General features: G+C 44.1%; 1 long non-coding RNA gene across 1 annotated transcript; it reads right to left on the reverse strand.

Annotated features, from left to right (window-relative positions):
* Positions 1 to 28,378: 28,378 nt before the first annotated feature.
* Positions 28,379 to 44,703, reverse strand: LOC142488773 (uncharacterized). Its single transcript, XR_012799648.1, has 4 exons — positions 44,365 to 44,703; positions 39,758 to 39,914; positions 28,714 to 28,849; positions 28,379 to 28,629 (listed from the first exon to the last, which is right to left on the reverse strand). It is a non-coding gene; the product is annotated as an uncharacterized LOC142488773 (long non-coding RNA).
* Positions 44,704 to 72,089: the final 27,386 nt, after the last annotated feature.

Here is a 72,089-nt window from a genome sequence, read left to right on the forward strand (position 1 = left end):
AACCGATAATCAACACAAAAAATAGAACCATAAAAAATATTAGATTCGATTATAGTATATATTTATTGTACTTCATGAAAGATCTATAACCTCAGCTGATGTGATATGGAACTAATTTCATTGTCTCCTCACATGTATGTTTTAACCCACTGATTGATCTGCAACCCCCTGTTTTAAAAGAAATACCCCAGCCTGGCTTTATTATTGAACTCTGGTATGTTTTGAACAGCAAAATTTGTTTTAATTGTGTGCTGCTAATCGTCCAACTTGTAACAGGCAGATTTATTGGGAGGGAGGGTCATGTGACTGCTTAGATGTATAAATGTAACACCAGTTTAAGGGAGGCATTTAGCAGGGTTGGCATTTGCATCTACAGTAAACAGATGCATCTTAAAGTGATCATCTTTAAGTGAGAATATATAGTTACTGTAGACTATAGTTTGACTAGAGGTGGACTGGGGACTGGATCTTCTACACAAAACAACAAATGGTGAGCCTATTTGTCCACACTATGATCACATGCTTGTTAGTCTGCACACTTAACTCCCCCCCCTCTTTACACCTTATTTTACTGCAGCCTCTCCTACGCCCTTAAACCTCACCCCCCTCAACTCTCTGCAAACCCTGAATAGGCCCTAGTATTGCAATGCAGCAAAACATTTTGACAAGTAAAGGCTACACCCTGCTGTTTAGTCTGCACACACCCACTTGGCTCACAACAGCCTCATGCAACATTACCTACCTCTTTGATAATGAACCTGCTATATACAGTACCTCAACTTTGTTCTTTCTTGTGGCCTCATGGAAATGTTACTCTCTCTATCCACTACAAACTCCTCCCTCCTGGCCCACATCCAACATCACCATACACCCTGGATTATTCAAAAGCCTTGCACTATCTACTGAAGGTTGGTGGAGAAATCTGAAAACCAGCACACCAACCACCGCTCACTCTAATAGCAAACATCCCATACTGTATGTACAACTTGCAAACAGCTACTCAAATTTCTACTCATACTATTACCCTCTTTAGCAGGTGAAATTGAATTTAACCCAGGCCCTCCCTTTTCAACTCTGTCCTATGCCCCTGAAAATACCCACTTCAAATTCCAAAAAGGTCTATCTGTCGCCTATATAAATATCCGGATAAACAAAATATTCAGTGCGCAGCTGCTAATATCTACTGTGTAGTTAACCCAATAAAACACCACCTGGTGAAGTGAATAAACAAATATACAAGCAACCTCTATATAATTGGCGTCTGCAGCTGAAGTAATAGGGGTAGAGAAACCCCTAAAGCAACTGAAAAAAAAGAACAAAAGCGCAAACGCACATAGTGAAGTATGCAAAGTAAATATATATATATTTTAGGGTAAGATATCTGCGTACATCAGATTAAAAGGTTACCAGCAATTCATGTACATAGACATGGGTGAGTAAAGGTGGTACATCTGCCGCCAACCTGCTGCCCAAACTGGATGAAATAAGGGCATGGTGCCTTATGCATAAACCCAAAGCAATCATTCTCACAGAAACATGGCTAACCCCTAAAACCCTTGATGCAAATATCGCCATTCAGGGATATTCCATTTCAAGGAAAGATAGGACCTGCATCCACAATTATACATTGTCATCCATCACATTCTTTTTCAGAGACAGCAGCCTAAATTGTAATCCTCATTTAGTCCTATTGGGGCCATGGTCTGTAGAGTTGTTGTTTTTTTAGGAGAGCGTGACAATCATACTCCTCCTCATCTATCACCTGGAAACATAGCTGGTATGGGCTATGTCCTGCCTCTCATAAATGCCTAGCCACTGGAAGAACCATATTGCATCTCCTGATAGACGACGATTTGAAACCCTGATTTTGATGTACCTGGTCATCTCTCCCACATACAATAGACCATGAGGACATTTTAGTAGACAAATGTAGACAGATAAGTGTCATAGTCATTGATTTTATATTTCCTGCCACTATGTGGGTGTACCAGGACCTCCCCCTTAATATAGAATTGCACTGAGCACATTGTAGACATAGAAATCTATCCATTTTTTAAATGCCAAAAAAATGTGTCTGCTTTTTTTGTTTATAGGCAAATAAAGGTGCTGCACCCACCCCTAACATCTCTGTCATAATTGACAATTGTCATCTGGCTGCCACCTACCAATAACATAACATCCATGTTGTATGTAAAAAAAGATAGTCACTGTCTGCACCAGCAACACGTTAATAAGACTTGAAAATGCACGTATAAATAGTTTTGATAATAAAGACCCATTCAGCTGTGAGTCCTGCAGTTTCATTAAAAAAACATTACATCATGTGATAGGCCGTTGCTATTTCCCTCTCTCCCTCCCAGTTCCAGGGCATTAGTTGTTGGGCCGCAGGGCCAGCCTTAGGGCAAGGTGAGCAAGCTGGTTGCCTTGGGCCCCGCACCTTCAGGGTCCCCCGAGCTCCCTCCTCTACCTCCTCCTGTCGATGCCGGGATCCAAATTCTGCCTGACAGAAGAGGGGAGAGCTGGAGGAGGGAGCTGTAGAGTCCTCAAAATGTAGCAGGACTGCACCGCTGCTCACCCCAAGGTAGAGATGGGGGAGGGTGGGCATGTGTGTGTGTAGCTGGGGGAGGTGTGTGTGTGCATGTGTGTGCATGTGTGTGCATACAGGGGGGTCTTAACTTATGCGGAGCGACATTCCTTCTGCAGCGTCGTATTTTCATGGCGACGCGATGCCACGTTACGCCGTGATGTCATGAGGTGGAGAGGCTCTGCTGCCAGCATACTGCCAGGGGCCCCAACTAAAGGTAAGATCAGCTCTGGGGGTTGGATATGTGACAGGGGATAATGGAATAAAAGAAGATGTAGCAGTGAAATTAAGCAACATACAGCATGATTGACACACATTCCTTGTCTAGCACACATACTCTATTTAATTAATAGTCACACATTTCCTAAGCTCATTGTTGGAATGTGCATAGCATTTATTTGATTGTTGACAGAAATAAAAATTGCTCTGTAGACAATATTACATTTTCTATTACAAAAATTATATGATCTGGTTTTCATTTTTTACGACGGATTAATCCGTCACACTTTTTTCTTACATTACAACAACGTATTCAAAACAAACAAAATCTGCGGAATGGATTTAGTTTTACCCCGCAGCAAAAGCAGCAAAACCAGCAAAACCAAGTCACATAGGGGGATTTTAAGTAATCCGCATGGATTGAAATTGAATTGATTCATCTAAGGATTTTAACCCATGGAATAGATTTTGAAGGGAAAGCCCTAGAAATTCCGGGAAACTGATTTGGACTGGTTTTTCCATCTCTAGCTCCAATTCATGATCCTTCCCTGCTCACCCTCAATAGCCACTGAGGAAGCTCTCAAATCTCCGAGTGAAATGCGTAAGGTGGAGCATACTGAGAGGCAGTCATCCTTCCTCCCCTCCTGTGACAGAACTCTCAACGCACCTCCTTTCCAGTGAAGTCATCGACCCGGAAGTGCAGTCACAAGCTATAATGGGAAGCTCAGAGAGCTGGTGCCTGTAGAAGTGACGCCCCTGGATGGTATGCCTTCAGACCCTGGATGATCTAAATGCATTTTATTTCCTTGAGCATGTGAGTGGCTTTCCACTTGTAAGAGGACATGTGCAGAGGTATGCAATGGAGACTGTTTTAAGGTGAAATTAAAATAAGGCTTTATTGCGCCCGTCGCTTTAAACACAGGAAACGTGAAAATCAGCAAACAAAAATCTGCTCCACTTTGGAGTATATATACACTTATAGTCCAGCTCTCTAACTGCGTGGTTAGCCCAGCGATTCACCAGACCAAATTATATATATATATATATATATATATATATATATATATATATATATATATATATATATATATATATATATATATATATATATACTGTGCTATATGTTTGCACACACAGCTGTCTCTCACACATACTAATACTCCTTGTTTTTCCATCCCTATACACCAATAGGGACCACTAAGTATCCACACACACTTTTAGTTGTGCTACTAACTCTCACATTTCCACACCCACCCACACCATTTATATCCAGTCCCACTCCACACACACCTTGTGTAAAGCACTGTATATACTGTGGGCTCTCCATTCATTTTTATTCACACTGATACACATACACACTCTTTCTTAACTTGCTTTCACAGTAACCTTTTGACACCTCTAGCCATAAAACACATTCACACCAGGGGAAGGAACAGCACAGATAACATTCCAAGAAACACTGTTTTTAAGTTTACCTTTTGCTTCATTCATTGTAACATCGCCGGAAGAAGAGATCAGTGTATCTCGAAAGCTCGCACAAATAAAAGCATTTCGTTAGCCACAGAACGGTATCATCTATTTATTTTTTTGATTATTGAAGCTCGGCTAACACGGTACTGATACCTCTACATGTATATATATATATATATATATATATACATAGATAACAGTCTTATAAGAAAAGTCTTATCTGTCTCTGTAGTTGTAGGGGTAGGCTCATCTGTTCTCCTGGTGTCCACACCCTTGTGCAATAAGGGAATGTCAGGATCCAGGTTAAGAAGTATTGTCCCCTGTGTCTTGCTGGCAGCATGCAGTCTCTTTTGGCAAGCTCAAGACATCTGTGTGTGAGCAGTGTTTCCTTGGTCAGCCCCACGTGTGGGACTAAGGAAATCCTTGGCCTTTCTGCTTCCTGGGTCAGCTCAACTCAGTGTGAGCTCAGGAAGAATCTCCTTCCTGTCTCAGAGGCAGGCTTTTTCTGACACCTGTAATCAGCCAAGTGGTGTTGGTTAATTGTTTACCAGCAGTTAACCACCACACTGCTGGATTAGAGGCACATTTGTGAACAGAGATAAGTCCCCTGTTACATCACTGCTCTAGTATACATTTTAACTTTATAAAACGGTTTTGCACTACATTTTACATTCTATCTTTTCTCTACATACTCAGTGGGAGTCTGAATTCATAAACTGCCTACAATCTATAAAATGTTAAGCACTTGTTTAATCCTTTTGTAGCAATTTTGCACTACTGTACATATATACATTATTTTTGTTTTTCTATTTGAGTCCTGAGAGAGTTTGTGCTTTGGACCTTTCTAATTTTGCTGCCAATCTAATTTTGGTGCTTGAGGCACAGGGGGATAAAGTGACTTGCTAAAAATCATAAAGAGATCTGATGCTAAGATTCAAACCAGAAAAAAATAAGTAGTTCTCAGCACTCAATAAGAAGAAAATCTAGTAATGAGCAAAAACAAGAGAATTTAATATGAAAACATATCAGCAAAATTTGACATACAGATAAAGATGTGCAGTAATTGTAAAAAAGGAGATAGCAATTTACTTAAGGTGAAAAATGACACATGTGGGAAAAGGGTGAATCGTTTCCAGGAATGTCAAATTTAAATGATATTTTTTCTTATTAAATACCCTTGTTTTTGCTCATTACCAGATTTTCTTCTCATTGAGTGCTGGGAAATACTTTTTTTTAGTACTACTTGGGAGGGTTTAATGCCCCCCCGCCACCCCCCCACTGTTTCCGTTGCACCACATCTTAACACTTCATTATCTTATATACAGTCATGTGAAAAAGAAAGTACACCCTCTTTGAATTCCATGGTTTTACATATCAGGACATAATAAAAATCATCTGTTCCTTCGCAGGTCTAAAAATTAGGTAAATACAACCTCAGATGAACAACAACACATGGCATTTTTGTAAAGCGTGTCATGATTTATTTAACAAAAATAAAGCCAAAATGGAGAAGCTATGTGTGAAAAACTAAGTACACCCTTACTGCTTCCATAGGAATTAAGATGCTAAGTAGCAGACAGGTGCTTCTAATCAAATGCCCTTGATTAATTGATCATCAGCAAGTGTGACCACCTCTATTAAAGCCAAAGTTTTAACAGTTTGATGGTCTGGAGCATTCATGTATGTGTTAACACAATGCCAAGGAGGAAATACTTCAGCAATGATCTTAGAGAAGCAATTATTGCTGCCCATCAATCTGGGAAGGGTTATAAGTCCATTTCCAAACAATTTAAAGTCCATCATTCTACAGTGAGAAAGATTATTCAAAAGTGCCAACATTCAAGACAATTGCCAATCTGCCAAGCAGTGGATATCCCAGAAAATTCACCCCAAGGTCAGACCGTGCAATGCTCAGAGAAATTGCAAAAACCCGAAGAGTTACATCTCAGACTCTACAGGCCTCAGTTAACATGTTAAATGTTAAAGTTCATGACAGTACAATTAGAAAAAGACTGAACAAGTATGGTTTGTTTGAAAGGGTTGCCAGGAGAAAGCCTCTTCTCTCTAAAAAGAACATGGCAGCACGGCTTAGGTTTGCAAAGTTGCATCTGAACAAACCACAAGACTTCTGGAACAATGTCCTTTGGACAGATGAGATGGAGATGTTTAGCCATAATTCACAGTGCCACGTTTGGCGAAAACCAAACATAGCATATCAGCACAAACACCTCATACCAACTGTCAAGTACGGTGGTGGAAGGGTGATGATTTTGGCTTGTTTTTGCAGCCACAGGAACTGGGAACCGTGCAGTCATTGAGTCGACCATGAACTCCTCTGTATACCAAAGTATTCTAGAGTCAAATGTGAGGTCATCTGTCGGACAGCTAAAGCTTGGCCAAAATTGGGTCATGCACCAGGACAATGATTCCAAGCACACCAGCAAATCTACAACAGAATGGCTGAAAAAGAAAAGAATCAAGGTGTTGCAATGGCCCAGTCAAAGTCCAGACCTCAACCCGATTGAAATGCTGTGGCTGGACCTTAAGAGAGCTGTGCATAAACAAATGCCCACAAAACTCAATGAACTGAAGCAACATTGTAAAGAAGAGTGGGCCAAAATTCCTCCACAACGATGTGAGAGACTGATAAAGTCATACAGAAAACGATTACTTCAAGTTATTGCAGCTAAAGGTCGTTCTACAAGCTATTGAATCATAAGGTATACTTAGTTTTTCACCCATGGCTTCTCCATTTTGGCTTTATTTTTGTTAAATAAATCATGACACTGTGTAATATGTCATGTGTTGTTGTTCATCTGAGGTTGTATTTACCTCATTTTAAGACTTGCTAAGGAAAAGATGATTGTTATTATGTCCTGATATGTAAAACCATAGAATTCAAAGAGGGTGTACTTTCTTTTTCACACCACTGTACACTGGGCTTGTGTGAGAAATTCTTGTGAAAAGTTCGAAGTTAGTGTAAATTTATGAGAAAATATCAAGTCCACGGCTTTCAAGAAAAAAATTAAATTTTTAATCTCTAAATTCCTTGAGGCATGTTTTTTTCCAGAAAATATATTCTTTAATGGGGGGTATTTGTTAAAGCTACAGGGTAGTTTTGCTTTGCCAATGATGGCCTGCACCTTTAGGCCCCATTCACACAGTGCACTTCGCACGCGCGCACGTTCGTCACCGACCCCTGGTGGCCAATGGTAGTGTTCAGTCTTGAAACTACCATTGGCTGCAAAGCACGGCGTCCACACTGCTGCAGTCGCGGAAGTCTTCTGGAAGTGTGATTCCTGGCTGCAGCAGCGTGACGTCAGTTTCAGCAGCCAATCAATGTCCAGACGTTTACATTGATTGGCTGCTGAAATTGAGACGGGGGACTGCAGACTGCACCTGGCCCCGGAGTATTCTTTGCAATATCAGTGAAGGGAGCAGATTTCTTTCTCCGTACTCATTTAACAGAACTACAGGCATTAGTGGCAGTGCTTTTATAATAAAACCGACCCCCCCGGTCCCCGCTACACTCCCCCAGTCCCCGCTTCACACCCCCCAGTCCCCGATCCCTACTCTCCGATCCCCGCATGCCGCCCGGTGTCGGATCATTCCATCTGCTGGGGATGATAACACATCGCCCAGCAGATGGAGGCGCGCGCACGCAGCGTCGCAAAGTGCGCTTTGTGAACGTGGCCTTAGTGTTTAGTGTTCAGTTTGCAGGTGCAAAATCTAAAGTTAGCGGCCTTTATTCTTTATTCTTTATTCTCATACATTTACATTCTTTTAAAAAAGACTCCCAATTAGATTTATTTTGTGGAAAAAGACATGTTAACATTTTCGAATTTTGGGGTCATGTACTTTCAGGAAATACTTTTGTTGGGGTATTTTTATGTTAGCCGTAGCTTTACCTTGTCATTGAATGCATCTTTTCGTGTTGCCCTGAACAAAATTCAGGTGTGAACAGTCTTGCTAATTTGGGGTCTGTATTGGTCAAAAATTATATATATACAGTACTTACAGTACACATAGCTGGTATCAGTTTACTCAGACCCTCCAAGAGGTGCTTTATCTTGATAAAGAGCGGAACAAATTGAAAGGGTTGTGCCTCCTTTTTTAATCATGGCATATTAAAACATTTATTTTTATTATTTTTGTAGCAGATTAAATTTTTACAGTGTGTACAATGCATTGCATTTTTTTTAATGCTTTTTACCATTTGATTAAGAAAGAGTTTTCAGTACAGAGTTGCAGAAAGATTGGTGATAAGGAAAAAAATCTGTTTACCACAAACAGTTTAACATATTAAAAACTATGCTTTGCATGGGAAATGCTCCATTAGTATATTCTTAGATCTTTATGGGAATTAGTCATAAAGCTGTGCTAGATACAGCAGGTGTGATAAACAGCTCCAAGTGAATATGCAAATGTTAACACCGTTCTCAATACACTTATTAAAATGTCAAACCGTCTACAATGTAGATGTCCTTCTTTCTCTTTTTACTTTTGCACAGATTGTCTTTACCTTGACATGTCTCCTAGTGGTATACATATTTGTGAAGCTTTTAGTTTTGGAAACATATTGCTATAAGAACTTATTTTTAGGTTCTCCTTAATGGTGTTTATCTAAAACAAATGTGATGATTATTGTAAATTTGGAACTGTAGCCATATTCTTTCCTCAGTTAGGCATGGGACCCTGGATTGCTTCTAATGACAGCTGTAGATACTGTATGAACCCCCCTCTCCCGCCATTGGGGCTACTATTGTAATTAAGGGATTAATGGCCTTAAGGGGGTTAACTGTGTTACCTCATGCAGAGTAACACCCCTCTTCCATCACATGACATAGAGTGACTTAGCAGGATAGAAGTCACTCCCACTGTATGCATGGTGACCAGTAACGTCCCCATTAGGATATATATATACTGAGACTGAAGATTCTAGAACTTAGGTGCATGGGAGTGACAGTTTGAGGAGCCTCACTGTTAATAATGTAAATATGTTCCTGTGTATAGTAATGTATAGTGATAGTGTCCTGCCCCTGTTTGTTGTTTTGTAGTTAGTGAAAGTGTCCTATCCAGTTAGCGTCCATGGCAATGGAAGTAGAGAAGCTTACAGGTTCCTACAGAGGAAGCCTATGTCCTATTGGTGTTATAAGAGCCCTGGGATCTAATCGGAGTGGCCCTGCTGAGAGGCCCCCTTTTGTCTCTGACACTGGGTGCCTAAGGGAAGCATGAAGTACCCATTTCACTGGGATAGTGATCCCATAGTTCATAATAGTAAGGGTAAGCTATGATGGGGCCTGTAACAGGGACTTATCCCTGTTTAAATAAGGCTGCAATATAAGTCTCTAGAGGTCTGAGAAATTCAGCAGGGAGCTGGTTAATTGCAGCTAGACAATTAACCAGCTCCACCTGGTTAATCAAACAAGGGTAAAATCCTCCTGCTGGGAACAGGCCCATAGACTCTTGAGCACACAGACATGACTGTGTGCTGATAACAAGACACCAGAGGACCAGACCTCTCTTCTGGGGTGCAGTGAACCCAGGAACCTGCCAGAGGCTGGCCCCTCAATGGACACATCTCCAGACCCAGACCCAGAGACTGATCTAAAGGGCCACCTGCATTGAGGTACCTCTTTAGACCTTTGGGGGGTAGGTTGGTAAGGGGCTTTTCCTCCCGGCCTTGCAGATAGGGACTGGGGAACTGAGTTATCCCTCACAAAGGGATATGTGTTTGCTTCTTGGTGTATATATGTATATTGCCTTAAACTGTTGTTTAAAGTGACAGGTTGAATAAAGCCATGGTTTAATTTACCCCAAAATGGTATTCCTGAGTGTACCACTGCACGTCTCTTACAGGGCCCAATTGATATAAAGAGTTACGGATGCTATGCAGAAGATGGCCAATTAAGATTATAGTAACTTCAACAAGCGTATATTTCAATTTAAAAATGAAGGAGAAGTTGATACGTGGCTGAGCACATTCCCTTTATTGGAATTCCAGTTTTCACAGTAAGTATAACTGTGTTTTTAAGCTAGTTTATTTGACTACCAGAGCTTCTGCCCTGAATTGCAGATATTGTGGGTTCTGATCCCATCAGGCCTGACACTCTCCATTTTTTCTTCTTTTCCCAGTTCTCTGCTCACATGAACTCCATTCATTTCTGCTCCCTCAGCAATACACCATGCACTAAAACACAAACCCTCCACATGCCATTTCTCTCTCTCTTTCTATGCTTCTCTTCTTTAATTCTCGGGATATATCTCCCAGTCCTGTATCCTCTCTAATTGTTACATGCTTTAGTCCTCACCTCCCACTTTCAACCTGACCACCTCATGGTGAAAACCCTTGTAGCCTCATACCCATCCCCTGCTTACCTCCCGACCTGCTGCATTACTCCTGTGCCCTTTGGAATGCCCATTCCCTTTTTAACAAGTTCTGTTTTTTTTTCTCACTCTCTTATCCTTTTTGCTATTACTGAAATTTGTCTTGATCTAACTCATCACTGGAAGCTTCCCTCTCTAATGGTGTCATCTTTTTCTCCCACACTTGTTCTGGTGGCAGTGGTGGAGTTGTGGGGCTTCTCCTCTTCTCCATCTGCTGCTTCTGGACCTTCCATTTACCTAAGTCTGTTTCTTTTCCTTCATTACAGGCATACACTGTCCAGCATTTCTCTCCTGTACCTCTACTATTGACTGTCATATATTGGCTACCTACCTATACTCAGGGCTGGTGCAAGGGGATTCAGTGCCGTAAGCAAACCTTCAGCTGTGTGCCTTGTAACGGGAGACCAGGTTATTTACATCTTCTTACCAGGATCATTCATTATTCAAAACAAGGTAGAGAAATAAATTGTAGCTTATTTGTCTTAAATCTGCATACACACAGTGGAACACAAAATACAGAGGAAAAAACACACTTAGTGGGGGACTGGGGTTGACAACTAGACTTTCCTAGGTGCAGGGCACTCTATTGGAAGAGTTTTACCCTAACCGGGACTTAGCCCGTGATCTCCTGGAACTCAAATTGGCATGAAATCCCATCCGCGACCGCTACAGTCGTTTCTCAGAACTTGTGTGCAAAAGTCTGGACATAGTCTCTGGTGGGCAAACTTTTCAGGCTTCAAAACGAAGCCAGTTGCTTTGCTATTTCGAACAAAGCAACTTTGCAAAGCCCGCCTGCGCTCTTTCGGCTCTGACTCAAGGGAACACCCAATCTGATTGGCTCATAGCTTCTTATAGCTTTCCCTGCTCTAGCTGAAACATAGAGGCAGAACTCAACAACCAATCAGCACGTGGGAACTTTCTCAAGCAGCCAATCAGAGCCAAGCCGGTTAGAAAAGCCAGGTCAATGGGAAATTCGAAATAGCCAAGGGACATGCGCAAGCATTCCACATCTCCCCAAGGCTATCCCAATGCCACCCGCTGGGTAGGCGCCCTTATGTCTGGTAGAAAAAGTGGCATCCCATAGGACATCCATTGATCTCTGGACCTAGTTCTCTGCCTTTAACCAAATGCTGTTCATACCTCTGGGCATCCTTTGGCTGCTTTGAACTCTGATGTCCAGCAGACATACCGGCGCCTATGGGTTTGCACGGGCTGCCTGTTTGGACATGGGTTCTGAATGTAAAAATACATTACAATACATTTTAATAAACTCTAAGTCTCGGAGAACCCCTCCAGCCATGTGGGACTTTAGGTGAGGATCTTAGGGTTCGAAAACTAGGAGTCTGGGAGACCCTGTATGGCCCCAGTGCAACTCACCGTGGGTACCCAAAAATAGTGCGAGTAAGCCGGGGAGAATTATACGGCCACCGGTAACTCTGTCCCCAGACTTCCTGCAATCCAAATGACTTGCTTTTCACTCCAAAACCTCACCTAAGACCTAGACTCCCAAAGTTTGGAGTCTCTAGGGTACAGGGAACAGAAAAGGAAAAAATGTTGTGTCTTTATTTCTCTCGCATGGTTTCCCCATATACTTTCCCTTTGACTCAGTTTGGACTCTCATAGTCCCCCCAGCCCCTAGCTTGGGTACCCTCACTTACCCCAGGGTTTCCCTCAGCTAAAGGAATACATAGTGATCCCTTTGCCTCATTCTCCTTTCCGAGTTATATTGAAGCTGGGCAGCCTAGTGGTGAGTCGCGGTCACGTTTTCAAGGGGAGGTATTGCCAGGACGATGTGCCTACATGTATCCGAGAATCAGGCATGTTTTACTGGTACATTTGACCTGGTAACTTTGGATCCTGACCCTCTACGTACATTTTGACAACAGTTCCTCCGCAAGCTCCCCCCCCCCCTGAAACTCATACACTAGCAATCCCTGCTTGATTGCATGTCTGGAAAGGGAAAAACACAAAAAATGGTTTTATTACATTTTGCAAGTACATACATTACAATGCAATAACATATGGTTACTGGGTCCAAGAGATAACTCTCTTGGACCCTTACACTCTGGCCAGAGGTATCCAGATGGGCTTGACCTTTATTATGCAGCCTGGTCACCCCCTCCCGTCACATGTCCCCCTCTCCCTTCCACACTAAACTTTCAGAACAAATTTTCTATTAATGTTGTATCCCCATTCTCTCTCTCCCACCACTCTTCCCCCATTCTCTCTCCTTCCCATGACTCTCTCACCCTTCCTCCTCATCCTCATCCTCTCTCTCACCCTCCATCCACATCCTCTCTCTCATGCTCTCTCCTCATCCTCCCTCTTCATCCTCTCACCCCCTTCTCATCTTCTCACTGCCACTCCTCATCCTCTCACCCTGCCTCATCCTTTCAACTCCCTCCTCCAACCTCCCTCCTCAGACTCTCACCCCTCTCCTCACCCACTCACCCCCCCCGATCAAACCCTCACCTCCGGTTTCATCCTCTCACCCCTATCCTCACCCAGTTACCCTCTCCTAAAACTCTAACCCCCCTCCTCATCTTCTCACCCTGCTCCTCATCCACTCACCCCCATCCTCACCCACTCACCCCCTTCTCAAACTAACCCTCTCTTCATCCTCTCTTCCCTTCCTCATCCTCTCACCCACTTCATCCTTTCACCCGCCTCCTTGTCCTCTCACCCCCTCTTCATCTTCATCTTCTCTCTAACTCTCCCTCCTCATCTACTCTCTCACCCCCCATTAATCCTTTCACCCCCTCCTCATCCTCTCACCCCACTCCTCATCATATCACCCATCCTCATCCTCTCTCTAACCCTCCCACATCATCCTCCCTCTAACCCTCCCACCTCATCCTCTTTCTTATCCTCTTTCTCACTGTAACGGTTGCTCACCACAAACAGGACTGGACTGCGAGGCTGTGGTGGGGATATATGAATACCGACCTGGAGCCGTGAAGCCGCATCCAGATGCGGGACTCATGGTCATTATAGGAGAAGGCAGAAATAGTCGTGGGCAAGCCGAGGTCGAGGGACGTCGAGGTATGGATCGTAGAGGGTCTTTAGCCAGGTAGAGAATTGGAGACTCCTGATGAAGACGTCATTACGTCGAAACGTCCGGCTTGTTAGCCATCTTGGAGGATGAGAGAAGCAGTGGGATCCTCGGCGGTGTCCTCCGTTCTGGTGAGCTGTGACGTCACGATCCGGAAGTGACGCACGCGGTAGCTGTTGCAGTGTGTACTGGGCGAGGAGAGCTGCGACGCAGTAAAGACCCAGCTGTTCAAAGGCTTTTACTTCTCTGATTGCCGTAAGCCTCCATTTGTGAGCTTTTGATTGATAAATTTTGTATTTTTTTATCTGCACTATGGTTGTTTTCTCTTCTCTCTGAGATTGCTGACCATATACCACACCTCCAGACCGGGATATATTATAGTTCCAGACTGGTACAAATGCTCCTTTTTCTACTTTGTTTGTGAGTAGGAATTTGGAAGCTCTTTATTTAATTAATATCACGTTGTTTACAGTATTACACTATCCACTTTTCTTATTTTTTGGGCACTCGGCGACGCTCCCCTGGAATTCCATCAGCAGTGCATCTCCCAGACTTTTGAAACAGTCTTTCTACAGGGTCGAGTGATAAGCTGTTGTTGCCTATTTACTTATTTATTTTATTTGTTTTTATTCACTGTTCACTGTTGTTTAAACATATTGTTTATTACATTTTTTATTGATATATATTTTTCACATCACTGTTTTTTGGGTGTAGTAGAGCGCCATCTAGCGTTCTTTTTTTACTATTTTAGAGAATTGGAGAAAGCAGAGTAGTCGAGGGTAAGTGAGGCTAGGCAAGTCGAGACAAGGCAGAGAGCTTGTAACCAGCATACATCACAAAGTTTTATGCTCAGCCAACTTCCTGGTGGAAGAGGCTTAGCCTAAATAGCAGGACCCCACACCCTCCACCTCCACACCCACCACCCTGTTCTGTTCCTGCCACCATTCTCCTCCTCCGCCGCCACCCTTCTCTGCTCCAACCACCATCCTCTTCCTCTCCCGCCAACCCCCCCATATGTGCTGCCCTATATGACCGCCAAAGTCACCTTGTGGTTGCATTGACCCTGCTTATGCTTATTACCTCCTACCTGTCTCTCTGGCTTAGAATCCTTGCTCTCCTTCTTTCTCTATCTCCTCTTTTCTTCTCCTTGGGGACTTCAACTTCCATATTGAAGACCCACTCTCCATTGGGATTCCCGCGGTCTTTTACTAGCCTCTTCCTTTGGCCATCACCAATGGACTGCAGCCAGCACCCACAAGAATTGCCACTATCTGGACTTGGTTTTCATTAAAAACTGTTCTCTGATTTCTCCATTTCCCCCTTTCCCCTCTCTAAACATCACCGCATCTCAGTTATTCTCTCTCTGTTTTCCTTTTCTCCATCTCCATCTACAGTATCTCTGTACCTGCATTCCATTAACCTACTGACTCTTTACTCCACCTTGAGCACCACACTCTTTTTTTCTACTGACCCCGACAACCTTGTCATTAACTACAGATCTCGTCTATGCTCGTCTATGCTCGTCTCTTGTTCTACATGCACTTCTTCTTCTCTGCCGCTCTTGCCATTCTTAACCCCAGACCTTGACTAAACTGCCATACACACATGGTCTGTTCCTGAGCTTTCTCCTCTGAATGCCTCTGGAGCAAATCTCATACTGTAGCTGATTTACTCTACTAGAAATGTATCCTATCTTGTTTCAACTCATCTCTCTTCCAAAAAAAACGCTTAATTTCTTCACTAATCAACATTCGCATGAAAACACAAATTGCTGGTATAGCTTAAAAAGAAATTTAAATATTCAGAATATGGGGTAAAAACCCCTACAGTAGATGAATGATTCAATTCAATCAATCAATCAGCTAGCGCTCATGCCCTGATGGGTATTCAGAATAATAATAGAAATAAAAATATATTCAATAAATATATTGATCAAAATTAACTGCCATATAGAACAAACATTACAGAATATATTAAGAAGTCCAGCAAAAAAAATAATGTCCAAGCAAAAACAAAAGAGATGGTAATATATGGGTAATGCAGCTCTCTTCGCCAGATCCAACCCTCAGGTCCAGTTACAGTATATACTATAAGAAAAAAAAAGAGAGCACAAATCCCATAGTGAAGACTGTATGTTTAATTATTAGAGTAAGAACGATTAAAAATCACTTACAGACGTAAGTTGTTAATAACCACTCACAAGTCTAACTCCTGCTGCCTCTTCTTTGTTTGTCACTCTCATCCAGATGCCACATCTGTTAGATGTTTTTCTTCCTCCAATCCCCTCAGAAATTTGTTGACTCTTTCAAGTCTAAGGTGGATTCCATTTGTCAAGGCATCCCCTCTGTATCCTCCTCATATTCTATACCTCCACTTCATAACTCCCCTCCTTCCTTCCTTAATTCTTTTTCCTCTGTCACAGAGGATGACGTATTGCTGTTGCTCTCCTCCTCTCCCTTTACCACTTGCCCTATTTACTATGTTCCCTATTGTTCTGTCCCCTGTTTTTAGTTTCTTTCCCCTATGGCTGCCATGACCTTTGCCCTAGTTCTTGTCATTGGGGAAAGTACAGCTGCAGCCACCGGTTTTAGACCATTTGCCTTGGAAAATCTGTGGCTATCTTGAAGAAACGCTGTTAGATTTCTGCAGCACGCTGTGAGATTTCTACAGCCAGACTAATGGCCCATTGGATTTACACAGCGGGGGTCCCTGCATTTGAATGGGACTCACGCTGTGTGAATCTTACTGGGCTGCGAGTCCCATTCAAAAGCAGGGACCCTGTTGTGTTAATCCGATGGGCTATTTCAGCCTGCTGTGGACCATCTCATGAGTTACTGCGAGATAGCCACAGATTTTTCAAGGCAAGTGGTCTAAAACCAGTGGTCTGTACCTAGCTGTCATTTCAGTTTGTTGCCTTAGCAACTCCTTCTCTTACCCCTTAGATTATGGTATATTCTTGAATCCCTAGCACTTGGCAGAGCCCTGCCTTATTTCCTGTTTGTCAGACTGTTGTTTCAGCCTTTTCACGCTTGCAGCCATTGCCAGTGATCTATTGTATTGTATTGTATGTCTTTATTTATATAGCGCCATTAATGTACATAGCGCTTCACAGTAGTAATACATGTGGTAATCAAATAAATAACAGATAATATAAATAACAGATCATGGGAATAAGTGCTATAGACATAAAAGTAACATTTCGGAAGAGGAGTCTATCCGAAACTGCTCTCCCTGTGATAGCATTGTTTTTTCACCTGCCCCTAATTTACAGTATGCATCCCCAAAGTTCTTATTCATTTCTGTTTGTGTTCATAATAAAGTGATCATAAATATATGAAGGACTCTATAATTGGAGAGAGCCGTATCGCAGAGGAAGAGGAAAGAGACATTGCTGCATCCACCTCTGCTGCCCCTGTTTCGGCACATAGGAAGGTCAATTTGGAAGTGAACTTAGAGGCATTACGTCAAGAAAAGGAAACATCCACCGCTGAAGTCCAAACCAAGATCTTTGTAGTAGCCACAAAATAAGATGGCGGGGAGCGTTAAAGCAGTCAAATATCTACCCAAGATCCAGCCCAGTGTACAGGAGACTATTTAATGTCACACCAGTGTGAACGTCAGTCCACCATCTCTTCCAGATATTATGCTGAAGCTATGGAGAATCCATATGAAGTAGATGCTGTTCCTCTAAAGGCATACACTACTGTATTTGGGATGGCTACAGCTGCTACAGTGATCCACATGCTCACACACATATGGATGCACTACAACAGACTTGCAATACAGGTATGCTCGCAGGTACTTCCTCATACTTACACGCAGTCACCTCACATTCACCGCACGGAGGAGATGCCTGCAAGAATCCCCTCAGAAAGAACCATTGCAAATAATGCATAAGCTATACACATATCAAAGGCGTCCAATCAACCCCACTCTACCTTACGGTTCAACGCTTTGAAACTTGATAGCAGAGAGAGAAACATGCCAACTACATCAGCCAACATCTTCCTCAATGCTCACAGACTGAAGCATCAGGTTTAGCCAAGTATTTGGTCCGGCGTGAACTAGTCAACACAGGACTTACCAAGTTTGATGACCTTCCTGAGAACAATAGAGCATGGAGGTCTAAACTGTTTTTTTTTTTTTTTTTAATGTTGATGTGTGATATATGCTTATGTTAATAGTATGTGGAACATTTGTGGATTGTACTGTGATTGGCTGGACCACCCCCCAGTTTTAGCCAATTATCGACACTCTTAGGGTATTTAAATGTCTCTGTAGTAGGTGAGATTATCCCTGAAGAAGTAGTATCATACTACCAAACGCATAGGATATTTTTGATATTTGTAAGTCTTTGTTGGCTAAGTGACTCTTTTTGTACAAGCCTTAATCCCTGTATCAGCGTGCATTGCCTCCGACTACAACCTGTCAGTCGCAAAACAGTGACGAAGGTCTAGTGACGTCAGTGGCAGCCACTTTGAGACACAGTTGGGATTTGTTCTGTTATACAACCGGTCTTGTACAGGAACCTCCCTAGCTATTACTACTACCACTAGCATGGGCCCCAAAACAGAACCATCTGGACTTTTGGATTGTGAAAATCAGAACACACCAGGACACAGCAACACCCGGCTATCGAGAGGAACGCTGAATACACCTATCTCCTGGTAGTGAACCGTCGTGATGCCTGTCAGATGAGGAGACCAGCAGAGTGCCATTGTGGTAACATGTGCCTACACATGCATTCATTTTATTGATCTAATTTGATGTGCGATACGTGCAATACTCACCACCTTTTCACATTTGCATAATATAATTGAACTTATTACACTACGAGAGTTGTGCGCTGTTTATTCTTTTTCTATACTAGTTCTAACTGATGCTGAGCCATCTTGATTGAAATAGCAGCAGACTCTAAGAGTATTATCACAAGGTTTTTCGTTGATTGTCTTTGTTATCACTATATTGCTAATTATTGATTACTTTTCATCACGGTTGAAGGGTTTATACACTATTATATCATGTTTATATTTAATATTATAATATTTAATCCCATTATTCACAATTGGTTGAGCATATTTTCATTTTATTTTTCCACTATTCAATTGCTCGTATCTGCTGCACAATTTTTTTTAACCATTTGGTTCATTTTTCACTGTGAGATTATTGCACGGTAATATCTGAATCTAGATGTTTTATAATAATGGTTTGGTCATTATCAAATTGCATGGAAAAAAGAGCCCAACAATTTGAGTCTTTATTTTCTGAACAATCTATACACAACTAATGATGTTGATGTCCCAATTGAGGATCATTTTAGGAGATTAGAGAAACTCCTCCTCACTGAAAGCAAATATTGGTGGGACAAAACTACACTTCAGAAGTATATAGACTGTAAAAGGGTAACCAGGGGGTTAAGGATTATTAAAAATCCAACCTTCGGGAAAGATAATAACCATTTCACTAAGGAATGGGATCGAATTTTATAAGATTGCTCCATGGAACTCATGAAATTAATTATCTATGAGAGGAATAAAACCCTAGTCGAAATTGAAAAGGAGATAACAGTGGCTATTAAACATCTGGAGCCCATTATCAAAGAGAAAGATTGTTCAGAAATGGAATACAAATTGAAGTTAAAATTAGACTCTTCAGAGAATGAGATCATGAAGGTAAAACATAAAAAATTCTGCAGAGACAAAATTGATTATTAAAAAAATAGACAAAGGGATTGGATTAGATTTGAGAACAAAACTTGGCACATTGCAGATTGGGTAGACAGATTGTTGGGGGGACTGGGATTGACCTGGCGGTCTTGGTACACGTTGGCACCAATCACAAAGTTAGAGAAAGATGGAGGGTCCTAAAAAGTAATTACAGGGATCTAGGCCAAAAGCTTAAGACAAGGACCTCCAAGGTAGTATTTTCTGAAATACTACCAGTGCCATGCGCTACCGCAGGGAGACAGTCAGAGATTAGGGAGGTTAATGCATGGCTAAAAAAGTGGTGCAGGGAGGGTTTTGGGTTTTTAGAGCACTGGGACTACTTTTCTGATAGGTGCCACCTATTTTCTATGGACCGATTGCACCTCAATGAAGAGGGATCTTCTATGCTAGGGGGGAGAATGTTAAAAAGGTTGTAGGAGATTTTAAACTAGGATGGGGGGGGAATGAAACAAATAATTAACAAAATAGAACAGAGGAGGATGCAAGGGTTTATGGAGGTAGAATGGGGGCAAGTGCGAGCTTGACAAGCAGTGAGACACCCATAGTAAATACAGATAATACTAGAAAACAAGTGGGCGCAGAAAGGAAGAAGCAGATAGGATAATAGCACAGGCTGAAAAAAAAACTTAAATGCATGCTTGCTAATGCAAGAAGCCTAACAGATAAAATGGGGGAGCTTGAATTAATAGCTGCAAGGGAGCAGTATGATATCATAGGCATTACAGAAACATGGTGGGATGAAACTCATGGCTGGACAGTTAATTTAGAGGGTTATTCCCTTTTTCGCTAGGATTGAACAAATAGAAGGGGAGGTGGAGTATGTTTATATGTTAAACCGGATCTAAAACCTATTATAAGGGATGATGTTTATGAAGGGAATGATGAAAATGTAGAGACCTTGTGGATAGAAATTAGAAGTGGAGGTAAATTTACTGTAAAAGAAAATGTTTGTAGGGATATGCTATAAACCACCAAATATCTGTGAGATTGAGGAAGCTAAAATACTTTTGCAAATGGAGAAGGCATCAAAACTGGGTCATGTTTGCATAATGGGGGATTTTAATTATCCAGGCATAGACTGAGGAAATTAGATTAGCATTACAACAAAAGGAAACAGGTTTTTGGGGGTGCTTAAAGACAATTATATGACCCAATTTATTGAGGTACCAACAAGGAGAGGGGCAGTACTGGATTTGGTAATATCAAACAATGTAGAAGTAATAACACAAATTAAAGTCCTGGAACATTTGGGTAACAGTGATCATAATATGGTCTCATTTGAAATAAATTATCAAAAAACAGAGTACTTGGGTTCAACAAAGACCTTAAACTTTAGAAAGGCAGATTTTAATAAACGGAGGTGTAATCTACATCTAATACACTGGGATGATGTTTTTGCAGGGAAAAATGTAGGAGATAAATGGGCAGTCTTTAAAACATTGTTAGAAAAGCACACTTATCAGTGTATACCCTTGGGTAATAAGTATAAAAGAAATACGTCAAAACCAAATATGGCTAAATAAACAGGTACAGTAGGGGAGGAAATGGACAAGAAGAGGAAGGCGTTTAGATTCTTTAAGTCAGAAGGGACAGAGACTTCATATCAGAATTATAAGGAATGTAACAAAAATTGCAAAAGGGCAATCAAGCAACCTTTTTAAATATAGGCACCACATCTGCTTTACGCTAATCTTGTGGTACTGAGCCTGTGGAAATGGAGTCCTTGAATATTAAATATAATGATTTGGCTATTACTGAACTTAACTCCTTGAGAACTCTTGGATATATACCATCGGGCCAGGTTCAAGCCGCTTTGAACTTCTTCCTCAGTTAACCAATTGTTCATTAATATGGAGGTTGTGGCTTTCTCCTGCGGCACTACTATTGAAATTGATTCTTCCCTGGTAAACACAGAGGCAAAGAATTTGTTTAATACCTCTGCTTTTTCCTTGTCTCCAACAATCTTCCTGCTCATCTCACTCATCTTATTTTTTTGTTATTAAGGTACTTAAAGAACTTTTTAGGGTTGATCTTACTTTCTATTGCAATTCTTTTTTCATTATCCATTTTTGCTCATTTCATTGCCCTTTTGCAATTTTTATTACATACCATTATATTTAATATTCAAGGACTCCTTTTCCACAGGCTCAGTACCACAAGATTGGAGTATAGCAGATGCGGTGCCTATATTTAAAAAGGGAGCTAGATCACAACCGGGGAATTACCGACCTGTAAGCCTGACTTCAATAGTGGGGAAACTACTTTGAAGGTTTAATACGTGATAATATTCAGGAATACCTAATGGAAAACAAAATTATTAGTAATAGTCAGCATGGATTTATGGAGGATAGATCATGCCAAACTAACCTTATTTGTTTCTTTGAGGAGGTAAGTAGGAATTTAGACCAGGGTAATGCAGTTGATGTGGTCTACTTAAATTTTGCAAAGGCTTTTGATACGGTTTCACACAAGAGGTTGGTGTACAAAATAAAGAAAATTTGACTCAGTAATAATATACTGTATGCACCTGGATTGAAAACTGGTTAAAGGACAGACAACAGAGGGTTGTCATAAATGTAACTTTTTCAGGTTGGGCTAAAGTCGTGAGTGGGGTAACTCAGTGATCGTACTGGGACCCCTGCTTTTTAACTTGTTTATTAATGACCTTGAGGTTGGCATCGAGAGCAAAGTCTCCATCTTTGCTGATGATACTAAATTGTGTAGGGTAGTAGAATCAAAGCAGGATGTAATTTCTCTTCAGAAGGACTTGGAGAGACTGGAAACGTGGGCAGGTAAATGGCAGATGTGGTTAAATACAGATAAATGTAAGGTTATGCATTTGGGATGCAAGAATTAAAAGGCAACTTACAAATTAAATGGGGATAATTTGGGGGAATCGTTGATGGAGAAGGATTTAGGAGTGCTTGTAGACAGCAGGCTTAGCAATAGTGCCCACAGTCATGCAGTAGCTGCAAAGGCAAACACGATCTTATCTTGCATTAATCGGGCAATGGATGGAAGGGAAGTAAACATAATTATGCCCCTTTACAAAGCATTAGTAAGACCACACCTTGAATATGGATTGCAGTTTTGGGCACCAATCCTAAAAAAAGACAATATGGAACTAGAGAGAGTGCAGAGAAGGGCCACAAAATTAATAAAGGGGATGGACAATCTAATTTAGGTGGAGAGGCTAGCTATATTAGAATTTTACATTAGAAAAGAGGCTTCTAAGAGGGGATATGATAACTATAAGGAAATATATTCGGGGACAATACAAGGAGCTTTCAAAAGAACAATTCATCCCACAGGCAGTACAAAGGACTCGGGACCATCCCTTAAGGTTGGAGGAAAGGAGATTCCACCAGCAACAAAGGAAAGGGTTATTTACAGTAAGGGCAGTTAAAATGTGGAATTCATTACCCATGGAGACTGTGATGGCAGATACAATAGATTTGTTCAAAAAAAGGTTGGACATCTTTTTAGAAAGGAAAGGTATACAGGGATATACCAAATAAGTATACATGGGAAGGATGTTGATCCAGGGATTAATCCAATTGCCAATTCTTGGAGTCAGGAAGGAATTTATTTTTCCCCTTATGAGAAATCATTGGATGATATGTCACTGGGTTTTTTTTGTTTGCCTTCCTCTGGATCAATAAGTAAGTATAGATATAGGATAAAATATCTTTTGTCTAAATTTAGCATAGGTTGAACTTGATGGACGTACAGTACGTCTTTTTTCAACCTCATCTACTAGGTAACTATGTAACTGGTGTCACTGGCCTTTCATACCACCCACCACGGAGATATCTGGGGGGAAACTCCTATATTACATCTGGAAGTCAAGGACCACACGGGGTGCTGTGAATGGTGAGCGACATAGAGGATATCCATATGGACAGTGTTCAACAAATCACCCAAAAATCTACTCGCCCAAACAAAAAATCTACTCGCCACCTAGTCCCGCCCCCAACTCCACCCCTAGTCCCGCCCCCAACCCCGCCCCCAGTCCTGCCCCCAACCCCGCTTTAAAATAAAATATATAAATAAAATACATTTAATAAATTCCTAGTCAGAACAACATTCGTTTTTGACATAAATGTATTTATTGTATTACATTATACTACAATTAGGTGTGTGTGTGTGTGTGTGTGTGTGTGTGTGTGTGTGTGTGTGTGTGTGTGTGTGTGTGTGTGTGTGTGTGTGTGTGTGTGTGTGTGTGTGTGTGTGTGTGTGTGTGTCAGTCAATGTCGGATCTAGAAATAAAAGCCAGATGTGAATGACTAGTTTCCTGAATCCCTTAACCGGTGTCTGGACGTCGGCGCTTCACAGAGAGAGATAGACAGACACACACACACACACACACACACACACAGAGCGGCACACCGACACACACACACACACACACACACACACACACACACACACACACACACACACACACAGAGAAAGAGAGACACACAGAGAAAGAGAGAGAAAGAGAGACACAGAGAAAGAGAGAGAAAGAGAGACACACAGAGAAAGAGAGAGAAAGAGAGACACAGAGAAAGAGAGAGAATGAGAGACACACACACTGAGAGAATGAGAGACAAAGAGAGAGTGCGACAGAGAGCGCGAAGAAGAGAGTGCGACAGAGAGAGCGAAGAAGAGAGTGCGACAGAGAGAGCGAAGAAGAGAGTGCGACAGAGAGGGAGAGGGTGACAGAGAGAGGGAGAGGGTGACAGAGAGAGGGAGAGGGCGACAGAGAGAGGGAGACACAGGGAGAGGGTGACACAGGGAGAGGGTGACACAGGGAGAGGGTGACACAAGGAGAGGGTGACAAAGGGAGACGGAGAGTGTGGGTGACACAGGGAGAGGGTGACACAGAGAGGGAGAGGGAGGGTGACACAGGGAGCGGGACAGGGTGACACAGGGAGAGGGAGAGGGTGACACAGGGAGAGGGTGACACAGGGAGAGGGTGACACAAGGAGAGGGTGACAAAGGGAGACGGAGAGTGTGGGTGACACAGGGAGAGGGTGACACAGAGAGGGAGAGGGAGGGTGACACAGGGAGCGGGACAGGGTGACACAGGGAGAGGGAGAGGGTGACACAGGGAGAGGGTGACACAGGGAGAGGGTGAGAGAGGGAAAGGGTGACACAGGGAGAGGGATGGTGACACAGGGAGAGGGAGGGTGACACAGGGAGAAGGAGAGGGTGACACAGGGAGAAGGAGAGGGTGACACAGGAAGAGGAGAGGGTGACACAGGGAGAGGAGAGGGTGACACAGGGAGAGGAGAGGGTGACACAGGGAGAGGGCGACACAGGGAGAGGGTGACACAGGGAGAGGGCGACACAGGGAGAGGGTGACACAGGGAGAGGGTGACAAAGGGAGAGGGAGGGTGACACAGGGAGAGGGAGGGTGACACAGGGAGAGGGAGGGTGACACAGAGAGAGGGAGGGTGACACAGGGAGAGGGAGGGTGATACAGGGAGAGGGAGGGTGACACAGGGAGAGGGAGGGTGACACAGAGAGAGGGTGACAAAGGGAGAGGGTGACACAGGGAGAGGGTGACACAGGGAGAGGGTGACACAGGGAGAGGGTGACAGAGGGAGAGGGTGACAGAGGGAGACACAGGGAGAGGGAGGGTGACACAGGGAGAGGGAGGGTGACACAGGGAGAGGGAGGGTGACACAGGGAGAGTGAGGGTGACACAGGGAGAGGGAGATGGTGACACAGGGAGAGGGTAACACAGGGAGAGGGTGACACAGGGAGAGGGTGACACACGGAGAGGGAGAGGGTGACACAGGGAGAGGGTAACACAGGGAGAGGGAGAGGGTTACAGGGAGAGGGAGACACAGGGAGAGGGAGAGAAGGTGACACACGCACAGACACACAGACACTCACTCTCACTCAGACACACACACACACACACACACACACACACACACACACACACACACACACTCTCTGTCACTCACACACACAAACACTCACCCGCAAGGCAGGGGGTCGCACATGGCAGCAGTGGGGCCTCCGCATGGCAGGGGGGGTCGCACATGGCAGCAGTGGGGCCTCCGCACGGCAGGGGGGGGTGCACATGGCAGCGGGGGCCTCAGCACGGCAGGAGGGCCTCTGCAAGGGGCCGCTCCCCCTCCAGAGGCGGATGCCGACGCTGATAGAATGGAGAAGGGCCGGTAGGGGATTTCCCCTGCTTAGAGCAGGGAGTCGCACCGGTTAGGGGATTTCCCCTGCTAACAGCTGAGCTGGCCATCAGAGCAGGAGAAGAGCAGGGCTCGGGGTTTTCATTAACAGTTGAGTGCTTGTGTGACAGATCCGCAGACTGTCCGCAGAGGCGGCATACCGACGCCGCGTGGGGTGAGGAGGGGGGGGTCACGGAGGCCGGGAGAGATTGGGGTGAGGGGGGGGTCACGGAGGCCGGGAGAGATTGGGGTGAGGGGGGGGGGTCACGGAGGCCAGGAGAAATTGGGGTGAGGGGGGGGGGGTTGTGGATGGCCCGATGGGAGGGGGTGGCGGATGGCCCGATGGGTGGGAGGGGCGGATGGCCCGATGGGTGGGAGGGGCAGATGGCCCGATGGGTGGGAGGGGCAGATGGCCCGATGGGTGGGAGGGGCGGATGGCCCGATGGGTGGGAGGGGCGGATGGCCCGATGGGTGGGAGGGGTGGATGGCCCGATGGGTGGGAGGGGCGGATGGCCCGATTTGACAGATGGCCCTGCAAGGGTTGGCTGCCGGAAGGGGGAGGAGTGGAAGCGCTGAGGATTTTAATCTATCCTCTAGAATACTCACTGAAAACCAAAAATATGTATTAAAAAGAGGTCTCTGTTTTGCAAGACCTGTGGTCCTAATGGGTTACAATTGTTCTCGGATCTACATAAATTCACTAGGAATCTCACCTTAAAGAGACATTTTATAAAGAATGTGACTTGTCAAATAACAGAAGGTTTGACAGGCACTGGTGATGAATTGGGGTGCGCAGGTGTATGCAAAATAAAAAACATACAAAATATAGTGTAACATGTTAACACAGTGAACATAGGGTGAGTCTTGAATTCTATGCAGTGCGTACTCACAAATTTCCAACCAATAATAGGCGTGTCCCAATAAAATTGGTAGTGTGCTGTCTTTTTGTCTCTATTTCGGGCTTGCCGGTTTCATCAGGAGTTTTAAAGCTTTATCACGTGTCATGATAAGGATAGGGACACTCTTTTAAGTGGTAATAAGGAAAAATTGAAAGAAAACAATTTATCAACTGATCCAAAAAAATCAAACTATTTCGGTTCCGTTCGTTACAAATTATAATGCAGTAAGTCATGAGATACAAAACATAATTAGTAAAAACTGGAGAATACTATCCAATGATCCAAATATTGGTCCACATCTAGAAAGGAGACCTAGATTCAAATTTTGAAAGCCAACAATCAAAAAAATTGTTTGGCTCCAAGTGACATTGGAATACATAAGGAACACATACAAGGGAATAGATGGTTGACACAAAAACCAGCCGGCAATTTTTGTAGAAAGAAAGAATTTCAGTTCTTTTGTAACAAAGGAATTGTTTAATATAGATGGCTGTATCTCTTGTAATACCACATTTGTAGTGTATATTTTGGAGTGTCCGTGTGGTAAGCAATATATAGGGCGGAAAAAACAGCAACTTAAAATTAGAATCTTAGAGAACGCAAGAAACACTAGAATAGGTTACAAAAAAACACAGCGTGTAACGTCATTTTAAAAGTCACCATAATAGCGATCCAACTAAGTTAAAATATAAAGGTATGGGGGCGCATACGTAACATCATCGTGGATGCACGCGAACTAAGGAAGCTCCGTGCACTCCGCTGACAGAATTACTTTTAACCCTTGATCGCTGCGCCGATCGGCCCCGTGGGACACTGCATCAGCCGGGGGAACCAGCAGGTCAGATTAATGGATCAGATATTGTTACCCATACCAAATATGCAGCAGCCTATCATGACGACGCAGTCATTTATTCCATAGATTGGGAAACACATTAACAGTAGCTAAAGTGTTGGCAGTGAAGGTCCTTTAGAAAGGCAGGCATGACTGCCAATCCAGCAAAATGCTCAAATGGAAGAAGTGAAACAAAGTACTTAGGCTACATACTTGGTAATGGACAAATAAAGCCTGTCTGCAGCAAGGTGCAGGCATTGATGGATTGTCTAGAACCAGAGCAAAAAGCAAAGAAAAGAGAGATAGCAAAAATCGCCCTAAGTTCTAAACTCAGGAGAAACTGCTCTACACTGTCTGAATATAAATCTCAGTCAGAAGGGATGACTAATAGATTTCTCGAACGTGGGCATTCTAAAAGAGATATTAGAAAGGCTTATAGGAGAGCGGCCACAATGACAAGAACTGAATTACTAGCCAGTGGCACTCTGGCAGAACCCCCTTTGGACAATACGATCATAAGTTTCATAGGTACATTTAATTACCAATGGGGCACTATCTATCGGATTTTTAACAAACACTTGCATATCCTGATGGATAATCAGGGTTTGAGGAATGTCCTAAAACAGTCCCCGAACTTGACAAGTAGGCATAGTCGCAATTTAAAGGACATTCTAGTGCAAAGTCACTACCAAGTGAAGCCTAAAAGAACTTGGTTAGGACAGAGGCCAACCGACTCTTACTCGTGTGGCAGGTGTAAAACCTGTAAACATGTGCCAATAAGGAAAGAGTTTGCTGATTCCACTCAGCAGCAAACATTTAAAAACAAAGATTTTATCAACTGTACTACCACAGGCGTAATATATCTGATTGTATGCGGTTGTGGGACATTATATCTCGGTAAGATCCGCAGGCAGTTCAAAACAAGAATATTGGAACATCTTGGAACAATCCGAAAAGCCTCTGATACACCAATGGCACGACAAGCAATTAAGAACACAACGGAGACAGTGATAAATTGCTCTTTATTGGTATCGAGCATATACCATGGGGCCCAAGAAAAGGAGATTGGGACAAAAAGTTTCTCCAGAGGGAGTGTAAATGGATTTATACATTAAAAACATTAAGTCCCCTGGGTTTGAATGAGGGGTACATTTTCTCTTCATTTTTGTAGATATTTATCAGAATATTTGCGGCAGACAATATACTGTATACTCTGGTCATTCCAGTTGTTTGGAGGGTATCCAGGGATTCAGTGTAAACTTAGATGTCCGTTTTGACCTGTGAAGCGGACAGAACAGGTTAGCACAATCCTACAGGATACACTATCATATGTATATAAAACAGAGAAAACCAGGCGCTTACCTTATGTATATGAATCAGAGATGAATATGCAAATAAAATAATATAATTCAAACCAACAAATACAGTCTCTCTAGATGGTAAGAGATAAACTATAGATCCCCTCTGCTTCAACCCTAGAAAGGGAACATCCAAGGCCCTTAATAGAACATAAAAACAAGAAAAATAGGGGGAGCAAGGGGTTAGAACATTCCAACTGTAGAGATAGATATGGAGAACTCAAACAGGAGGCGAGAATCTCTTAAGGGAGGGAGGGGCAAGGTAAGATAATATTCATATACTCACACGGCCCTGTGTAAGTACAGATATATAATGGTATCTTGTGAGGTAGATCCTATCCCATCCAGAAATATAATCTGATTAGGGACACAGGTAGAATGAAATGGTGTGGTATAATAATAATAATAGTGTAATACTTACACGGCCCAGTGTAAGTAAGGGTGTTGAAAAGGTTTCTGTGGGGTATATTTTAACCCATCCAGGCCGGTAGCCGAAATCGGGGCACAGGTATTTGCTTACGCGCAAAGTTTCAATGGGGGCTCCCCTCCTTGGTGCTCGCGGTCAAATTATTTCCTCCCCAGTCCAGCAGTTTAGGGTAAGTGAGGCAAGGTGTCAGCGTGAAGGTAAAAATACATAAGATCTTATGAGCCTGAGGAAGCCGTTTGCCCAGCGAAACGCGTTGCTCAATTTCCTGTATGTTTTTGATCCACAGAGGCTTCCGTAGTCAGTGCAAGCAGTCACAGTCACAGCCGAGCCGAGCAGAGGTTACCATCTCTCTGCACTCCGGACGCGGAGACCGGGCTACCTGCGACAAGACGCAAAACTTGGCTATGTTGGCGAGCCGGGGATTTGTTTAGGTGTGAGTGCTTTTGTGGATGCCTTTTACTTTAATAAATGTATTTTTACCTTCACGCTGACACCTTGCCTCACTTACCCTAAACTGCTGGACTGGGGAGGAAATAATTTGACCGCAAGCACCAAGGAGGGGAGCCCCCATTGAAACTTTGCTCGTAAGCAAATACCTGTGCCCCGATTTCAGCTACCGGCCTGGATGGTTTAAAAAATACCCTACAGAAACCTTTTCAACACCCTTACTTATACTGGACCGTGTAAGTATTACACTATAATTGTTATTATACCACACCACTATCATATGTATGTCTGCTGCAATTCCGCTCTATATAATTAACACTTTGAGCATATGAGAGAGATTTTTATTGTATATAACCTCATTCAGGTGCATATATATATACTCCATTCCCATCTCCACCTACCAGCTTGGAAATTTATGTTTTGGTAATATCTGTTCAACTTACTGGTAGTACCTAACTGTAGGATCTTTATATCATATATTAATTTATCTGGGAACTATTCATAAACAGTTATAATCATTTGGTTCTATCTCGTGATTTAATTGGACACCATAGGTTTAGCTTCTACATTCCCGTGTCTAGATTACATTTTATATGACGGGTGCACGGAGCACCTCAAAGCAGCTTATTGTGTAACTGGATAGAAAAGGTCCCGAAGGAAAAAACTGGAGCACAGCTTGCCAAATCAACTGGTAGAAGCAGGAATCAAGAAAGAAAGTTTATTACCTTAAAAACAAGTACATGGGTAGTCCTGGCAGGTACTCTGACGCGTTTCACGCACAGGGCGCTTTGACAAAGACAGACGCTAAGAATACCACTAACATTGTGTTTACGTTCTCAGTAGCACTCTATCATCACTTTTTTATTGGGATAATTGTTTTTATCCTGCACATTGTACATTTACACTTATTGTGTCGTTGTCCTTTATGTATATTAATAACAATGTATTCTTTTCTTGCAAATTGATGGCTTTTATTAGCACATGTCCTCCTACTGTGATGAGAGCGGTTACTATGTGGAGTTTGCACCCAATGACTGTATGACATATCATGTCTGGGACTATCTAGACCCACTATTCTGTGACATAATCCTGAGTGCAGCAAATAGGGAATTTAGGGAGATTTTTGCTATCTCATTTTTCTTTGCTTTATGTTCTGATTACCTCTATCCCTATATGCACCGGGTATTGATTAATCCTTGATAACATTGAATTAGGATTTTCCATCCTGATGTATATACATTGTCCAGTACCAACAACAAAAACAGGTGAGGGCTTTCTTGGGCTTAGCAGGATATTATAGAAAATTTGTACCAAACTTTTCCACAGTCCTTGCCCCATCACCAATCTAATATGAAACGTACCGCCCTATAAAGTTCAGTGGACAGTACAGTGTGAGGAGGTGTTTCAGGGAGTGAAAAAAACACTCTGTTCAGAGCCGGTTTTACAGAGTCCGGAATTTGAGAAGCCCTTCATTCTGCAGATGGATGCCTCAGAAGAAGGTTTAGGGGCTGTCTTGTCTAAAGAGGTAGACGGGGAAGAGTGTTCGGTCCTATTCCTTATTAGGAAGCTCTTAAAAAGAGAACAGGCCTACGCAGTAATAGAGGAGTGTTCAGCGGTAAAGTGGGCAGTATCAGCACTCAGGTACTATCTCATGGGCACCACATTTATCCTGGTAACAGACCATGCTACCCTAAAGTGTCTTCATACAATGAATGACACAAACCTCAGAGTCACACACTGGTACCTCTCCTTTCAACCATTCTCCTTCCGGGTACAACATAGGCCTGGGAAGTTACATGCGAATGCAGACTTTTTGTCCCAAGAGGGAAGGGGGGGGGGATTGTTTCAAAAGGCGAGTGTGTGAGGAGAAACACTCTGAGGGGGGAGGTATGTGAGGGAGTGCAGAGGGTTAAAACTCTCTCACCTGAGCAGACCAGGAAAAACCACACCCTGGCTTGTACTGTAGGTCTGCAAGCTGATTGAAAAGTAGGAGGTTTAAAGGGCAGGCAGCAAACTTCCTACACTCTCTCTCTTTTTGCTCTCAACCTGTGAGGGAACAGGCTGCAGAGAGCCTGTCAGGGGGAGAGCCTGAACTGCCTTTTCGATACCAGCGATTAGGTACTGTCCTGTTGTTTTTCAGATGTATGCTATTTAAGTTAAAGACTATTTTGTTTTGTTACCGAATTACTGCAACACCTGATACAGGGAATAAAGAACTTTCGTTACAAGAAAGTGGTGTGTGAGCTCCTTTCTGACCACATCTAGAAGGGCTCCATTACACATTCGAACAAACAAGACATTCAAGAAGGAAATATCATTGAGCGAAACAAATGGCCAATGGGTCTTACTGTCAAGATCATTCCTAGTGCAGATGGAAGGGTCAGTAAAGTTGAAGTAAAGACTACTAAACATTGAACCATGAAAACCTTTATCAGGCCCATTACAGTGACCATTCTTTTAATGTCTCACCTGGACTCCAGAAAATGAGAACATTCAACCCATTTTCTTCTATGGCTTCTGAAGAGACATTAAGGAGCACCAAGCCATCCTTGACTGGTGCACCTACCTTTGCACCCATGTAACCAAAAGGACTTTGGAGACTCAGTGGTATCGGCCAGTACCATGGAGTTAATGCAGACTGTGGACTTTAAAACTGATGTTTTATTGTATGTTTATTATACAGTATGTTCAACATACTGCTGCGGCCAAGTTTATTCGAGCATTTGCCCGTTCTTGGCCGCAGCAGTATCCTGGCGCTCGCCGGAGGGTGACGGGCGCGCGCCGAAGCAGCGGAAGAGCGCCCTCCGATCGGGGCGCTCTCCCTACCGCTGCCGGGTCCGCCGGGTCCCCCGGAACCCCCTGCCGCCGTCCCGCGATCGCGGGACACCAGGGCTCCCTCGGGGAGCCCTGGACGCGCGTGCAGGGGGCGCAGGCTCCCGATGACGCGTGACCGCGTGTCGGTGACGCGCGGCACGCCGAGGGGCAGCCACTAGCAAGCCGGGAAATCTCCCGGCTTGCGGATCTGGCCGATGAGCAATAAAGTGTGTCGGTAGTGTATGTTATTATAGTGGTATCTTTTGATACCAGACAGAGAGTGTTTTGTCCCTTGCATGGGTTTTCTTTCCCCTTTGGGTGCCATGACCTTTGCCCTAGTTCTTGTCACTGTGGAAACTACCTAGCTGTCATTTCAGCTTGTCGCCTTAGCAACTCCTTCTCTGACCCTATAGAAGGGGGGCTATTCCTGAATTCCTAGCACTTGGTGTAGCCCTGCCCTATTTCTTGCTTGTCAGACTGTTGATTCAGCCTTTTTCAAGCTTGCAGCCGTTGCTAGTGGTCTACCCCAAACTGCTCTACCTGTGATAGCATTTTTTTTTACCTTTCCTATATTTATTCATCTCCAAAGTTCCTATTCATTTCTGTTTGTGTTCATAATAATAGTTATCAGAAATCCAAGAAGGACTCTATTTGTATGAGGAAGTAAATGAGTTTACCTGTCTGTCAAATCTCACTGAACACCTCTCATCTACTCAAACCTCTTGTTTCTACTCTAATTCCTGTACTCCTCCTATGGTCTCTCCCAGTGGACCACCTCTCCTACTCCTACAATGGACACTCCTTTCACCTGGTTTTCTCCTGCTTCTGCTCTGTCTATACTGTAATTCCTCTAACATGCCCTTCACTCTTTGACATCACCTCTAAATCTTTAGTCTTGCTCTACCCTCTGCAACCTCCACAGAACCCACTTCCACACGCACATACATAAGCCTACTTGCTCTAGACTCCCTCCAATTCGCTGAATCTTTACAACATTTTCTCCCTCCCATCTCTACCCTTTCCTGACTTTACAACCTCTCTGTACTACAGTATAGCATTAGCCAAAATGGGTACAGTCACCACACGTCACCCCAACAATCCAAGCGACAACTGTGGCACACCCACTTTACCTCCTACCTCCAAAAGTGCTTGCGTACTGCGGAACGTTACTGGAGGAAATCTCGCTCTAAATCAGACTTCCTCCACTATAAATTCATACTCTCATCCTTTAACACTGCTCGTTCCTTTACCAAGAAAACATACTTTCCATCAATCATACAAATTCTTTCCTCTAACGCTCAATGCCTATTATTTACCTTTAACTTCCATCTTTGCCCAACTACATTTGCACTCCCTTCTACCCTCACAGCCTCAGATCTCGTCACCCACTTCACGGACAAAATGAAGTCAATTATACATGACATCTCTACATGTTAACATGTTAAGTTGCAGGTTCAACATGTATCTCCCCTTGCACACCTAAATCCACCTTCAGCTAATTTTCCCCTGTGGCTGAGGATGAGGTCCTTTCATCATCTCACCCAACAACCTGCCCCATCTATCCTATTCCCTCACATCCACACAGCCCCCTTTTTGCATATTAGAATATAGCCCTATTTTATCTCTTTGTGATTTCCAAAATAAATGTATTCTTCTATTTAACATCTGAGATTGAGGCAGAGTGTATTTTCTTTACTGATTGTTGAAAACTATACATGAAGTACTATTCGTATTTATTGTGCTATTTCGATTTGCATTGAGAGTACAGCAAGGAATTCCATTGAATGTGAATATTTCCCATAAACCGTATGCAGTATATTTGAACCATTTTTGCCTGAATCTATCTCAACATGAAATATTTTGATATACTGTATAAATCCACCATGCAGTACATGGGGAAGCTTGCTATTAGGCCTTTTGTAATTTGTACAGTAAATGTAACATTTTTTAATTCACATCACTTATGAGTATACCTGTACTGTATGTTCGTTCACTTCCACCCTACAGTGTGTTCAGTTGCCATCATTAATATTACACTGAGATTTAGGAGTGTTGTGACTGCCTGTGATAGCAAATACAACAAACACATGTTCTTTCAGCATGGTTTCTGTAACCAGATGTGATTTGTTGCAGACACACATTTGGTTGTCTGCCATTGCCTTACTGTGTGTTGCCATTTGTTTTACTAAAGTAGGAGGATGCATTTTTCATGATGAAAACCTAAAAGGACCAAGGAGAGTGGGGGTGGGTGATCCTCCTATCTGTGAGATGTTTGTCCGATAAGCAGAGCCATTGTCTGTCCCAGACCGCGTGTCATCTATCTCAGCGGGAGACAGTAAGCTGGCACTGAGAACAGTGGCTGGGTATGAGTCTTTTAGGTGCTTTTCTGATTGGTCAGTTTGTAATTTCCGCTCGCCTTGCTCAGCCCCTCTGTCACACACCCATCCCAGATCAACAAAGGTGAGCCCTCATGCTGTGTTTGGCCTAACACACGGCATCCTCACTGCGGTTGGTTGCTGCCTTGTTCTCCATGCTTTATTATGGAGACTGAGAAACTATGAAAAGCAGGGCCACGCCACAGTTCTTTCCACGCCCATCATTCATGCAGTGTGATCCGAGGTTGTGCCCGAGATACCTGAAAATAAGGCTGTGCGCTTTTCTAAAGTGGGAGATTTAAACTTGCATGATGGAACTTCCATGCAGCTCTGCCTGGAAACTTCGTACCCTCACAGGAGGGGAAGCTGTGCCGGGTAAGTCATTTTAGTGATACGAGCCCCTAGGACTACTAGGATTCTCCCTGTATTCCCTATTTGGAGTGAGTATAGCTCTGATCGGTGATTTGTGTTGTGTTTGCTGAGTCCAGCCAGAATAAATACTCTTTATTTGATTTATGTGTCCTGTCTGGTGCTTGATCCTTTTGAATTCTTCTGGTCTCCAGTGACAGGCTTTTCTTGTGGCGGTGGCGGTGGTGGAGTTGCCAGGCTCAGGGCTTAACTACTCAAAGGTAGTTTGACTGAGTGGGTCTCGATCCTTGAAACTTCAGGGCAAAGAGTCACAGACATTCCGGTCATGCTCTTAGCTTACCTCACCCCTCAACAATCATTGCAGATGACCCGATCCAGGTGATGGTGCCCCAATACAAGTCCTGGAGCAAGGAATTGGTTCTGCTACATTTCAGGAATATGGCCTGCCGACGGAGGGCCAAAACTAGAAAGACCTTGTAGATGATCTGGTCAGGTATGAAGCAGGGCTGCAGCTTGCCCTAACTGACCGCACCCCCGACCCAGATGAGGACTTACCTTCCACCATCCTCTAGGATATGGTTGACTAAAGCTCCATTGAGGAGCCTCGCACCCGGATGGACCCCCTTTCCTGGCTACTAAGATCATGGGGATCCTGGCCACCATGGGGTCAGACACCACTGAGGAGATGGTAATCATCCTCGAGGCGATGAGAACCAGATCAACTCCCCCAGCACCACCTTGGTTATCAGCCAGAAACTGCAGCTCCTAAGCAAGCTTGCATCCGCGCCTCACATACAGCAGCTTCTTGTGCTTTGTTGAACAAATGGACACAATTGATGGCTTCCTGTGGTCATTTGAACACTTGTGCTTTCTCCATCACCTGCCTTAAAAATTCTGGGTCTGTGCCCAAAGCTGAGCAGTAAAGCAGCAGATGTGCACCCAGAGATGGATCGGGAGGATTCCGGTGATTATCCGCTGGTGAAAGAGATCCTGCTGGCCCAGTATGAAAATACTTCTGAAATGTCCAGGGTTTAGTTCATGTTGCTGGACAAAGGATCCAAGGACTCTCACCTGGATTTTGTATCCCAGATAGCTCATCATTCCAAGAGTTTTAAATTGATCTTGGACTTAAAGTCGTGAAGGAACAATTTTTGCTTAAATGCGGGACGGAGGTCTGTGAGTGGGTGACAGATTGAAAGCCCACCATGGTCCGTTAGGCGGCCAAAATGGCAGATTAAATTATGGTGGCCACAGCTCCGCCGATCACCCCAGCACACTGAACCGGTCACTGGCATTCCCGCAATCCCGCCAGTGGCTGCACTATAGACCTTCATGTGAGGATTCAACAGGTGCACCAACAGAGACGATCCTCTGACTTCACTGGGTGCACCAAGATGGCCACTGAAGCAGGATTCAAACCTCCTCTCGGAGCCGGTAATTGGCTGCAGCTGCCCCAGGATCTTAAATAGCAGCCAGTTACTCCCAGCCTGGCCCAAGCAAGGTATTCTAATACTTGTGCTCCCGATTCCTTCTGTTTTGTTCCAGAGTTCTGTTCCAGAGTCCTGTTCCAGAGTCCTCTTCTTAAGTCCTGTTGCAGTCCCAGCTTTGCTGCTCCGTGTTCTCTGTCCTTTTGTCTCTGGATCCCCTGTTGCGCACCTCATCCTGTGAACCTGACTCTGCACCTCTGCCGCCTGCCTTGATCCTCTGCCTGCAGCCTGACTACTTTTATTCTAGCAGGACTCTGTGACTTGGCAACCTACCTTAGCCCAGCGGGTCCACGTCCTGATCTGAGATCAGCACTTTTCTGATTTGCTCAGGCCAAACATGGACCCCGCTGGGGTAGAGAGGGGCATTTCTCTCCATTGACATCTAACCAGAAATTATGAGCATCGTTTGTCCCTTCAGTACCAGAAACTGGCTATGATTGCAAAACTCCTGCAATGCATTTCTACTCGCCTTGATAATTTACTCATGGTTCCGACTCCCTTACCGCCTCTCAGTGCCTCAACCTGAGGATCCAACTTCAGAGACAAATTTTCCTTTCACTGCTTTCCCTGCAGTATTTGATATACATATTGTTGATTCTTAGGCCAATTTTTCAAAGTTAAGTTCCTCTGTCCCTTGTTCCCCTGCAGTATTAGATGTCCTAATTGCTGATTCTAAAGTTCCTGTTTCAAAGTCAAGTTCAACTTACACTGATTTTTTCTGCTGTACATGTTATAACCCTTTTTTATTTAAAGGTTACTTCTTTAAAGACAAACTTTCCTTTCCCTGACTCCTCTGTAGTACCTGGTATATCCTCCACTGATTTTCAGTCTCCCACTTCAGAGACTAGCTCACAATTCACTGATCCTCTGCAATGCCTAGTGCATCTTTTACTGATTTCCCTGCAGTATCAGTTATAACCATTGCTGATTGTGAGGCTCCCACTTCAAAGACAAGTGTAAGTCTCCCTGTCTTCCCTACACCATTACTGAATCCAAGTCCGTTGCTTGGTGATTGCTGAGTCTGGGACTCAAAGACAAGTGTACGTTTCCATGATTCTTCTGCAGTGTCTGAGGTACTCATTACTGACTCCAAGGCTGTCACTTCTTAGGCCAAGTCCATGGTCGGTGAGACCGCACATATGTAGGAGTGCACACGTGGCGCGATCACAATGCCTTAAGGCAATGATCACGGCCATAGACCCCGCCTGCGCTAGTGCGATGGGGTGCACGTGCACGAAGAATCAGTTACATTTGATTCACGTAAGCGGTGATCCAGCTCCGTGATGTGATGACCATGCCCCTGACATGCCCCCTGACACGCCTCCCTGTCACGTCTACCCAGCCAACAAATCACTGCAGCTAAAACGTGGGTGACATCATGCGCACACGCACAATCGCAAGTGCACACTCACTATGGACCCAGCCTAAGACAACTGTTCGTCTCAATGATTTCCCTACAATACCTTATTTAACCCTTGATGATTCTGGGACTCCCAGTTCAAGAATCCATTCATGTCTGACTGATTCTCTTATGAGTCAGATGTACCCTTTCCTGATTTTATGAAGTGCACTTCTCTCTGATTCCCATGCAGTATCTGCTGCATCCCCTGCTGATTCTATGGCTCCCACTTCAAAGGCAAATTTTCCACCCACTGATACTCTTGAAGAGCCTAATGTTTCCATGTCAGATTCTAAGGCTCCCACGTCAAAGACAAGCTTACCGCTCACAGGATTCCCTGGCATCGGCATTGATGCATTCCGATACCAAACTGCCCAACGATAATGACCTCCTACTGACGGCCAGTCCAACGGCAGAGAACTGATTTGTCACCTCCAGTGTCACAGATACCATACAGTAAGTGGGCTATACTGTATGTAAATAGCTGGGATTTAAAGCTACAACGCCACGTAGACCCAGCTGCAGTGGGTCCCGGCACACTCAACGGAGCACAGATACCCACATTGGCAATCAATGACACCCTATAATAAATAAATGTCTTACTTACCCTTTCCGGGTTGAAGGCTTTCACCATCCTCATCTACTGTGGCACCAGATTGACTCACAAAGCAATGCAGCCTCAATTGGATGCACGAATAGAGATGGGCAAAACTGTAAAAATCCATTTCACCGAATTTCCTGTGCTTTACATCCAAAATCCATTACGCAGCGTAAAATCCGCCGACAGATTGTTCCAGTTTAAATCCGTGCAGATTAATAAAAAAACGCCATTCGAAACAATCCGCTGGTGAAATATAACAATCCAAACCGCAGATTCTGCAATCCACTGGTGGATTTTAACAATCAAATCCGCGGATTCAGCAGGGAATGGGAATGGGTGGTTTCGATGCCAGACCTTCTCCCTACCTCTCTGATGCGATACATGGAAATCCGAGGCAGCTTGGAATCCATTTCAAATGGGATGTCTCTCTACCTGTTAGCTGGTTTATGTTTTCCTGTTATTTCCAGATTTGGAACCTTCTCTCGTGTGAGTTGTCGGTAGCGTAGCTTGAAGTCACAACTTCGATTGTTGTTCTGACTCAGCTTGGCAGTGGTTTCTTCTGCCAACTGATATGCTTTTTGAAGGCTCTCTTTCAACCGTTGAACGTACTGATAATGAGCGGTGTTATGCACTCCATCAGTGGTCACTGCCAACCGAAAAGCAACTGACTAGTGGGGCTGGCCTACATGTGTGATTTTTATTTTAGTAATGTTTGCTGCTTTTCTTTTGTGAACTGTAACCTCGTGATATGGCTTCAAGTTTCAATTTGCAATGGCTAAACACTGTGGTTGGTTTAGCCCGATTCAAAGATGGTGGACCAGTTGCTTCGAGTCTGGGCGGCAGTGGCTAGTTCTGCACGCGCCACCGTGGTTCAGCCCTATGTGCCTGTCATTTCTACCGAACCCATTGTGCACGCGCCGCAGTCCCGCCCAACTAGTCGGGGCGTCCCGAGTCTCTCAATTGAACTAGTTCCACTCGAGAGACTACAACTCCCATCATCCCCTTGGGGAGCCTTTGTTGGGAGGGGGGAGATAAATGGATCGGGTTTGTGCTGCCGCTAGCTCCGAACAGTGAAGGTGTGGGAATCGCTGGTGATAAAATGGTAGGTGGAGGGAAAGAGGGTACTGACCTGGGGAGCCGGGTACCTGGAGGGAGACGCCCTGCGGGGAATAAGTTCTCTCCTCATCGCGGCCGCCATTTTTTTTCCGATCCCGGTTTTAACGCGGTCTCATTATGTGGACTCCGAGAACCGCATTATAATGGGGTTCAGCTGTTTTCACATCAGCCTTTAAAAAAAATACACAACATAACACAATTACATAAACATAGAAACACATGTACATTAAACATTTACTCTAAATACTATTTCAATCTTGACTTCCGTTTCTGTTAGTCTTAACTTTTTCATTTGAACTTTACCCCACTAACAAAGACAAAACATCCCCGCTCACGCCTCCCTCCCTGTTCACCTCCTAATCTGCATATGGATCAATATGTTTTTTTTTTTATATATATAATGCAAATTTTTAGATTAAATGAATTCACATTAAATGATCTTAGTTATATCTAAACTTCATAACTTCCCCATGTATATGTACATACAATAACTCAACATAACATTTTATATTATACATTACTTAAATGTTCCGTTCTCCAACTTTAACTTCTTTTCCTCTGTGAATTTAGAGTTGACGGCTCTATATTTTTCCTTTTACTTCCCATGTATTTAATTATTAATCTGTCTCAAATTTTCACTTGGAATTCTCTTCCTTCTTCACTTTTTTTGTAGTGGTTTCTATTTGACTATTTTAATAAACGTCCCTCTGCAAAGCAATGAATGATTCTGCTTTTTGGGGAGAGTAGAAATCCTTTTGTACTGATTCTGTAAAGATCCTAAGCTTCACCGAGTACATTAAGGCAAATTTCCACCCTCTTTTGATCAGGTCTATGCATATTGTTGCATATTCCCTTCTAGCTTTAGTTACGTCTGCAGAAAAGTCTTGACATAAAAGCAATTTATTTTCCTTGCATTTTATCTGGTGGGTTTCTTATACGCCTCCAGAGTAGCATTTTATCTTGAAAATTCAGCAGTTTCAGGATCACTACTCTGGGCCTCGTGTCGCTCTAGCCACGTGGAGGGCCCAATCTATGGGCGCATTCAATCATCAAAGGTTGTCTCTTCTCCTCTATTTCCAACTGCCGTGGAATGTCATTAGCCTGGAAACCTTGCAATAAATAAATCCTTTTATTTCCTCCAATATTCCCACTACTCTTAAATTGTGGCGAGATCTGTTCTCTAGATACTTCAACTTAGCTGTAGTGATGTGTTGTGTTTTGATTAACAAAGATACTTGCTCTTTTAATTGATCCACTTCCATTTCTGATTAATCTATTCTTTGTTCATTTTTTGGAACTTTAGTATTTAACTGCGAGATATGCTCCTTCTGGCCAGTCTTAGGCTTTGCGGGGCCCAAGGTGACACGGTGGCAGCAGGGCCCCACTGTAAAAAAAAGTTAAGGGGATTTACCTTGAAGAGTGGTCCTCCTCCTGCAGCTTCGTCTCATCATGACGTCACGGCGACATGTGACATCACATTGCCATGGCAACGCATCATCATATGATGTCGTGGTGTCATTTGACATCTGTCACTATGGCAATGCGACGCTACAGGAGTCAGCCCGCTCCAGTGAAGGTAAGACCCCCACTCTCAAAGAAAAATCACACACAAACACACACCTACCTCTCGGTGAGAAGCAGTCATGTCGGTCCGGGAGTGTCGTGCTCCCTCCGCTCGTTCCTCTCCCTCATCCTCTCAGTGCCAAGATCCAACTACTCCTGACCGAAGGAGGAATCTGGAGGACGGAGACCCCCACACTCCCTCCTCCAGCTCCCCCCTCCAGTCAGGCAGATGTTGGATACCGGAGCAAACAGGAGAAGGAAAAAGCGTGAGGCCCCCAAAGGCATGGGACCCAAGACGTCTGCTTTGCTCGCCTTGCCCTAAAGCTGGCCCTGTGACCTTCATATCCCTCATTTTATTTGTTGTGATTGAATATTTAAAAGAGGTCCCATAGATTCTTTAACAGCTTTTATGACTTCTGCAACAGGGACTGTTGCACTCACACATTTGTCTGACAGTGTACAGTAGCTACTCCTTGCTGCTCACTTGTTTCCCCCCTTCCCTTTTCCACGTTGTCTGGCTTTTTTTTTTCAAAATGTTGTACACTTTAGGAGATAAATTATTTTCCATTCAGAAAAAGTCAGAATATGTGTGGAGCTTAGTCACATGTTCCTATCTCAGTTTCCCTTCTCTTTGCAGGTACTTCCCCTTTTGCTCCACGTGGAGTCAGGCTCTACTGTGAAGCACCAGAGAGGTATGTTGAATCTTAAGTATGTGTATGTGTTTTTTCCATCCAAAATGCTTGTTCAGTGTGGGGAAGTATTTAGTGGATTTTCTTACTTGGTTTACCGGATTGTTTTGACGATTTTGATCCCGAAGGTGAGTGCGGAGTTAACCCAGCAGCAAAGCTTGTGCAGGCTGCATTCTAACCAGATGGTACCATACCGGAAGTCGCTTGTTGATATTAAGTGGGAAAAGTATGGGCATATAGAGTTAAATGATCAGTGACTGCTAGAACATTGCTGGTGTTACTATGATCAGGATTCAAGGACAAGAAGTCCATGCATACCAGATCCAGGGGCCCATTGCTTGTGATATTCATCAAAGGAGCCGCCTTTTAAGGGACAGTCTTCCTTGATGCACATCTGCCACAGTTATTACAGTAGTCTTCTACATCTCTAGCCATGTGAGGCCCATAGAACCAATTCCTCACTAGTCCAAATGTCTTATCAACTCCTAAGTGTCCATGCTCATCATGCAAAGACCTTCGTACCACTGGACGATACTTGGCCAGGAGAACCAACTGTTTGGAGATCAGATATTGGGACTTTTTACAGACTATTCAGGGCTATTTACAGACAGGGCTATTGTCTCAATATAAAAGGAACATTTCTCCATAGAAATAAAATCACTATCTCAGCCAATATCACAGGAAGAAATAGCCTTTTGTTTTAGAGGCGACCTTCTTTTATTGATCAGTTCCTCCCCATTTGTGCACCATTTGAGTGGTCTGATCCATCCAGCTCTCAAATTCATCTTTTCCTATCGAAGAGGGCACTATTCCTGAGAAAATCCTTAATCATCCGTAATAGTTAACCCCTCTATGGGACTGCCCTCTACGGAACGTTTCAATGAAGTTTCCTATGTCCATCATAAGAGGTTGTGGAGATATTTTCTACTGGAGGTAACACTCCATTTCCCATTTCCCCCAGGGACCAAGTATGTCTTTGGTTACCCATGTAGGATCAATAACTTCAGAACACTCACAAAATACCGATACATCTTTTATATCATATCGCATCACTTTTCCTTTTTCCTTTATTTAAAAAAAATATTATGTATATCTAGGCCTTCCCTGGAGTACCAATCGTTGAAAATGGATGGACTCATCTTGATTATAATTTTACCCACAGCTGCCAGGGGGGGGGGGGGCAGTGACATATTTGTTTCCATGTGGATCAAAAACCTTCTTTATACAAAATGACAGCATGGGACAATATCATACAAACATAGTGACAAACCGCTCACCTAATAGTACAATTAAAAACTTGGTGCAAAGGGAAAAAGCCTATAATATATAACACTTGAACAAATGACACTTGGGACAATGCCAAAACTATGCCTCGACTTCTGGCATACTGAGTTACTAAGGAAGGATTGGCATTTTATCGCTCATATGAAAAAAAAAATTATCCCAGCGGTGCTACCAATATGTAATCCCTCACTATCCACAGAAGATATGGGCTATGGCAGGGTTGATCGTCCTCCTTTAGTACCACACAATGCGACCCACCAGACCAATAAACAAGATGAGACGGGTATAAATCAACTTTATGGCTCCTTGAGGTAACCTTAGCTCGGTGGCCCTCACTCTTTGAGAAACCATTCTCAACTCAATACAATATATATATATATACACACACACACACAGAATACACAGTAAATGTGAATGCTGTGCTTTTGTCCCTTACATAGTCCCAGTGTCCAGTGAAGCAACCAAAAAGCCACTAGTAATGCCGGCACTGCATCTCCCATCTCTCTCCCCCCCTCTGCATCTCCCATTTCTCCCCCCCTCTGCATCTCCCATCTCTCTCCCCCCCTGCATCTCCCATATCTCTCCCCCCCTCTGCATCTCCCATCTCTCCCCCCTCTGCATCTCCCATCTCTCCCCCCTCTGCATCTCCCATCTCTCCCCCCCTGAATCTCCCATCTCTTTTCCCCCCCTGCATCTCCCATATCTCCCCCCCCCTGCATCTCCCATCTCTCCCCCCTCTGCATCTCCCATCTCTCCCCCCCCCTGCATCTCCCATCTCTCCCCCCCCCCCTCTGCATCTCCCATCTCTCCCCCCCCTGCATCTCCCATCTCACGGTGAGAGTGATTAGGGGTGCCGGGGTGCAGGAGGGAGGGCCAGAGGGAGAGTCTGGGTGCCGGATGGGGAGTTAAAGCGCGGGAGAGCGGGAGGGCACAGGGCGGCCCCCACCCCTGCCCCCCCAACCTCCCCCCACCCCCAATCTCCCTCACCCCCCCCAATCTCCTTTGCCCCCCCAATCTCCCTCTCTCCCCCCGCATCTCCATCTCTCCCTGGTCCCACGGGTCCCTCCCGTATGCGGCTGCCTACCTCAGGCTGGCGGGCGGCGGCCACGGGTTCAGCAGACGGACGGTGAGGGACGGTGAGGCTGGAACTGCAGATGGTTCGAGGTGCCGTGGTGCAGGATGGGGAGTTAAAGCGCGGGAGAGCGTGGCGGCCCCCACCCCTGCGTGACTGCTGAAGTCCTCGCCCCGGCCTCCCATCCAATCCCGGGCCGCGGCCCAGCATATTTTATTACGTTAATGCGAGGATCCAGGGGGGGGCAAGCGCCCCCCCTTACCCCCCCCTGCGGACGCCCATGCCTGTCACCTGAGCTGTCTCTCTGTGTGCCTCTCAGACTCACACTATCTCTGTGTGTTTTAGTATGACAGTTGGTCTCCCTCTGTGTCTCTCAGATGGACAGTTGATCCTTAGGTTCTATCTGTTTTTCCTCTTATCCAATCCCATATCTTCTGTCATGTGTTTCCAGGCAGACCGGGGACGGTATCATTAATTCCTTATCGCACCATGGATAGTTGGAGCAGATTTATTCTGTATTGTCCACAGTATACATATATTTGTAGAAGAGGATACACTTCATTTAAACGAAAACAACTTTCCCATAAAATAAATGTATTAATCTCTACATGCCTGTAATAAAACAAGCCTTTAAATAGATCTTCTGCATTATACATGCATCAATTGTACTGGGAATAGAAGGGGACAGAAGCGTTATCATTTTAGTGATATATTTAGCTATTTAACATGATAGATGATAGTATTAGCATTACCAAGAGATGAGGATTAAAATATCTATTTATACTATGTAAGGCTACTTTCTAAAAGGATGTGCAGAATTTGTATTATCCTCATACTCAAATTCTGATCTCTTTATATTTATCTTGAAGCATCCCCCAGAGCTAAGTGATAAAAGAACTGTATTTTTTTTTATCATTCTGTTATATCATTTATGTATCTGCTACACGTTTTGATGAGAAGGGAACACAGGGCAAATGTACTGTTAGCACATTTATCACTAATACAATTACCAATACCACATTTTGACATATTGCGTTACAGATCAGTTTGCATTTGATTTACCAAATGGTTGTTAGCCCTTGAGTCACAGAAACAGTAGAAGTCATAAAACATCATAGTATGGGGTCTATGCACTAAGTTCCGTGCTTTCGTGCCGGCCTGAAAAAAATTATCACGTCCGATAAAAAATGAAGCCGTTGACGCGATTCACTAAGGCCCTCTGCCCATTTTCTATCGGACGTGCCCAAAACTGGCTTATCGTGCGTGCAAGGTTTTTTCCCTCTGCTTGCGCACTTAAACTTCACGTATGATAACTGATAGAAAAAATAAGCCGCCTGTGACATTTGCATGGAGATTTGGCATCTCCATGTAAGGCTGTTAAAGGCGATCGTACACAAAATAAATACATTTTCATAATAGTGTACATGAGCAGGGGGTCTCCGGAGCTGAACCGCATTTGTTTCAGGTCCGGGGAACCCCTACTTCAGGAGATACAGGCCCCGTTATGGGCTGCCGGTATCCCCTGTACTTTTTAATCCTCCGCGGCAAAACAGATAAGACTTTATTCTTATACGTATCGTTATCCTTTGTGTAGCATGTTTTGGGCATGACCAGTTTAGCTGGCTGTCCTGTTAGTAAGGGCTCAAGAAGTGAGTTAGTGTCCCTAACGGGACTAGGCTTTAATTTTCAAGAAAGTAGTTTCTTAAAGGGAGAGTGCACCCGTACTTTATTTTGGATGTGGCTAATAAACCACTATAGTTGAACATTTCCCACCGTGTCTAGCCTCTTACTGACCCTGCCGCGAGGACGTCCTGCCACAGGTGGTGTCAGAAGTGGGATGCTACGCCTCTGGGGGTCAGTAGATAAAGATGTATTGAGACACTAAACTCAAGCAAAAAAAATAATGATTTTTTGCTGAAGCATGGAAGTTACAGCTAGCAAGCGCTGAGTGTAAAGTTTGCCCCATCGGGTATGAAAGGTTTGCTGTGTAAAGCTAATGCCTTTTGCTGAAGTGAGTGAATTTGCAGCTAGCAAGTGCTGTGTGTAAAATTTGCCCTGTCTGGTATAAAAGAAAATGAAAATGGATTTTAGCAAAGATGTTGCCCTAAGAAGAACCCAGAAGGTTCAAATGTTGTAAAGCAAGTACAACTTATGTGTGTTGTGCAAAGTCTGCCTCGTCGGGTGTGAGAAAAAAACAAAAAAACAAACAAAAAAAAACGGGGTTTTTAAAATGGCCGCCGTCAAGTGACAGTTTTGCAATGTACATAACCATACAAAACAGTGTCCCTTCAGGCCATATGATGATTATGATGACGACGTATATGTGGCCCCGAGAAGAGGGACGTACCCGCAGATGAAAGCTGCAAAAGTGTCCAGTGTGTGTGTGCCCAGCACCACTGATGTCTCTGGAACTAATAAAACAAAGAGAAAGAAGAAAAATAAAAATATTTGTCAAGTCACAAAGGAAGTGACCGAACCACTTGAGCCTGCGATATCAGGACAACAGGCATCAGCAAGCCACCGAGATGTGCTGCAGACCGGAGTGATGGGCAGAAGTGTCACAGGAACGGTGGCAAAGGAAAAGGAGAAGCAAAGGGAAGCTGAATCCTTGATCAAGGGAAAAGAGGCCTTAATTTCTGCGCTCCAAACTGCCCAGCGTGATTATGATGTCTTGCAGGAACAATTGAATAGGGAGCGAGAAGCTAATGCCGAGGTACAGAGGTGTATACTCCCAGCTATACAAGAATATGCGGCATTAAAGAAAACAGAGCATCTCTTGCGGAGTGAGTTGGAGGAGCTGACGACAAGTTTGAATAAGGCCAACACCGCAATTGTTAACATGGAATCAGAGAGAACAAGTCCTGACTGGAGACTATGCTATCAGATGTCCCAGAGAGATGTGCAAAACTTCATCAAAGACTTAGAAGTTTCTCACCAAGAAGCTAGCACGCTCAAAACAGAGCTGGAGCTCTCACGCCAGGAGGGCCACAGTCTAAACACAGAGCTGGGTAAGTTGAAGGAAACCCATGAGAATGCCCTGAGGGATTTAGAGACTGTAAAGAAGGAGAATGTAAGTCTGATGCAGAAAAATTCAGACTTGACTGATCAAATCAGTAAAGGTGATAAGAAGCTCCATCAAGCAGGAAAAGTGGAGAAGCAATTGATCCAGGAAAAGCTAGAGGTGCAGGAAGCACTGCAGAATGCAGAGAGGATGCAACGTGTCTCCCTGCAGCAGCACACACAGGCAACGCACTTATGGCAGAGCCAGCTGCAAGAGCTACATGCAAGTCTGCAAGCAGCCAAGGAGAAGCAGCGAGTGCTACAGGAACGGCTGAGTACCCAGTATGTCCCCACAGAACAGCATGAGGAACTGAGGGCCACGCTGTACGCCACAAGAGCATCGCTAGGGGCAGAGCTGGGTACTTTGAAGAAAGCCAATGAAACGTTCCTAAGGGATGTAGAGACTGTGAAAATGGAGAATAATAACCTGAAGGAAGAGGTTTTAAACCTGACTAGTCAGATCAGTGATGGGACTGAGAAGCTTCACCAAGCGCAGAAAGTGAAGACGCAATTGGCGCAAGAAAAAAATGAAGTACAGGCTGCTCTGTAGAATGCAGAGAAAATGCTGGAAAAAGAATGCCTCGCCCTGGAGCAGCTGAAGATCACGTTGAGCGCCACAAGAGCATCGCTGGAGGCGGAGCTTAGAAGCCAGGTGACTCTGTGGGAGAGGGAACATGAGAAGGTCCAAAGACTGGAGCAAGAGCTGGAGAAGCAGAGAGGCAACTCCATCTCCATGAGTCAGTATGCCAAGGAGAAAGAAGCCTGGAAGACAGAAGCAACAGCGATACTGGCGACAAAAACTGCAGGGCTCCAAAAGATGAAGGAGGAGCTGACGCAAGCCCAGAGCAAGCACCAGGAAGAGGTGAGGGCCCTGAGAGGGGATTTTCAGGATCAAATTGAAGAGCTGCAAACGCAGGTTGCTGAGCACAAGATACAGCTCGCCGAGCGGGAGAAGGTTACCGTCCGACAGGTGGCTTGCCTGTCATTGCGCTATGAAACCGAGATGGCTGATACCCGCAAGCTTCTGGACCACACGTCCAATGAGATGGCCCGACTGCAGCTGGAGCTGGACAAGGTCCGAGGGGAGCACTGGCAGTGGCAGGTCAGAAATAGAGCGAAAGAAACAGACAAGACTTGCGCTGAACCAGCTAGGAGATGTGGAATCGCGACTCAACGCCAAAGAAGATGAACTGGCAGCTGCTCTGAGTAAAAAAAGAAATGCAGAAGGACAGCTTCATGACCTGAGGAGGGATCTGGAGTCTGAGCGTGCTGGCCGCAAGATGGCAGAGAAACAAAAGCGTGACCTGGATGAGATACTCGAGGCTCTGAAGACTGAGCAGGATGCTACGTTGGACTCTAATGCTGCCCAGCAGGAGATGCCTCAGCTGAAGTTGGAGAAAGAGGTTACAACCCTAAGACAGACCCTTGGGTCACAGAAGCAGTCCATGGAAAAAAAGGTGGTAGAGATAAAGCAAGTGAGGCGCACCAGGAAGCATGACTGCAATACCGTTGCAGTGTTACAGTCTACTTTTCACAAGGCACGGGATGGGAAGACCAAGGTGCTATGTAGTAGCACAGTAAGAAGCCTTGCAAGGAAGGCAGCCACTGTGAAGAGACAGTCGAGAATGGGACTAAAGAGTGTCCATGTTTGTAAGATGAGAAAGACCTCACAGTTTGTTCAGCAACACTCCCAACGGAGTAAGTTAAGGGGACAAGAAAGACAGGCCCAAGCCTTCGAGTCTGCCGACTGTAAAAGAGAGGCATCATGGGGTGCACTTGGGGTTATAAAGACCCCCACCCAATTTGAAGTTCTGAAAATAAATGATGTGAAACCCAACACTGAAGGTATGCTGATGGAAAAAGGTCCAAAACCCATCACCGCTAAAGCGGAGGTGCTGTCTTCACAGGAAAAGGCCAAACAGTCACTGGCAAGAGTATGCAATGAGCTGACCGAAGTCAAGGCTCTTCTACAGGGTGAGGGAGTCTCTGAACACAAGGAGATAGTGAGGTACCAGTCCTCAGGCCCAGATGGCCTGGTAATTACCCCAAAAAGAAAATGCCTAAATTGGAAGGCAAGAAAAAAAAAAGGGGGGAGGGAAGGGCCGATGTCAGACATTTTCGGCAAAGATGCTGGTGCACGGGAAGGGTGCACGGGCCGCTCCACAGGACAATGTTTTGCTGGGGAGAGGGATATGTGACAGAGTCACTAACTCAGTAGGCTGGAATAGTGAATGGAGAGACGCTGCAGCCAGTTCACAGAGTGTTAATCTCCTCAGACAGAAAGAAGCACACCTGCAGACTAATTAAGCAGGAGGCCTGAGAGACTGCAGGTTTAAAAGCAGGAAGTGACACATACACAGAGAGCTTGTTTTTCCACAGGAAGGTAGAGAGAACTCTCCCGGCTAGGAAGCCGTTGCTGTTGCTCTGGTCCCCCAGTCCTGCGAGGAGCTAGGCTGCTGGGACCAGCTGGGACCCCAACCCAGGATAAAGATCAAGATCGCTGCGAGGCTGGACATAGCCTGCTCCCCGGAACCGTGTTCCTGTTTGCTACTGGAGCGGCAGAACAGATAAGACTTTATTCTTATACGTATCGTTATCTTTTGTGTAGCATGTTTTGGGCATGACCAGTTTAGCTGGCTGTCCTGTTAGTAAGGGCTCAAGAAGTGAGTTAGTGTCCCTAACGGGACTAGGCTTTAATTTTCAAGAAAGTAGTTTCTTAAAGGGACAGTGCACCCGTACTTTATTTTGGATGTGGCTAATAAACCACTATAACAAAAAGAAAAAAGTAAGAAGCGCAGACAATGGGGGTTGTGATTAAACTTGTCCCAAGAAAACTTGTCCCAAGAAAACAACCTCTGGGACAACAATGTTATCAATGCATGAATGGTAATTGAAAATAAAACAAAATATATATAGTGCTGATTGAAAAGATATGCGGTAACACCTGATCACTCTACAGGGGATTGAAAACGGGAGTTGCCCGATGTAAAAGTCTTAGGGCCTCATGCAGTAAGCCCCGATACAAAATTTTCGGCACGAATTGCGAAAATGTTTTTTTTGGGCGATTTGCCCTCGCAGTATTCAGTAAGGGCCGAATCCTTCCGATCCCTGCTGAAGCACTGCGAAAGCAAAGCTGCCGATGAGCTGTGGCGATACAGCCTGGCTCCCGATAAGGCTCCCGATAAGCCTTTGGTGCCGATAGATGTTTGCAGCTGAGAGAGACAAGCCGCTCTCTCAGCGCAAACTTCGGCACCAAAAAAAGTATTTAAAAACAACTTTTATTCATAGTGTACATGTGCAGGGGGTCTTCGGAGCTGAACCGCGTTGGTTTGAGGTCCGGGGACCCCCTGCCCCCCGAGATACAGGCCCCTTTATGAGGTGCCGGTATCCCTCGGCGTTTAAAGGTCCCGATCACGTGACCGCGACCTGTAAACAAACCAGAGGGATACCGGCACCCCATAAAGGGGCCTGTATCTCGGGGGCAGGGGGTCCCCGGACCTCAAACCAACGCTGTTCTGCTCCGGAGACCCTCTGCACATGTACAGTATAAATAAAACACACACACATCAATAAAGACTCGTTCCTTACCTTGGCGGCTATGTGCAACGGTAATGAAGCAGCATGAATGTCTTTTTAATTATACTGTACAGTGAGCAGGGGGTCCCCTGAGCTGAACCGCATTGCTTTGTGGAGCAGGGACCCCCTGCTTCCCGAGTTACAGGCCCCGGTATGTGTCATCGGGTGGCAGTGTCGCCGCCATGTTTATAGCGTCCCCGCAATAAACATGGCGTCCACACTGTAACCGATGGCCCAAACCGGGGCCTGTAACTCGGGAGGCAGGGGGTCTCTGAGCCACAAATAAATGCGCTTCAGCTCAGGGGGCCTCCTGCTTCCGCACAATATTATTAAAATACATTAATGCTGCTTCATTACCATAGCGGATAGCCGCTAAAGCAATGAAGGGGTTAACGCATAGTAGCATGTTTATTGGGGACAAATGCCCCCAATAAACATAGCATCAATACACAACATACAGTATAGTAATGGGCAGAATGACTATTATCCACAAATGGATAATAGTGCAGTTGTCCATTTACAATACATACACAACAATAAAGACTTTAAATACATATAGCACTCACCCATGTCCCACTGCCACGATGAAGGCCATCCTCATCTTCATCCTGCCCATGCCCCATCCGCTTCTGCAAAACAAACACAAGAATTACAACATCCAAATTAATGTCCCCTAACCCCTTAATCACCATAGCGGTTATTAACCGCTACAGTTATTAAGGGGTTAAGCCACCATCACCCACATACCCTCCCCCACAAAGCCCCCCAACCACCCTCACCCAATACCCACAGGGGAGTCCTACCAAATACCCTTGGGCCTAATACCCCCTCCCCCAGCACATACAGTACAATAATGTGCCAAATAACTATTATCCACATAGGGATAATACATTATTTGGCCATTATTAAACACATTCAATAACGTTAAAATGTAAAGAAAATTGTACTAACCTCATCAATAAGAAGTCTCCGTCGCCAGCATCATCCTTGGGGTCCGTTGCCAACATTAGAAATAGCCACAACATTTGAATATCATTAACATAACACTGAACCCCTTAATCGCCTTATCGGGTACTAACCTGAAAGGTAATTAAGGGGTGAAGCCATCCTGCAATGCCTACAACAGTTATGCATAACATCCTCAGTGAAATTAAAACCAATTGCCTAACCAAATTCCATTTAATCATTCAATCTGTAGGCTCACATGCCTCATAAAACATTGCATTTACAGTGTATACATGTAGCATAACATGTAAACTGCATGTACACGCTGCAAATCAATGTTAACAATACAATAATGCCACTCAAATCGCCATACAGTAGTGACATACTTTATCGCACTAAATGCCGGCGGCATGCCGGGATCTACCCCAGCTGCCGCCAGTAATAACCGCGCGCCGCCGCGTTTCCCCCACGCACCCCCCCTCCAACTCGCGCGCAACTTATTATGCTTCCGGACCCCGAGCCCGGCTCCTGCTCTGCCCCTCTGCTTCCCCGCACCCCCGCTTACCTTAATTTGATGTCCAGGGGTGTCGGGGAAGCCTGGGGAAGCCGGGGAAGACGGGGAAGCCGGGCGCGCATGTGACTGTGACGTCACAGTGCGCCGCCACGCGCCGCGGCTACCCGCTTCCCAGCCTCATACAGCCAGCGGCATTTGCTCGAATAAGAGCTGCCGCTGCTGTACATCACAAGAAGTATATTATTTAATACAATAAACTCACCATCAATGAATTACCACACATCAATTACATCCCTAAACAATTCAAATACCATCCATACCAATTACACAATGAACTAAAGCTATCCTAACAGAGAACAACTTCAAAACATAGTCAAAAGTACACCAACAATTACAATATAATAAAGCAAGGCTTTCCATATCCTACTGTACGGCCTGGAAGCCCAAAACTTACATCTGTCTAAAAATAAAATACATTTAGCACACATCAATGCATAGCCACAATGATTAACAATACAGAATTAGAAGCTTTAACAACACTATCATTTCTTACCCTGTATATATATCTGTACACATACATACAGACATACATACAGTGGGAAGAAATGATATGCATTGTAAAAAATGAAAACATGAAAAAGCAACACAAAAAACAGTTACATTAAGTACATTTCTTTATTTAACTTACCATTACTTGCCCCCACCGACTCCCGTTGATCAGCTTACTCACGAACCAATCCACGACACCATCCACGACACCATCCAGGAACAAATCCACGAACCAAACCAGGAACCAATCCAAGAACAAGTGCAGGAACCAATCCAGGAAGCAAGCCACGAAGAAATCCAAGAAACAATCCACGACACGATCCAGGAACAGGAACCCATAAAAGAAAAAAACATAACAAATTAAACATTAAAATAATAAAACATGACAATCAAGGGTTGTACTAGTTTTATTCTTAGTGAATCTGTATTACAATACCTTGTTCCGGGGTCTTCTTGACGTCCGGTGCCACGCCCTGGTCTTCAATCTTCAGGAGGAGGTCCGTCCTCCTCGGCATCTGCCTTCAAAATGAGACGACATAGGCTTTTAAAGGCCTATGACGTCACATTTGTCGTCATATGGTTCCCACGGCCCTGATTGGGCCGTGAAAACCATGTGTGTTGGCCGATGTAAAAAAATTGATGACGTCACTTAAAGGCAATGCCAGCACAGCCAATCAGAATGGCTTTGCTGCTATTGCCTTTAAGAAAACGTCATGAAATGACACATGGCCGGACTCACATGGTACTTGAACCAATCAGAGTAGGGATGGAGTTCCCACGCTCTGATTGGCTGGCTTACCATGTGAGTCCGGCCATGTGTCATTTCATGACGTTTTCTTAAAGGCAATAGCAGCAAAGCCATTCTGATTGGCTGTGCTGGCATTGCCTTTAAGTGACGTCATCAATTTTTTTACATCGGCCAACACACATGGTTTTCACGGCCCAATCAGGGCCGTGGGAACCATATGACGACAAATGTGACGTCATAGGCCTTTAAAAGCCTATGTCGTCTCATTTTGAAGGCAGATGCCGAGGAGGACGGACCTCCTCCTGAAGATTGAAGACCAGGGCGTGGCACCGGACGTCAAGAAGACCCCGGAACAAGGTATTGTAATACAGATTCACTAAGAATAAAACTAGTACAACCCTTGATTGTCATGTTTTATTATTTTAATGTTTAATTTGTTATGTTTTTTTCTTTTATGGGTTCCTGTTCCTGGATCGTGTCGTGGATTGTTTCTTGGATTTCTTCGTGGCTTGCTTCCTGGATTGGTTCCTGCACTTGTTCTTGGATTGGTTCCTGGTTTGGTTCGTGGATTTGTTCCTGGATGGTGTCGTGGATGGTGTCGTGGATTGGTTCGTGAGTAAGCTGATCAACGGGAGTCGGTGGGGGCAAGTAATGGTAAGTTAAATAAAGAAATGTACTTAATGTAACTGTTTTTTGTGTTGCTTTTTCATGTTTTCATTTTTTACAATGCATATCATTTCTTCCCACTGTATGTATGTCTGTATGTATGTGTACAGATATATATACAGGGTAAGAAATGATAGTGTTGTTAAAGCTTCTAATTCTGTATTGTTAATCATTGTGGCTATGCATTGATGTGTGCTAAATCAGATATTAGACAGATGTAAGTTTTGGGCTTCCAGGCCGTACAGTTGGATATGGAAAGCCTTGCTTTATTATATTGTAATTGTTGGTGTACTTTTGACTATGTTTTGAAGTTGTTCTCTGTTAGGATAGCTTTAGTTCATTGTGTAATTGGTATGGATGGTATTTGAATTGTTTAGGGATGTAATTGATGTGTGGTAATTCATTGATGGTGAGTTTATTGTATTAAATAATATACTTCTTGTGATGTATGGCGATTTGAGTGGCATTATTGTATTGTTAACATTGATTTGCAGCGTGTACATGCAGTTTACATGTTATGCTACATGTATACACTGTAAATGCAATGTTTTATGAGGCATGTGAGCCTACAGATTGAATGATTAAATGGAATTTGGTTAGGATATTGGTTTTAATTTCACTGAGGATGTTATGCATAACTGTTGTAGGCATTGCAGGATGGCTTCACCCCTTAATTACCTTTCAGGTTAGTACCCGATAAGGCGATTAAGGGGTTCAGTGTTATGTTAATGATATTCAAATGTTGTGGCTATTTCTAATGTTGGCAACGGACCCCAAGGATGATGCTGGCGACGGAGACTTCTTATTGATGAGGTTAGTACAATTTTCTTTACATTTTAACGTTATTGAATGTGTTTAATAATGGCCAAATAATGTATTATCCCTATGTGGATAATAGTTATTTGGCACATTATTGTACTGTATGTGCTGGGGGAGGGGGTATTAGGCCCAAGGGTATTTGGTAGGACTCCCCTGTGGGTATTGGGTGAGGGTGGTTGGGGGGCTTTGTGGGGGAGGGTATGTGGGTGATGGTGGCTTAACCCCTTAATAACTGTAGCGGTTAATAACCGCTATGGTGATTAAGGGGTTAGGGGACATTAATTTGGATGTTGTAATTCTTGTGTTTGTTTTGCAGAAGCGGATGGGGCATGGGCAGGATGAAGATGAGGATGGCCTTCATCGTGGCAGTGGGACATGGGTGAGTGCTATATGTATTTAAAGTCTTTATTGTTGTGTATGTATTGTAAATGGACAACTGCACTATTATCCATTTGTGGATAATAGTCATTCTGCCCATTACTACAGTATCGACAGAGTTTATTCGAGCAAATGCCGCCGGTTCACCGGGATTTACTCCGGCTGGTGCTGAGGAAAGTCAGCACATCAGCCGCATCCAGCCGCGTCCCCTCCGTTCCCCCCCCCCTCCAATCCGCGCGCAATTTAAACACCTTCCCGACCCTCTAGCTGCGCCTGCTGTGCCCCTCTGCTTCCCCACTCCCCCGCTTACCTCACTTCAAACCTTCAGGGGAGTCGGGGAAGCCGGGGAAGCCGGGGAAGCCGGGGAAGCCGGGGAAGCCGGGCGCTCGCTTGACTGTGACGTCACCGACGTCACGCGAACGAGCCGCTACTCAACGCTTCTCCACGCTGCCGCCACGCATCCTGCCGAGCGGCATTTGCTCGAATAAACTTTGTCGCTACTGTATACTGTATGTTAGGGGGGTATAGGTGTTGTTGGGTATATATATATATATTATTTAAATATTTATTTAATTCGTTATTGTGGGGCTGAGGTGTTTTTTTTTTATTATTGTGGGTAGTGGGGGTGTGTGAAGGGGGCATTAGACCCAACGGTGGTTGTTTAGGGCTTGCGGGTGGGTAACGGGAGGCCTTAACCCCTTCAGGACCGTAGCGGTATTAACCGCTACGGTCGTGAAGGGGTTAAGTGCCCCCGCATCCCCCCCGCAAGTCCTAAACTCACACCCAGGGCCAAATACCCCCCTCACCCATCCCCGCTACCCACAATAACGCTGGCACGGTGGGTTAACCCCTTCATTGCCTTAGCGGTTAGCCGCTACGGTAATGAAGTGGCTTTTAAATGCCTTTTTCCTGCCTCGGATGCATGCCGGGGGGCTCCGGTGCGGGTATCAGCTCCGGAGACCCCCGGCATCAATCACAGGCAGGAAAAAGGGCTGATTTTTCCTAAGTGTCGCCCTTGCCGATGCTTCTCCTTCAGCAAGTTGCCAACTTTAGTTGGCGGGCTGGATTGGCCATAAAATCTCCAATCTGGCCTGCCGATCAGCACCAAAAAGCTGATCGGGGCTTACTGAATTCAGGCGGGAAAAAAAAGTCCCGATAAGTGGCTTATCGGCAGCCGGGTGGCGAAATTTTTTTTTTCGGAAGAAAAGTTGCCGATAATTCCCACTTATCGGGGCTTACTGAATCAGGAGGGCAAAAAACGGCTATAAAATGCCGAAAAAGCCTTATCGGGGCTTACTGCATGAGGCCCTTAGTCCTGTAGGTAGTGCACTGCCCGGGCAGGTATTAGTGAAGAGGGGTACCCCAGGGTTGAGACAATATTAGAAAAGCTCACCCTTCGAATACTGCAGATCCTTCCCTCTGATCACGAAAAAACTGCTCCGGTGCACACAGCTTGAATGTGCTGCACCTCGCGATACCACGCAGCCCTCCGGGTGTCCAGGTCTGATGTCACTTCCGGCTGTGACGCACAGACCCTTCCCGGTAGTCTCTGGTCTCTGTCTCTCAGCGCTCCTTCTCCTGATGGTTAAGAATGACCATACAGACAGCGCAGCGAGTGGTATTGACCGCTCCTCTCAAACGCACTGATAGCAAGCAAACACTCTATTTGCTCCTCCTCCTACGAGTTTCACCAAAAGGCTTCGTCAGGGATCTATAGTTGAACATTTCCCACCGTGTCTAGCGTCTTGCTGACCCTGCCGCGAGGACGTCCTGCCACAGTAATGTGTCACTAATGCGCGCATTACATAGCCTAATAGGTGTCGTTAATTATATGTACATGTTGTCAAACAGTTTCAAATATTACCATACAGAATTAAATCACACAACTTAAATGTATATTAACCTATAGGCATGTCTAAAAACATTTTTATATATATACTGTACACACAGGTAAAACGAAGACAAGTCAGAAGTACAAACTGTGGGCAAAGATATGCCGATCTGTCTCAGCATCAGGTGTGTTTAAAAGGCGTGTAAGAAACGCTTTGGTGATATTAAACTCAGACTGAAGAGGAAGATGACAGATGCCAGCAGACATGCATGTGGGACAGGAGGCGGCCCTCCAGCATCGTTGCATTTACATTCCTATGAGAAAAAATGTATTCAATAATGAATCCCCGACTAATTTTTGGCATTGGAGGGAACCGAGATATTGGGCCATCTACCTCTCATTCGACACCTGGTGAGTCGTTTGCAATTACATCAATATTTAAGTCATCAATAGTGTTCAATGCAAGAACTTATACATACATTAAACTACAATCATCTGTTTAGATGATGTGATCATGTTATGTCAAAATTACACATGTCACTGTTGATTTTAGGAAAAGCATGCTTGTTATTTAACTGATGCACGGATTATTGAAATATAATCACAATCTGTGCATTCACAATGGATGTACAGGCAAATAAAGAGGAGCACATAATAACTTAGGCCTTATGTTGATTGTAACGTGTTGTTATTTATTATATAGTTATTGCTGAGGACACGGAATCCGATGTGTCAGCAACACAATAACATGAAAATGTTAGAAGTGAGGATGAGATGGTAGTGGATACACCACATATTCTTGTCACAGACCCTGAAGATTCCGGACCTGATTTTCGTGCACTATAGGATACACAACATCCTGAAACAGATGAAGACAATGGTCAGATCCAAGCGGGACAGGGAGACCAGGTTTGTGCGGATGCATTGTCTAATTTAACCAGCCTAAAGGGCAGGTTTTTCAAAAACCAACAAGATCAAGAAGACAAACAGTCTAAAATAAATGAAAACATGTATAAGGAAATTAAATTAAAAACATAACTGTCATAATGACACAACAACAGGAGACTCTCCAAAACATGGCAAATAGCCTCACTATCATTGCGAAATGTATGGCACAGGTTGTGGCACATATCCAGGCACAGCCCCGCCAGACCCGCTGGCACAATCCGAGACACAATCCCAGACCCAAACAGACCCACAGGCAGAATTCCATCCAGAGCCACTATTCGACCCAGAGCTAGAATCCGAGCCAGAAAGAGAGCCAGAGCCAGAGCCAGAAAGAGAGCCAGAGCCAGAGCCAGAAAGAGAGCCAGAACCAGAAAGAGAGCCAGAAAGAGAGCCAGAGCCACAAAGAGAGCCAGAGCCACAGGCGATGGCACAGCAGGATCCAATGTGACAGGCTATTCCCCTGGCCAAAATCCTGGCACTGGCACAGCCGCAGCAACATCAGCTGGCAGTGGCATTGGCACTGGCCCAACCTCATGCACTGGCCCAAGCTTTGGCACTGGCCCAACACCAGACACTGGCCCAACCATTGGCACTGGCTCAATCCCAGGCACTGGCCCAACCATTGGCACTGGCCCAACCCCAGGCACTGGCCCAACCATTGCCACTGGCCCAACCTCATGCAATGGCCCAACCATTGGCACTGGCCCAACCCCAGGCACTGGGCCAACCATTGGCACTGGCCCAACCCCAGGCACTGGCCCAACCATTGCCACTGGCCCAACCACCAACTGCAAGAACAAGGCTACGTTGACTTCACCGTGCACCTGATCCCACAGCAAGGCCTACCACACGGTCATCCCAAAGAAATACTAAAAAAAAGTAGGCCATTTCTTATTCTTCTTAAATGCTTTCCCTTCACTAATGTTCCAGAAACATGCTGAACAATGTGCAATAATCAAGTGTGTATAAGAACAGATTTCATGTGCATATATGTGAACTAAACAGCATAGGATTTCTCATGTGTGAATAATCTATCTGATGCTAACATCATAAATATATATAGTTATTTTGTATTAACAGGGGAAAATAGTCACTCATTGTTGAACACTTTCACATGTTCTTTTCAAACAATATTCTTTCCAATTTATGGTTGTTTCTGAGTTTTGCGACAGAATCATGTTGAATACGCAAGGCACCCAAAAATATTATACTGACCACCTGTATGTGGGAGAATAATACATGGACACTTCTTCCTTTGTATAATGACCATATACAGCGTTGTGCACATCATGAAAGTTTGGATAATTTGTAAGAAGATGAATGTAAGGGATAGTTTAGTTTACTGTACTCCATTCCCTGAAAAAACATGCCGTTTGAGATGTGTTCTTACGAAAAGCCTCCGTTCTCTTACGCCAATCTAATATATAGCGCTATTGAAAACAGGATCCAGAAAAAAGCTACTGTCTCACAGATATATTAATATATTACGGATAACTACCCTTATTATCAAAATCATCCAAAACCTAAGGTATGGAGGAATTCGATCCGCCGCACTTTATCAACCAATCCTTCTTTTATTCGAAACCCACCGTCTCTCGGAAACAGGGGTGGCTGTTGGTCAGTTTATGAATCCGGTATGCATATGTCTGTGAATGGAAATATCAGAAGACAGACAATTGTCGGCCACAACTACCAGGATATAGGTGCCCGCTGCGGTGCCTTAAATGTTCAGCATAATTGCTATTCTTTTCAACCAGAGTTGCCCAACCAATACCAGAACCATAACGGAGCTAGTTATTACGATAACATGCATACTACCAAGTTTGTTGGACCAGCTGAAATGGCACAAAGTTACTATCTGTATCCGCCTCAGTACATTCCACAAGATTCAAACTGTTATGGAGTCAGCTACAACCCAACCCAGCTGAACACAACGAACAACGAATTGATTGACTTCAGTGGCTACCTCGCAAACACCCCTTCCATGACTGCACCGAATATGAATGCAATATAATGCAGGTAACTATAAGTGTAGTACTTTATACAATGTGTGAATTGCTTATTCCCGAATGACAGGCATATGCGTTCGATTCATGACGCATGCGCGTACCATACGGGAAAAGTTTTTATTTTTCAACATTAACGTGTGTCTTTTACCTTTTTCGCCTTCTTCTGATAATATAATAGATTGCGATGTGAAGAACACAATATGCCGGAACACAGTTCTGAAACAAGCAATTATAATGTTATGTGTCTGTTGATTCAGATTGTCACTTATATAAATGGCAGGAAAGGCAGCACTTTAACAGCAAATCGGTCACATTATGCAGAATAGTTAATGTTGTTTTGCATTCTGTATATAACATGTTTGTAGTGATAGCATGTGGACAAACAAAACCTTGTGTAGTACACTGGCGACACACTTTATTCGAGCTTGGCTAGTCCCACGAATTCGGGTATACCCGGGTATATTGAGGTTTGTGACTGTTTTCTGCCCAAGTACATTGGGTTATTTTCCAGACAGGGATTGAAGCATTTTATTCCTGCTGGCTGCAATACTGCACAGTATATATATATATACTGCATTACAATTCATGAATTTATGCCATCTGGTAGACACGCGAAGCATTGCAGCCTATTAAATCCTAATCATTATCATTTAACAGATCAGCCGCCCGTCAGCCAGGCATGAACCCAGGCTGGGAAGGCAAATGCAACGGGGCTTGTCAGAGGTGAGGAGCGGCGCATTCCAGGTATCTGCCAGGTACATACTGGGTATTTGCTCGAATAAAGTGTGTCAGTGCAGTACAAGCATTTTTAGCATGTTACGTGGATGAATCAGAATATACATATATATATATATATATATATATATATATATATATATATATATATATATATATATCCTAAAAACATTTGTTTGATACAGTAGGTTAGTAAGTTGTTATTTTGAAGATGTAGTGTAATATAGAACGGCATGCTTCACGTGTAGTACAGTTACAGTAGAAAAACACGTGTGTTTAAATGCATCCTAAATTTTGTATTTAACCTGTACATTGCTGTAATTAATATTACATATCTACTTCTTTAACAGATGTTAACATCTCCGTTCCAGACAGAAGATAATGTGAATGGATGTATCCAAACACCGACCAACTGCGACCTTTTACATACTGGCCAAATAGATCACATGGGCACTCATGCTATGACACACATGAAAGTGAACATGCAAAGTTATCTAGATCATATCTAATCTTAGATGATATTTGATTAGGTGAAATAATATAGATTTGTGGGAATTTTCCATTACTTTGAAATGTGTGTAAACATTACAATAAAATTTTCAATTACATCTTGTGTTAGTGCTACATTGTTGTCAATGTCATGCTGATGACACTTTGACATGACTCTAATACAATTTTTTCATATGTTGTGTGAAGAAAGACACATTTATTGATACTGGAACTGTAATGTATTGCTTAAATTTTTACCTGACTTATAGCACCACGCATTGATATGAAAAAATAATTTAGAAATGTGTGTTGTAAACCTACAACTATTAATTATGTTAGGGACACATGCCAGGTTAGTGATCGAAGATATCACAATGTCATCTGCTCATACTCCTGCAGACATTCCAATTATGTATGTAGTAATAGTTACAAAAGTGACAATAATAATATTTAAGGAAAGTGAACCATAACTATTGTCAAAGTATTTAAGAAGACCATTATTAAATAATGGATTATAAGTTAATAATAATTAGTAAAGTTGTTAGAAAATATATATATAATCATGTAGAGTAGTTAAGTTATAATATAACACTATGCATATTCAGAAATACAGCACTATCTCTTCACTTCATGCACAACATTCTGCATTTAAGGATGCACACATTGTACAGGTGGGGAGAAACATGATTTATACAAGAACAAATGTGTTAAACATTGACATACCGTTGGCAGACGAACTTAGGATCATTCACTACAAAATGTGCAGTTCATTAGAGAGAGACGGATCCTATGATTAGATATACAATGCAATGTGAAACACATCATAAGATGATTATAGATTATATTATATGTCAAATGAAATCTTACATGTGAAAAAAGTAGTTATTAATGCCCGTCGAATCTCCACTCCACTGGCTGTATGCTCCCTAACCCCTGCAGGAGGCACGGGAGGATCCTCCTCTAAATCCTCACGAATGTTGCTTGAAGATTGTGACGAATGGCAACGTTGTGCAGAATGCAACAAGCAATCACTATGTCGTCAACCTTCGCTGGCGAATACTGTAGCGCCCCACCAGATCATCAAGACATCTAAAACGACTTTTCAACACTCCAAATGTCCTCTCAATCACCGAGCATGTGGATATGTGTGTGGCATTATATCGTTCCTCTGCAGGGGTTTGAGTATTACCTAGTGGGGTCAGAAGCCAAGGCCGGCTTCCATATCCTGAGTCACCTATAAGACAGTCAAATCACATGAATGTTAATATAATATGTATCAATATTCCAAACATTGGCTATTGCCATTTCCTATTACATGAGAGGGAAGAATATACAACACATGCCCAACAATAAAATCATCATTTTCTAAGATGACGCTGCATGACATGGATTAGATATACAACTTCACAAATGTTAAGGATTTGTGGTTACTTACAATATTAGCAACACATAATGAAACATTTAACTATAAATGTAATGTACTTGGAAGTGCACTTTCTGTAACATTCACTGACCCAATAGCCCACTGTCCTCGAATTCCCCTGCTTCAAATTTACGGAACACTAATGAGCTCCTCAGAATATGGGAATCGTGGCAGGCACCTGGGAATTGGGCTACCACACTCAGAATTTTCATGTATGCGTCACATACGACCTGCACATTGAGCGAGTGGTAATGTTTCATGTTTCTGAAATCCCTCTCCTCTTCACGTAGCGGGGTCAGCGCAACATGTGTGCAATCTATAGCACCCATCACATTGGGTAGCCCAGCTACATTATAAAATGCAATCTTCAGTGCCTGCCACTCTGCTCGCTAGGAAAATGTATATAATCACTAGCTCGTTGAGTCAGTGCAAAAGGAACCGGCTAAAGGCCCACGAGAATGCAGATTGCGATACCCCGCCTACTATGCCCACAGTTGTTTGAAATGACCCAGAAGCAAGAAAATGTAATGATCTCAGCATTTTTATCAGGCCAGGCACTGCATGACTCCTGTCTGTTGTTGGCTCTAAATCTTCTCTTAACACTTCATACAGTTCCAAGATAGCCGCTGAGCTCAATCGATAGCGGGAGATAATCTCTGCCTCACTCAAGCCCTCTAGGGAGCTTCTTTGCCTAAAATTGCGGGGGGCTAGATGTCTGACAACACGGATCTCCCTCTCTCTCCTCTCTCTCCTCTCTCTCCTCTCTCTCCTCTCTCTCCTCTCTCTCCTCTCTCTCCTCTCTCTCCTCTCTCTCCTCTCACTCCTCTCTCTCCTCTCTCTCCTCTCTCTCCTCTCTCTCCTCTCTCTCCTCTCTCTCCTCTCTCTCCTCTGCAACATAATGTCCCTCCTCCTCGCAAAAAACAACACAAAAGCGTAATCTGGTGCCACGTCATTTTCACCCTGTAAGGTAAGTCGCTCCTTCGATAGTTTAAATAGGCAGACTAATTAGTCACATGATTGTAAATGATGACGAATGTTGTATAGTATAGTGAACATATGAATTGTAGTAATTCAACAATTCATTCAATTTTAATTCAGATGTGTTACACACATTATGAAATGTGATGTAATCATCAAATATACAACATTCCTGAATCCACAGTAAAAGCGACGCAGCGACACAATATGAGTAATTGCTCGAAACCAATGACTCAATCATGACATTTGTATGTAACATGTTCAGTCATGAAGGTGTTACATCACAAGAAGTAATCATTTGTTTCTGTAAAGGTGTGTCTGAAGTTTGGATTCTTGTCAGGATGGTTGTTTTGTGTTGTCGGAAGTATTGCCCTTTAAATTAACCCCCTGATAACGTTTGCTGGTACACTATAAAGTTAGGGACATTCACGTAATGATATTAATTGTAATTCAATCATGTGTTCTCCTTCAATAACAAATATTGTTAATCAGCTCCGGGTGAAACAGATATATTCACGCCAACATCCGTGGACCCCCAGACAGCAGCGAGGACCACCCCTGGACCCCTCTGAGTGCTAATTAAATGTACTTTCTTTCGACAACTTAATGTATGTTAAAAAGTGAACTGCAGTGTTATCCATATGTGGAGAATAGTAATTTTGCACAATACTGTACTGTATGTGTTATGAGGTTGTATGAATTTTTAAGTATAGTTCATTTTGGGGGTGGCACACGATTGCTACCGCATGCCAGCGGGGACCCCCGAATACTCGCGGGACCCCCGGACACCTGCGGGACACCCGGCCTCTGTCAGGGACGCCCGCGGGGTTATCCGGGGACACCCACGGGGTTAGCCAGGGACACCCGCCGGCCTGTTGTATTGGTGTTGCGCCTGCAAAAAGTTAAACAAAGAATTTTTTCTAAGTCCTGCTTCTTTTATCACCAGCCTTTAGCTGGTGAGCTTTATTCAGCGCAACTTTCACGTACGATAAGTTTGCGTTGCTTAGTGAATCCCGCAGAAGGGCAGGATTCAGCGCAAACAGCTCATCGTACGAGCAAAGTTGTACTTTGAAAAATTTCCAGAAAAAAGTCCGTTTTAGAGCGCAACGTGCCTGTTAGCGCGGCTTAGTGAATAGCGCTCGACGGAGCTTCACGTTCTAAGAGCACTTTGCGCTCTTAAAACGACTTATCACTGCTTAGTGCATAGCCCCCTATGTGTCATAATTCACCAGGGAAATTATGTTCATGATATGTTATATGCAGATTTCATTACATTGCAAAACACCTTTTTACTTTCAAAATCTGTGCAACTGCACTGAAAATATTTGGAAATATGTAATATTTTCTGACTGCATTACCTCAGATCCTGCTACTGTATAAAATCTTCAAGCTCTTCAGTGGTCCATTGGTACCCTCTAGTGTCCACTAAAATTATTGCTTCATTTTTGATTCTCATTTTATTTATAGCAAATACAAATATCACGTGTGGGCACATTGACATATCTGAGACAGATCTGCAACCCTGCCTTTCCCCCATTATCTCTTAGGCTAAGGCCCCGTTGCATGCGTCCGCACGGCTGTCTTGCTTGCCGGTGGCGCGTGCAACTCACTGCACCGCGATCTGCGGTCTGCAGGAAAAAAATTCCGGCGCGGGGGAGAGGGGGGTAGGGGAGGCGTGGCCAAAATGGGTGGGGGGCGCGGCCATGACGCGAGGGGGCGTGGCCATGATGTGAGGGGGCGGGACCGCCAATCAGCCGTTCAGCTGGCATTCACGCACTCAGGCACACAGACAGGCACTCACGCACTCAGGCACACACACAGACAGGCACACACACAGACAGGCACTCACGCACTCAGGCACACACACAGACGGGCACTCACGCACTAAGGCACACACACAGCCGAACACACAAAACAGACACACAAGCAGCTCTCCTCCCCTCCTCCCCATTGGCTGACTCGCGTACCACGTGATGCGTCAGTGCTGAAAAGCACAATCCGGTTTTAGCTCCAGCAGGCTGACGCGTGACAGTACGTAGTCAGCCCTGCCGGACAGAGGCAGCGGGGCAAGGACCATTCAATTAAGGGTCTGGTGACTCGCGGCCGTGCGGCCGCGCACGCCGCCGGCCGCAGCGAGTTCGCAGCCTTAGCATACAATGCTTCCACTGCAGCTAGGAATTCTGGGAAAGGACATGCAATGAGCACACAGTGTCACCTTTTGCTTCAAATCCATTTTAACATGGACCCTTAAAAATGTATGCCTACAGTATTACACAGCTTTCAGAATAGTCTGGATTTAAGAAGTGCATAGGCAGTAAACCTACTCACAGACAGCAGTTTCAACCTTTTGGGGCTTATCAGTGTGAGGCTGGTTATACTGGTTTTGCAATTTCAAGATGGGATAGGTTTCAACCACACATAAAATATGTTCTAGTGGGTATACAAGGATAAAAACACTCCCCTGTATAGCAAACAGCAAATAAAAATATCACTTGTATGCACATTTTATACATACAGTATATACAGTATATACATATATAAGCTTTTACACTCTGATTAATGCCTGGAAGGATTTACAATTTGAGAATAACAAAGAAGATTACACACTCAAGCAGCTTCACAAAGCAGTTACTGCATTTATTTTCTTAATGCTGACCTCACAAAATATATTAACACACACATTCCCAGTTAGCTCAAACTCCCACACCCACCACATCATGAATACAGTATATATTTATGTCAAAAAGAGTGCTTCTGGGCGTGGCAAATGTATACAACAAATGACAGGTGTGCCCAATGCTACATCCAATTGCTCTGGTGGGAGGTGCCATCTTTTTCTTAATTTTTGATGTCTTCACCCACCGAATCCAACACCAACCCCAGCAGCAGCAACTGGCACATGGTACTGGAACCAATAGGATTGGGAGTCATCCTATTGGTTGTAGTAAACCATGTGATGCCAGCCATTTTTTAAAGAGGATGTAACATTATCAAGGGATGATGTTACATGCTTTAAAAAAACTGGAGGCTGTCACATGGTTTACTAGAACCATTAGGATGACCCCCAATCCTATTGGTTCTAGTAAACCATTCTTGTTTTTGTGACGTCATCTTAAAGGGTAGAGGAATCTGATCCTTTCTGATTGGCTGGCTTCACTCCCTTTTGATGACGGCACATCCTAAGAAGAAAAAACCCTGTCACATGGTTATCCCATGTGAAACCCAGTGACTTGGAAAAGGCGCTTAACAACTATAAAAGTGATCAAAAAATAAAAATATGTGAAACTGACGAATTCTCTCAACCTTCCAGGGAATATGCACTGACTCCCTTACAACAGTTTAGGCGGTGACGACTTCTGGTAGGCTCAAAGAAGTTCCAGTTCCAGTTAGCAGAGCCCAGCTGTATTCACCGTTGGGGAGCTGTTGTACTGCTGTTTCCACAGAGGCAGAGCTGCGGACCGGCGTCCCTCCTACTCTCCGTTCCACTCGCGCCTACCGGAAGTCGTCACCGCCAGGCCAGGAAGTGACGACAGACGCCAACCATCCGGCACCGGACGAGGGGGCACCCTCGTGGAGGACAAGTGAGCGGAGTGGAGTGAGGGATTTGTTTTCCATCTGCCGAGCCGATATCCAACTGCCTAAAGATACCTTGATGTGAATGTGCTCATTGAATATATTGTGAGTACATGTCCTGCAAGTCTCTATGATAAAACTTTGTGTTATCTGGTAAAGCACTATTGTTTCCATTATCTCTGTATGATTGCATATGACTGATTGGGAGCTGCTGCCAGAGTAAAAACACCATCCTGCCTGACACCAACCCTATTGATGTATGCTGCTGTATGCTGTGGTCCAAAGCTGAGGTGTCAAAGATCCATCACTAATACAAACCTGCTATTTTGAATCTTACATTTTGTAAGTAGGTCACCATAAGAGCCAAGTCTCAGAGTTTGACATATATGTATTTTTCATACCACACTACTGTATGATTATTTTTGTATTTTTTTCTGGGTGTTCCTGAGGATACTGCTCCCTTCCTGCCCTGGATCCTAAACATGGTTATCCCAGCCAATCAGATGGCTTGGAACCATTTGTCAGTCAAATGTGACGTCACTGGCTGTTATACAGCCTGTGACGTCACATTTGACGTCACATTTAACCTCATTTGAAGGCACGAAGCTGAAGAAGCAACATCTCCTCCCAATTGGTTTGGCAGATGAAGTACAGATGAAGATAAAGAAGAACCATGAGTGGATTACAAATACGGATGAAGCTACAGTAATGAAGAACCCAAAGTGGATTACAAACTACAGATGAAGAAAAGAAAGAAAATAATTAAAGATTTTACCTGTGGACTGTGACTGTTGAGGAGCATTGCGTCGTGGACAAGGAGATGCTGCTGCTGCTGCTGCTGCTGGTGTTGGAGTCAGATTTGGTGGGTGAAGACATCAAAAGTAAGAAAAAGATGGCTTGTATTTTATTTAATGTTGTATTTTTTTTTAGGTTGGCATTTGCATTGGCATACTGTAACTTTTGTATTCCAATGTAAATGTCTTTTGTTTGGTGCTTGTTTTTTATTTGCAGGCTTTTTTTTAGGTTGGTACTGTATTGGCATTTTATTAATTCAAATGTACTGTAATGTCTTTTTTTATTTAATGCATGTATTTATTTTTTTGCAGGTTGCCAATTGATTGACAGAGTGACAGACCATGCCCATAGGGCGTTGGTGTGGTACTGTGCCAATTAATTGGTTTATTGGATTTGTTGTGTTATGGCAATGTACAGTATTGTCTTTTTGATTTGATGCATGTATTTATTTTTTTGCAGGTTGCCAATTGATTGACAGAGTGACAGACCATGCCCACAGGCGTTGGTGGGGTAATTTGCCAATCAATTGTTTTATTGGCTTTTTTTGTTTTATGGCAATGCAATGTGATTTTTATTTGATGCATATACTGTATTTATTTTTTGCAGGTTACATATTGCCTGGCATAGTGGCATGGGTGTGCCACCGTGCCAATCAATTGTTTTTTTGGCATTTTTTGGATGAAAATGTTATGTGGTTTTAACTTGAGGCTTGTTTTGGTGATTGTCAGGTTGCATATTGCCTGGCATGGTGGCAGCTCATGCCCACAGGGCATTTGTTTTTTTTGGCATTTGTAATGAGTTTTTTTCTATTTAATACTGTGTTTTTTATTTTTGGGCCTTTTTTTTTTTTTAACTTGACCGTTTATTGCTATAGTGTTAAAGCATGCTTTAACACTGTGCCAATCAATGGGTAGGTGGTGTAGAGAGCCATGGGTGGGTGGTTAGGCCTCCCTGTGGGTATTGGGGGATGGTGGGTTAACCCCTTAATTACAATAGTGGTTACTAATCGCGAAAGTGATTAAGGGGTTAGGGGCCATTAGATTGTATTTTATTATTGTACTGTTGCTGATAATGGAGGACAAGGACTGTGATGATGATGATGAGGACAGGCTTCATCTGGCAGGGGTAAGTGCAAGTTTTATTTACTTTATGCTGGTTTATGTTTTATTTTAAATGGGCAAATGGGCAAATGAACTATTATCCATATATGGATAATAGTAATTTTGCCCATTACTGTACTGTATGTGTTAGGTGGTTTGTTGAGGGTACAGGAGATGGGTTGTGTATTGGTACAGTGAATAGTAGGTATTTTATTGTTTATTGTGGGTAGAGGGATTGAGTGAAGGGGGTAGTTGCCACAGGGTTGGTGGTCAGGCCTCGTTGGGTATTGGGAGGGGTTAACCCTTTCATTATCATAGCAGTTACTACCACTCAGGTAATGAAGGGTTTAACCACCCCCAGTGCCCATCTGAGAGACCTAACCAACCATCCTTGGGCTATTATCCCCTTCACTCACACCCTCTTCCCCCAATAAACCTGGTAATCTGCCTTAACCCCTTCATTGCCCTAGCGGTTTTCTGCTAAGGTAATAAAGCTGCTTACATTTTATTTTTATTCATAGTGTGCGTGAGCAGGGGGTCTCTTGAGCTTAACCAAGTTGATTTCAGCCTCGGGGACCCCTTGCTTCCTGATATACAGGCCCCAGTATGGAGTGCCGGTATCCCCAAAATGTTAAAATCTACCGTGTCACTTGACCGGAGGCCTTTAACATTGCGGGGATACAGGCACCCCATACCGTACCCACCCCAGTTCTCGGGAAGCAGGGGGTCCCCAAGGCTGAAATCAACTTTGTAATCAGAATTCTTATTGCACTTTTACAGATGTCAATATTATTAGAACTTAGGATATATTGCATATACATGGTGTCCATAAATTATTCACCCTATTATATGTCTTAATACATTCGTTATTTTAGGAGCTATGTTAAAATGTTTTTCGGCAATTAATAACACAACTCAAGACATTTTTGTTTTAATTAAGTCGGCTACCACAGTTCAGTCAATACTTCAGTAAACCAAACATTAAGGATAGTCTGCAAAATAAAGAAAAAAATGTCTTGTGTTATTAATTACCAAAAACCGTTTTAAGATAGCTCCTAATGTATAATAATGAGTTTATTAAGTCTTATAATGGGGTGTAATTTATGGACACCCTGTACTACAGTACATTTTGTTGTGGAATGTTTGAGGGAACTTTGTGCGTATCCCCATTTTTTTATATTGTATCTGTAAGGGTGTGCTAAAACCCGGTGTGTGTGTATGGCAGGTTCTCTGATGGCACGGTATATAGGGTGCCGCCATGTTGTTGCGCAATACTGCGAGGACACGGACAAGGTCGTGAGGTCGCGCGTGCATAAGGGGAGCGTGCGAACGCGGGGCCAATAAGGAAAGGCCCTGATAATGGATGGCAACTCCCGCGAGCTCTGGGGGCAATCACCTGATGCTAGGAGCCAATGAGAGGGCGGGGATTATGAGAACAGGAACAGGAAGCGTGGGGGCAGAGACCACGCTAGAGAGAGGAGCTCGGGACCAAGCGAGAGGAGCAGTGTGATTGCAGGGGGTCCGTGACCCGCCTGCATAGGCCAGATATTACCCCCAGGCCCATAGGAGATTTTCCCTGAGTCACCCTAGGCTGCGGTACTGTAGGGACGCCCGGTAGTGGAGAGTATTGTCATCTTAGATAGGGACAGCGCACGGAGTTGTGGACAGTCATCTGAGATCAGACGGCTGGACATCTCGGCGTCCGGAGGATCCGAGCGGGAGCAGCGGACCCTTTGTGAAGAGGCACCGGTCACCGCCGTGACCGGAAGGTACAATTGTAAATCAAGTGCACCAACACCGGTCATCAGGCGCTGATCCCGCTTTAGGATTAACTCTAGCAGGACATTAGCAAGTGGCTAGCGGACTAAGGTATTAGCTACCCTCTTGCAAGGACAAACCTCTCTAGAGTGTGGCAGAGCCACTGTTATACAGGACACTTCACTAGGAATGCGGCCGAGCCGCGTAGTACAAGGACTTCAACGTATAGTATAAGTTATGTGTGATGTTATGTAGGGGGTAAGACGTGGTTACTTAGACACAGTAAACTTGGTTGCACGCATTGTTGGTATGTTTCTTGCCCAGGGCGATCTTACGTAACGGGGATCCTGGGTAAGTGGAGGCGCTGCGCTAGAATCCTTACCCCAGGCTCCCAGCTAGCGGAGGCTCATATCTACTGGAGCCGCAGGTTAAGTGCAGCACTAGTAGTCCCTTAGGAAGGTGTTCAGAAAAAGGGCTACATTTGGAGGCGCTGCTGAGATTCAGACCTGGGGTGCCCCAATATTTTTTTCTCAATTGTGCAACAAGTATTCCACCATGTCTGTGCCCTCGCCGCTTGAGGTGCACAAGTGGGCCCAGCGGCATGAGGTCCCTCTGACACGTGTTTTTAGCCTGGGGCATGTCCCCGCCGTTCTCTCACTTGGCACTGTAACAGACCATGTCAGAAAACTCCCGCTTATGGACACTGCCCGAGTGCAAGACCACTACTATGATCGGGACCAGTTGTGGTGCAAAATATTATATGTCACAGAACAGGACATATGCCCCGAAGCTCTGGCCTTGGTACTACTATTGCCTGAGGCCCCCGGCGTACGCTGTCCCATA

This window comes from Ascaphus truei, chromosome 2 (genome assembly GCF_040206685.1).
Source record: "Ascaphus truei isolate aAscTru1 chromosome 2, aAscTru1.hap1, whole genome shotgun sequence".
Classification (NCBI taxonomy): Eukaryota; Metazoa; Chordata; class Amphibia; order Anura; family Ascaphidae; genus Ascaphus; species Ascaphus truei.